The following is a 72,089-nucleotide window of genomic DNA, read 5'->3' as shown; positions in this document are numbered from 1 at the left end:
CACTCTCATACATACTAAAAAACATCACCTTTAATTCCCTTCTATAAAAACCTCTCCCTAAGATAACTATAGGTTTTGATAAACCTTGGGTGCCCAGCCAAGGGAGAGACATGTATTTCCTTCAGGATTTTTTGCTTTAATTTGGATTCAGGCACTAAGTATTTCTGATCCTTATAGTAAATGATGTCATCCACCACCTTGTATTAGTCACCCTAAGTTTCATTGTCCATTAGCTTACATGTAAATTTATTTTTGGAATATTTCACCAATAAGTGTGCTTTCTAGTTAGCTAAAATTTGAGACAGTAATCAGATGGTGGGTTTTCTTGACAAAGCATCTGCAACCACATTGTTCTTTCCCTTCACATATTCAATGTTGAAGTGTAAAGCCCCAATCTTACTTACCAATTTTTTTTTGCCTCTCATTCAAATCTTGTTGCTCTAGAAAAATTTGAAACTATTATGATCAGTATGGATGAAAAACTTGGCACCCACTAGATATTGTCAAAACTTGGTAAGTGCATGCATGATGGCCAACATTTCATTGTCATAAACATAATATAGATGTTCTTCTTGTGTAAGCTTATAAATATCATAGGCTATAGGGTGTCTATTTTTCATCAAAACTATGCTACTACCCTCTTCAGATGCATCACACTCTAGAATGAATGGTTGAGTGAAGTTAGGTAAGGCAAGAACCAAGAAAGTGCTCATTACTTCTTTTAACTAATCAAAAGTGTGTTGCACCTTTTCATTCCATTGGAAGGAGCCTTTCTTAGTCAAATCTATTAATGGTGCACTAAGGTCATAGAATCCTTTTACAAACCTTTAGTAATAACTACATAGTCCAAAGAACCCTCGCCTCAAAGAGTGATTTTGGTTGGGACCAATCAAGGATAGCTTGAATCTTCTCTTGCTAGATCTACACTCCATATTTACTAACAACGTGCCCTAGGTAAAATATTTATTTCATTCCAAATTCACACTTGGATTTATTGGTGAACAAGACTGGACCTTCATGATCCCTAGGACTTTATTCAAATGTATGAGGTGTTCTTCCCAAGTTTTTCTACAAATAAGGATATCATCAAAGAATACCAACAAGTACTTACATAATTGTTTGTTGAAGATGTGATTCATATAAGACTGATTTTTTTTTGATGCATTGCTAATTTGAACATAATGACAAGGAACTCATAATGCTCATACTAACAATGAAAAGCCATGTTATCTACATCCTCTTCCCTCATGCAGATCTGATGGTATCCAAAATAGAGATCTATTTTAGATAAATGAACCACACCAAGAAACTCATCCAACAATTCATCTATCCTAGGAATATGGTATATTTGTTTTTTTCTTTTTATTCAATGCATGGTAGTCAACACACATATGAATCGACATGTCCTTCTTTTTTACCAATACTAGTGATGATGCAAATAGGTTATAGCTGGGATGGATCCATCTTTTCTTGAGTAGCTCCTAAATCAACTTCTCAATCTCATCTTTGATTTTTTTGAGGTGGTGGTATGGCATGGTGATAATTGGTTTTGCACTAGCTTCCAACTTCATGGTATGCTTAAACCCATGATGGGGAGGTATGCTAGGAGGAATGTCTATAAAAACTTTATCATGGGTACTCAAGATATTCTAAACATCATCATCTCGATGGGGTGTCCATTGTCCTTTCATTGGTTCTACCAAAATTAAATAATGTGCAACCCATGCAATGTCATTGTGCTAAAAAATGGCCTCCATTCGCTATGCTAAAACTTCCTCCAGTCCATCATTGGCCATTCCATAGAGAAAAACCTTCTTTCCATTGTTAAAAAGAGTAAAATCCATCTCTTTGAAACTCTATGTGCATTCATCTAGTGTCTCCATCCACTATATGCCCAAAATAACTTCCATATCATCTAGATCCACTAGAAAGAAATCCTCCATCACAATGTAATTAGCCATGGTGATACTCAGTTGGGGAACAAGATATGCATAGGGTAAAAGTGTTCCTTCAGCAACCTTGACTTGGAATCCTATGTGTGCCTCTATAGATAGTCCTCTTTTCTTCACCAAAGATGAGTTTATGAATTTTAGAGTGGCTCTTCTATTGAGCATCACAATGACCCTTTATCCTTGATAGGTTCCCCATACTCACAATACCATACATCTTGGGCTCCAAGCTAGCGAAATGGTTCCTCCATGCCATACCAATAGGGTGATCCTCTTCATACAGTTCAAATTAACAATTTTAGAGTCTTTACGGGGGTGGTTGTCCTCTGTGGATAGATTCTCCTAATCATCTTCATCATTAGACATGACTTTGATGTAGTATATTTTCCCTTGACTAAGGCATTTGTGCTCATGTTCCCATAGTTCCTTACAATTGAAACATAATTTCTTCCTTCAAAGTTCCTATTGGGTGGCTTTTTCATTCTTTGGTAGAGGTTTGTTATCTTTGTCCCTTGGAAATATTGGTAGTTTAGAATGGGAGTAACTTTGAGAGGATGATATCAATGATGATGCCATGCCTCACAATTTTTTTATAGCCTCTAAAAGGGTGGTAGGATGGAAACCTTTTACCCAAACCCTCAAAGGCTCTATCAGTCCATCCATAAAGAGCACTATCTTCTTTTTAGATATTTCTACAACCAAAACAAAGAGTTTATGAAATTATGTGATGTAATGGTCAACCTATCTAGTTTGCCTCAATTGTATCAACTCTTTGAAATTAAGTTCCATATCTTTACCATCAAACTGATCTATTAATATTTCAAATAAATTCTGCATAAGTATTTTCTTGGTCATGCCCTAGCAAAACAGTGCCCTTATGACACCATTTATGTGCCACTCCCTCCAAGTGGAGTGCTACAAATTTAATTTCTTCTTCTTTTGACATTAGATTAAGTTGGAAGTAAGTATCAACCTTCATTACGCATGCTTGGACATATATGGATTTGAATCTATCAAATGGTGATAGATTTACTTTTCTCAGCTCTCTTCTAGAATCATCCTTAAAATATTTGATAATAAGGAGTTCCCCATATACAATGCTTTGATTATTTGTTTATTTTATGGAAGGAACATTACATAAACTATTGATCCAAATAGTAAGACCTATGACTATGCCTTGCATACTTGTAAAAAATATTTTTCTTAAAATATGAAATAAAATCATCCACACACATTTCTTTTGCAAGCAACTTGCATCTGGAGCCTTCACCTACTCTCTTTAATGTATATTTTACCATTTCATATACCTTTGTTGAAACTATTGTCTTTCCAAGATCTTGTTCACACCCCTCATGGAAACATGCTATAAATTTTGATAAATGATAACATTGAGAGAACTTCTCATTTAAGAAATTATTTATATATATAAAAAAACCATCATATCTAGGATATAATAATTGATCTAGTAACTATTTTCATGATTTTGGAAGCCCATCAACACTACAAATTTCCAACATTTCATTAGTATGCAAAGTAGAATGGATGGAGTGTAATACTTCACAATGTATAGAAAAATCCATGTGAAATTTGAAACAAAATGTATTCATTGATTGAAAATACCTCTATGATATATGCAATGTTGGATGAGTCTCACAAAATTATTTTTTTGACTCACATCCAAATAATTTTTTCGATGTGAGGTGCAACCTTTATTTCCAATTCTCATCTTCAACACATCCTTCACAATTTGTGACTCTCTTGAGATAGAGTGCCAAAATTGTGCAATATCTTTCTTCACATGATCAATTAGCTTCTAATTAGAATGTGTAACTCTCCCACTATATTTCCATGTATTAGTTTGGAGAGGATCATCAATTCTCTTTTTTCTTCAAAATCCCCCACTCAAAGTAGTACAATTTATGTTTAATTCAACACAAGTTTGTTTCATAAATCTACCCTTTATCAAATGATGAAATACCAAGGAGGTTGTAATAACCCTTCGAGAATCTCTCTTCTCCTTCTCCTAGTTATTTTCCCAATGCTACTTAGAGAACTAATAAGATCCTTTACAATAATGATATTTCTCTCTATTTTCTTGTTGATATAAATCTTCAATTTGGATAGCATAGGTATCATCTTTTGCATCTTTAATAACTGTACAAAATGTTGGCATTTCTCCACCAATGTCTTATTGAAACATGAATATATGATATATTTTTGAAGCCCACAATTGAATGATTCTTTGTGATCTCTTCCCTTCCAATTTTCTCATAATGGTTTCATCAATTTCAATTAACAATTTTGGTGTTCTAAAAGGACCTTCATTTTGTTTATAATTAGGAGATATATATGGTTCTTTTGCAAAATTTTCATTACCAATTCCTTCATTCCTAAAATTTGTATTTTCATTCTCCACATTTTCAATCCCTGCATTGTCATTCTCAATTGGTACATTTTTATTATCCAATTGAACATATTCACTTACAAACTGTACAATTTCATCTTTGATCAATACATTGTCATTCACAACATTAATTTCAATATTATTTTCAAATTAAACATCCTCTTCACTAGGAACCATATTTATGGGCTCAAATCCATTCACATTTAACATACCCTGTCTCTTCTTTTAGTGATTTCTCCTATCTCTTTCCCTATAGGCTTCAATTTCTTCATTCGATAGTTTCCTTTTGCAAGTAAACTTTCAATGAATATTTCTCCCCATTTAGATAACAATCCAAGACACCTTATGAACTAATTCAACCAATTTTTGGAAAAATGGACCCCAAATCTTTCTTTTTCACTCTAACACTACATAAACCTATGAAAAAGGAGACACAAAACATGATTGTTGGGTACTAGATCAAGTACTTGATATTTTCCCCAAAAGTTTGGTGCCAAACACAAATACAAGGGGGAGGAGAAATTTTTAAGATAAATATTAAAAATAATTATATATGTACCAAACTCATATGCAAAGCGGTGGGAAAAATTTTCAAGTTATATATATATATATATATATATATATATATATATATATATATATATATATATATATATATAGCTATTAAAAAATTATAAAATATGTAGTTACTATTATTATTACATAATTATGATATATAGTTACTAACTTATTATATTTAAATATATATTATTATGTATTATCAAATAATTATTATATATATAGTTACTGACTTATCATATATATTGGAAAAAATTCATTTTTGGGAGGTAAAGATTTCCTTATTTGAGATGGATGCAAGAATGATATTTATAGTTCTAGGATAGGTTATAAGCTTATCGAATCCTCTTGAAGGTTCTCTAAGAGTCCTTTTCCTAATAGTCTCCATTGAGATAAGTTCTAGCTTCCCAAGGCAGGAGTGTTCACCTAGATTGTTCTCCACATTAGAGTCTTGGCATCATATAGGTTTAGAAGAATGGGCTACGAGGGTCCTAGTAGATGCCCCAGTTGTGAATAGGAAGATGAATCAACCTATTTCATTTTTCTTAATTGTATTTTCTTTAACCATTGCTAGAAGTGATTGTGTTCTAAGTTAGGGTGGAGTTCAGCCTTCCCTAACTCCATAAGTTTTCTTCTAGCTTGGCCCTTGTTGAAACTAGATAACATTTACAAGAACCTTTTGATCTCCTCTCCTTCCATATTTCTTTGGGAACTATGAAATGAGATAAATAGAAGAATATTTTAGGGAAAGAAGATGGAGGTTGATCATCTTGTGAAGCCACAATCATCGAATTAATAAATAATTTATTGATGTGTATGATTCCTAAAGGTCCAAACATGTCTAATTGGGTTGAGATGATGCATGGTAGGTGGATGGGAAATCCATCCCTTCCTAGGGAAGGTTGACCTTTAAAGTAAAATAAGTAGGCAAGAATGTGTTTGGAATGTGATGTATTACGAGGAAGGAGAATCCCCAAATGAGATGTCCTAGCCCCCAGTAAACAACCAAACAATGGAAGATAAACAAAAAAGAAAGATATTACACCAATTCAAAACACTTTATATATAAAATAACTATTTACATGAAATGTATTAGGTTGTATGGCCTTCCTAGTTACAACCAAGTACAAAGAAAGTAATAGTTTTGCAAGATCCCTCAAGATCCAATCCAAACCCTAGCTATTCCAAATTCACACTCTAGTAGAAACCTTCAAGGAAGATCTAAACTTGTGCTTTTAAGCCCCCCAAGAAATCTCCTTGTTTTCTAAGCCTTAGCTACAGCTCTTCATAAACTTTACCCAAGATCTATGTGTAAACTTCCTCACATTCGACACTCTATACACACACTTAGGAGAACTTTTCTCACTTAGCTACTCCATCTTCTCCATGTTAGATCTCATGATAAATAATTCATCCTTAAAACTCCACAAGTCCCCCTACTTATACCTAGTTAAGACACAAGTTAGCCTAGTATGTTATTGTTAATGTTGGTAGCATCAATCGGTTAAACCTATGAGACTAATATAAATATACATATATATATTACATATATAAGTGTGATAATACACACACAAACACACACACACAAATACACATACATGAGCTATTATATATGATTATTTAATTATTTTATTCATTATAATAGAGAAACATGTCTCATGAGGAGACATGTTGATGAGACCAGAATATGGCCTATTTTATCATTCCATTTTTAGTTCAATTTGCAAACTTTCTAAAAACTTTGATGTTTAAAAACATGATGTTTATGATAACTTCAAACAAATGTGTGCATAATTACTTTCTAGGACTAAAATGAATATGCTATGAAATGATATGTCATTTTATTACAAAATAGTGAGAATAATGTTTTTCTTCCTTAGCTAGGTTGGGTAGTTCTCCTACAACAATGTGACATAGGGTAAACTAATTTAGATGACATATTTTGAATTAGTCTTAATTAATGTTATTACTTTGGAGGGACTAATATTTTGTAGATTCAAAGGTAAAGTCAACTCAGCTAAGTGGAGTTAGTAGCTCGAGCAAATGGTAGTAAATTTTAGTAATGAATGTCCACATCACCAACTATTTCATCCATAATAGCCTGTGCCTATTTTTAGGAAAGTGGGAGTAAAAGCGGGAAACCTAGGGGTCGTGAGCTCCTAAATTCATGTTTCATTTGGTGCCAAAGTTTATACATCTCTTGTAATATTCAATGTCATCCATTGTTTTAGTAGTTGATGAAGTCTAAAATCTAGGAATTATATTCCTAGTTTGTGTTTAAATAAGTGGAAGTTTGTGTTCTAGAAGGAGGAATTTAATTAGTAGTTTTTAGTAAAAGGAAGAAGTTTTCTAAGTTTCGAGTATTGAATGTAATCTTGTTGTTTATTAGTATGTATGTTTACTATCGTTATGAATAAAGAGATCATTTTAGGTTTCCATCTTTGAGTAGTTCTACTTCACTTATCTATGGGGCCCACACATGAAGTGAACTAATTAATTAGCATAGGATTTACCTTCAGTTCATAGAACTAGCATAGACTCTATTGTTCCTACAACCATTGCTAACAGAATTAGTGGATTGTGCCTGCAACATAGGCAGTTGAAGTAGTTCTCAACTATATTGCTTTGTTAAACTAGATTTGATTCTCAAATTTAGTGCAAATTTCCTATAGCATGATCATTTGAATTTCCATAGAATAATTCTTAAGTTGAGAGAAGTTTGAAGAAAATACTTTTCAGACACCATTTCAAGTTTATGTCCTTGGTTGATAAATTAAATGAGGTCCAAATGAGTTGGGTTAGAAACATTCAGGATATCCAATCTTGGATTAAGCAATCCATTGTTGTAGTATTTTAATCTCTTTCTTTGGACAAGCACATGTCTCTCCATGTGTCATTTGTAATACATATAAAAGGAGATTGATTCATTTGAAAAGTATATACCAAGATGGCAATGCAGACTATGTCTACAATCGATCCTAGGAAAATAACATGGTATCAAAGCTAGGTTGTAGATGAATAGAATGAAAGAACTATTTTAGGCATGCGATATATGTGTTCCTAGATTTGACTACAATGTCTAGTGAGGAAGGGTTGGTTTGTGACATGGTTGAAGAATTGACTACAACATTGGACATTAGGCTAGAGAAATCCATAGACCTGAGCAATTGTAAATCTCTCATTCATGCACCAAGTTACCTAGTGTATGCCGAGTGACTCTTCATGTGCCGAGTTGTCCTGTTTATGCCAAGTGTTAGCATTTTGGATGTGATTTCTACATTTTTGGTGCAAGCTGACTTGTAGGATTGATTTTGATTGCATCATTTATGATGAAATCTTTTCTTAGGATTTGTCCACACCATTTTTGGGTCAGCCTTGCTATTATGTAATGTTCTAGAATGTCTATAAGCTATTTTGGAAAGCATAAATAGAGTGTCTAGACTTAGAGTTAGGTTGTTTTTTGGAGAGTTTGGAGAGTAGAATGTAAAAGTCTAGAAAGTATTTTTGCATATGTGTCTAGAGCTATGAATTTGGTTCTGGTTCTTAGATCTTGAATGTATTTCGTATCTGGTCATAACCTAGAAGGCCTTATAGTTGGGCATGTATGTTGATTATTTCATAAATCAATAAAAGAATCTTGTTCTCTCTCTCTCTATAATGTTGTTTCCCTTTGTATGTTTTCTTTTGTTGTGTTAACTTTGCAAGGTTGGTTTGGGTTGCTGGGTGTGCCTTTAGCCCTAGTCTTGCTTCAGAGGGAGTCTGGGGTAGAACACAAAAGTTTGGAAAGTTTGTGGCATATGTGCTAGGAGTTGCAAAGTGGATGTTAGATCTTAGTTCTTGAATGTATTTTGTATCTAGCTATAACCTAGAAGGCCTTATAGCTAGGCATGTATATTAATCATTTGATGAATCAATAAAAGAATCTTGTTATCTCTCTCTCTCTCTATGGTGTTTTTTCTCTTTGTGTGTTTGCTTCTATTGTATTAACTCTACAAGGTTGGTTTGGATTACTAGGTGTGCCTTTGGCCCTAGTTATTCCTTGCCCTCCTTATATCAGGTGATAATAGAGCTCAGTTGTTCCTAAGTGTGCAAGCATGTAGTGCTTGCCCCTAGTTTGCATTTCGCTTTCATTGCCAAACTCTTTTAGGCTAGTCTTATGTTTGATGATTAGTACTATTATTTTGGAGATTATTAGATATTGTTTTAGATTCAATTTATTATATGATGAGATTACTTGGTACTCTATATTCCATGTATGTATGATGATTATTCAATGTTTTTAGTTATCGATGATGATTAGAAAGATGGTTTATTATCACATTTGTTTTCCTATGGATATTTACCCCATACTGCATGTGTATGGTGCATGTGTTTATTTTCTTTATGTATGGCATTTCTAATGTGGTTAAGGAAGGGAGTCGTAGTCACTTGCTAGTTGGGATCTACACGATGCACCACTTCTTGTCATTGATTGTTTAGCTTAGGATGTTGTGTCTGTACATTCGTGGATTTTATTCAGGTTGCAGGTACTAGGTATCGACTTCCTTGAATTGCCAGGATGAGAGTACCCTATCGCATTATCTCAATGGTAAGAGAGGGGAGATAAATTCTTAAGTCCAAATCCTAAACTGTTAAGCCATTTGTCCTAATTGACAATTAGGACAAGTATTTGAGTCGTGTACCCTCCAAATGGATCGAATGACATTAATTTGTGATTATAACCCTTTTGTTTGATTTAGTATGTGTTTTTCTATGATGGGTTTTCGTATTGTACTTTATGAGTTTATGGTGAATTTTTTGTTAATTAAGTCTAATTAAAAAAGATTAATTAATGATTTAATTTAATGAAAAATTAATATGATATTTTTAGTATTTAATTAATTGACAAATTAATTAAATAAAATAATTAAATTTGGAGATAAAAGTTTAAGGATAAATTTAGAACGTGATAATATTTATTTAATTTAATAATAATATATTTAGAGTTCATTTTTAAATAAATGCTAAATATTATTGTTATTTAAGTTAATTAAATATTTTATCAATTAAGTTTATAAAATAAATTAAAAGTAAAAAGATATTAAATTAATAAAGGATTCTAGATCGCATGATCTAAGCATGAGTTTAAATATGAGAAATTAATTAAAAGATAAAATAAGTAAAAATAATAATGTTATTTAATTTCATAAAGTGTGCATGGGATTAAAAGTAATAAAGATTAAAATAGAAGTCAAGAGGAAAACTAAATTAAGTTATTTAATAATTTAGTTAATGTGCATGAAAAGATAAAAAGCAAAGATTAATAAAAGTTAATTTTGAGTTGAGACTTGTGAGTAAGGAGTCCTCTTGGGTGAACGCACAATTAGTCCCTTGATTTGAGGAGAAAACTCCTTATCACAACTTTGGGGTTCATTTTTGAGGGACTGCAAATTTTGGAGACATGAATTTTGGGAGACGAATTTTGGAAGTGAATTTTTGAAGGAGAATTTTAGAAAAGATTTACAGAGAAAAGTTATTAAAGGGGAGCGAATTCTCTCATAGGTTTTCGAGGATTTTGTATTAGCATCAAGATCAGCTAGGGTATTGTGTTTTGATTGCCGATTAATTACACAATTTCCCTATTTCCTGTCTTCTTCATGTCTGTGGATTGTAGATCTGAATTCTCTATGATGAATGTTTAAACATTTCAATATTATGGATTATTAGATGCTTGCCAATTAACTTTTGTATACATAGGGATTAGAAAAGAAATATTTTCTCTATTAGAGTAAGGATGAAAACAATATTTAAAAAAAAAAGGAAATTTATTTTAAAAGAAAGATTGTTAATGAATTTAAATATTTATAAATTTTTATAAAATAAATAAAATTCATTTTAAAAGAAATTGTTTAATTTATTATAACAAAGTTTTTTTTTTAAATTAATAACAAACATATTTTAAAAAAAAAATTACATAAAATAAAATGGATTAGGGGAGGGGCGGCTTAACCACCCCCTACCCCTTTTCTATTCTTTGATTAATGGCAATGAAAGCTAGTGGTTGCTGTGCAGTCGTACCTGCGACTGTGGTTACAGTACGACTGCGACAACAGTCCACATGATTATAGGGACAACGATTTATAATCACTCAAACATATTGTTTTATGCCCATTCCAATATATATTTGGAATTTGACTTTGGTATTTAGTGGTAATAATATAAATTTGCATTAATTTTTTATTGAATTTTTAATTATTATTTGAATTAATATTATATATTAAAATTTTTTTAATATTATATATAATTTTTAATATATTAACTTTATTATTATTTAATAATGTTTTATTAACATTTAATAATTTAACTATTAATGCATTTTAAATATAGCTTTGTAAATATTAATTTATTAATAATTTTTGGTTAAATATTAATAAATTGATAATTAATGAAGATATTAATATGAGTGTTTAGACCTATAATTATTAATTACTTTAATTAAAATTAATTTAATTAAAGTTAATTAATGATAAATACTATTTAAAAAATTGTAGAATTATTGTTTAAAATATGATGGGAGGGTAATTCTAGTTTCATTCGAACAAATAAATGGGTCAACCTGTAGGGTTATCTAGAAATCTTTTGAACTTGAAACATACCTTGAAACAAAATGGAAACCTCATTGATTAACATGTTTTCAATCAAACCAAAACTTGATACCTACGTTCTTTTTTATATATGTTTGAGGTTTTCGGGTTATTTTAGCTTGACCAATTTTAGGTTGTTACCAGAGGCTCAAGGGTTATGTAATTGTGTTGTCATGTTGATTTGATCTCAATCTTTTTACCCAACCATGGTAATGTGATGGTTTGCTCTATGATATGGTTGTATTTACTACTTGTTATTGTTTCCAATCTTCTTGTGTGAAGTTGAAGTGTATGTATATGAGATACCTAACTTAACCATTTTTGAGTCATTGATTAGTCATGTTTGATTTACCTTGTAGTCGCTTTGAGAGGACTGAGATGTTTTGGATGATTTGTTCTTGATGATGTCATATTGTGACATGTTTTGACTTGACCATTATAGAGTCTTCGATTAGTATTGCGATTTATTTTGGGGATGCTTTTTGGTTACTCATTGGAGAATCGATGGATATTGTGAATTATCATTTGATGCTTTTCAATTGCTCATGGAGAACTGATGTGATTATTGTGGACTATCTTTTGATGCTTTCTAGTCGCTTGTATAGGGCTAAGGTGATCTTATTATGATTCTTTGATTTTTGATTTCATGAGCCTAGGGTAGGTTATCTATGTGTAGTGTCGAGAAGTGGCTTGTAATGGGGCCTGGGGCCCTAAGAGGCTGCTAGTGTAAACCCATTGTAAGTTGTTTTAATAAGTGAAAACATTTATACTAAATGAGAGAAAAATGAACCTAACAAGATAATTTTATGTTCTCTCCCATGCCTTAAGTGCTAATACAGACTAGGATGGGGTAGAGAGAATGCTTGGTTGTGACCTTGCATTCCATAGTATGCCTCATCAGTTCGAGAGGATACTAGTGGCTGCAGGGATCACTAGGGACCTGGGATTCCTAAGGGATTACTTGGGTAACTTCTACGTGACTTTTGCGATGAAAATTTCCCACTTGCATAGTAGGTTTTCTACATGTCTTTGTGGTGCCTCTGGGTCTAGATGTTGATCTTTGTGTTGGAACCTTTGAGTTAGTATACTTTTAGGATTCTTAAACTTAGAGAGTACTTGTGCCATGTGATTTGATATCCTGTTTGGGACTTGAGACTATCTCCTCAGCGTGGTGGAAGTGGACCATTTAGGTTCCATGTGGTCAGGTGGTAGTGCTTTTTCACTCTTACCATTGAGATTCGTTCGTAGTCACCGTGGCTAGAGCTTCTTGGTATGCTTGTTTATCATATTTAGATGATGTTGTTTACTTATGCTTTATTCTAGTATGTTAGATTTTTATATGTTTTATGATGGATGGACGTATCATGTATGTTATTAGTTTCATTTATTTTACCATACTTTGTATCATGGATTCATGGAGGTTGATGCATTTCTATTTTTACATATGTATATTCTTTTAAGCCTTTCATACCCTATGACATGTACAGTGGATGATTGAACATTCCAAATTAATTTGCCAAGAGGCATTCAGAATAAATGTATATTATATGGACATTGGAATTTCTAATTATTCTTTCATGTAGATGTGTTAGTTGTTAGACTTAGGATTAGATTAAATTTAAATGTGACTCAACGTCTTCGGATCCTTAAGGAATGTAACCTGTTATGTATGTTTGTTTATGATTACATGTTATTGCTTCCGCTACTATGTGTTTGATGTGTATGTTATACTTTCTTACTTAAAAATAAATAAATTTGTAGTGAACTTAGTAAAACTTTAGGTTAATTCTTTTGGATCCCTTGGCGGGGTGTTACAAATTAGATCACCAAGGTGTGAGGTAGTTTGTACTAGGATCTTGGTTGGACAAAGTTTATTAGAGAAGGGTTTTGATTTTAAAAGTCCTAACTTATTGGTGATTTATTGTAGGATTGCAAATCTATAGATTTGGCCTACACTTCCAAAGGACTTATCATTTTTTCTTTGTTTGTATGTGTAAAGATGGTTTGAGGAAGGAGAAATGTTGATCCAGAGTTATTGGACATGCTGAGGAAACTTATAGCCAGGGTAGAAGCTATAGAGTTAGCACAAAATCATGGAAGATATGTTGATGAATATGATTCTTTTTGAGATGATTTACATGAAATGATGGATGATCTAGAAGAGTCTAATTTGAGTTGGCATCTAAGGATTAGAAATAAAATTTGTTGGCTAGTTAAAGAGATTATGAAGAGAAGAAGAGAAATCGTGGAAGTACATGAAGATTCTACTAAAATAGAGGATGTATTTTTTGGTTTTCATAAGAAAATGGATAGATCTAACATGGGAATTGTAGAACATCTTGTTGTGTGCAATGAGATTGTTGAAGAGGAGAGTTTCACTTATGTTTGTAAGGAATTGGATGTTGTTATACAGAATGATGTAATGTTGTAATAGATGTAATTGAGGACTTATCTATTTCTATTGTTGCTGATTTGGAGTTATATGTTCATTCTATTATGGATATTGTTGATCTGGATGTTGCTTGTGGTAAGAAGATGGATTTACTTGCTCGTAATATAGTTGAGGGTTTTAGATGTGTTATTGATATGGATTTACATGATGCTTTTGTTGCTAATATGGATCTAAAATTATATGTTACTGCTGAGATGCTAAAGGATATGGAAGTTACTACTAATGTGGATTTTGATGATGCTTCTAATTTACATGTTGCTCGAAGAATAAATATATATACTATTATGAGTATGGATGCCATACGATTATTGTTGTATGCTCTTGATATGGATTCATTTACTATTGATTTGGTGCAGGATTCTTATAGTATGGATTTATATGCTTCTACTATGACAGATCTAAGTTTATATATTATTGATGATCGGGTTTGTGATTTAGATATTGTTGCTGATCTGATTTTCATGTATGAGGATGATGTTATGGATGATGTTGATGGTAAGTTGCAGATTGAGCATTATGATGTTCAATTGAGTTTGTATGTTGAGTGGTTGGATGAGATTTAGATTTTTGAATGGATAAAGCATAGATGGTTAATTTTCAGATTTGATCTATTTTCTTTGATGAAGTGGAAACCTTTTGTGAAGATGAAGCTAAGTACAAATTTTTCTTTTGAAAGCAAAATGTGGGAGATATTTTTCTATTTACTTGGGGAGTTTGATGTAGGAACATCTAAGGTCTTTTCTATTTACCCTTGTGGTTTGATGTAGGAGCATCCTAGTCGTCACATTAGCCTACTAATTTTGTTACAAACATTGTCGAGTGCCAATAAATTTTTAGTCATTGCTGATTTGAGGTTATCTTACATCATGTTAATAGTTGGGTTTGCATGTTATCCCATCTCGCCACCACAATGTGTGTTGAGTTCCATAGTGTGTGCCAAGATATTCTTCATGTGCCAAGCTATTCTTCATGTGTTGAGTTACCTAGTGTATGTTAAGTGACTCTTCAAGTGTCGAGTCGTCCTGTTTATGCTGAGTGTCAACATTTTGGATGTGATTTTTGCATTTTTGGTATGAGTTGACTTGAGAGATTAATTTTAATTGCATCATTTATGATGAGATCTTTTCTTGGGATTTGTGCAAATTGTTATTTAGTCAACCTTGCTATTTGTAATGTTCTAAAATGATCTGTAAGCCATTTTGGCAAGTATAAATAGAGTATTTAGGCTTAGAGTTAGGCAATTTTTGGGAGAGTTTTAGAGATCAATTTGGAGCAGAACTGGAAAGTGCAAGTTTGCAGCTAGATCTTTGATCTTGAATGTATATTTGTATTTGGCCATAACCCAAAAGGCCTCCTAGCTAGGATGTATGTTGATTATTTCATGAATCAATAAAAGAATCATGTTCTCTCTCTTTGTGGTGTTGTTTCTCTTTATGTGTTTTCTTCTATTGTGTTAACTTTGCAAGGTTGTTTGGATTGTTGGGTGGGCCTTTGGCCCTAGTTATTCCCTACCCTCATTTCTCTCATCATAAATGACATGATCAAAATCAATCTTGCAAGTTGGCTTGCACCAAAAATGTAGAAACCATGTCCAAAATGCTGACACTAGGCATAAACAGGACAACTCAACACTTGAAGAGTCACTCAGCATACACTAGGTAACTCGACACATGAAGAATAGCTCAACACACATTGTGGAACTTGGCACACATTACAATGGTGAGATGGGATAACACACAAACCCAAGCTTTAACATGATATGGGATAATTTCAACTTGGAAATGACTAAAAATTTATTGCCACTTGGCAATGTCTGTAACAAAATCAATGGGATAACATAATGACCAAGATGCTACTGCATTAGACTATCGGAGTAAATAGAAAAGACCTCAGATGCTTCTGCATTAGTTGGGTAGGACTTAATGCACTGCAAGTCAAATATGATAGACAATGCATGAAAGGAACAAATATGAGCAAATAATCAAATAGTATTGGCGAAAACATAAGGCAATGATATGTAATCTAAGGCAAATGAAAAGTCATCATTTGGAGGCCTACATGGATGGGACCCCACACGAGGGATGTATCACATGAGCCATTAAATAATAGGGACAAGAGTGTGAAGATTAAAAGGAAGGAATTTTGCCACATTGGAAAGAGACAAGCCTATATTCATTCAAGTCATGTTCGAATGAACATGTGTTTGAATATTCTTTTTCATTAGAGGAATATAAACATTACAATAAGGAAGCAAATAATTTAGAGAAATCAGATAAGGTATCAAAAATTGATAAGTATGTACTATAAGACATCGGACAACAATAAGGTATATTTTATTTATAATATTTATTCATTTCATACATACTGATATATTATAGAATATTATAAATCAAATATAAAAGGTTGACATTATTTGTAAATGTTAAGGAGGATATTATGTTCATGATATGAATAATTTACTTAAGACATGTATATTAAATATATGAAAGTTATGTTAATAATAATCATTATCTTGTGAAATCAATCAATTAAAATTTTAATGTTCTTATAGTTATTGAGAATAATTATTGAAGGTATTTTATTATAATTGTAAGAGTTATGTGCCTTGATCTTTTCCTTTGAGAATGTTATTGTAGGAAAATGAAGATTGTTTTAGAGGGAGATTGAGATTCAAAAAAAAAGCTTGACTTTTCAATGGATGCAACCTTGAAAGAGAGGGAGTAGATAGAGGAGATGGTTCCATCAAACTTCAATTATCTCAGACATATTGATTAAGAGGGAGTAGACCATGTTGAAGATGGATTCCCTAGTAATCAATAAATTGTAGCAGTCAAGAGGGTTGTGATTCCTAAATATTCTTTAAAACTATATGGGCTTACCAGTGTATATGATGAGGAAGTGATGACTTCCAAATTATTATCACTTATATTTGTAGAAGTTATTTAAAGGTGATGATGTTTCAATAACTTAATCCATTATGATGGATATCTTATGATGTCTATGTAGATCATGATAAATTATACTTTTCATGGTGGATGTTTATATGGTACACATTGTGAGAATGTAAGTGCACATACCTTATAAACACTTTGAGTACATGGTGCATGGTATGAAAATTGATGTTCAGGAGGCCACTCCATAGAGTACTTGGTGAATGTCAAATAAGTCTACTTTAGAAGGCCATTACTCATAGTACTTGGTGAATATCTTGCAACTTGACATTTAGGAGGCCATTACTCAAAAGCACCTAGTGAATCTCAAATGAGTTGACATTCACAAATGTCAAAAGAGTTGGCATTCTAATATTAAATGAGTTGATATTCAAAGTCAAATGAGTTGGCATATAACAAACTAGGAAGTCAATGAGTTGACATTCCAAAGACCATTTTTTACCTTTAGGTAATATGTTGTTCAAATTCTTGTTTATCCTCCCTAGCTAAGAGGGAGTGTTAATGTTGGTAGCTTTAGTTAGTTAAACCTATAAGACTAATATAAATATACATATATGTTACATATATAAGTGTGATATATAATATATATATGTATATGTATATATATATGTATATATATATATATATATATATATATATATATATATATATATATATATATATATATATATATATATATATATATATATATATATATATATATATATAATATGAGATATTATATATTATTAATTTATTAATTATAATGGAGAAACATGTCTCATGAGGAGACATGTCTCTCCATGTGTCATTTGCAATACATATAAGAGGAGATTGATTCATTTGAAAAGAATAGACCAAGATGGCAATGCAAACTACATCTACAATGAGTCCTAAGAAAACAATAGTTATAATTAAATAAACCCTTGCATTAAATGAACATTTAAGCCACAAGTTGTCTCACAATAACAATTAACTCCCAACAGAGAAACTAAGTGTTAGAAAAAACCTTTGAGCATCAACAAAAATACAAGCTTCACTAAGCTCCACCAACTACCAAGTAACCAAACCCCTTTATTAACTAAACTAATTAGGCAATACTACAATCTAAACCCTATAGTACAAGCTTAGCAAAACCAACATTACTAAGCTCCTTTCAATGGCCAAGCTCCACTAGGATTTTCGAGTCCATTCATCCACAAAGTTCATCGATGAGGCCACATTCCTTCCAATTGAGAACTATCCAAAGATGACCAAGCTCCTTCAATCATCAAGCACAAACCAAAGATTAACTAAGCACACTTAGTAAACACACAAATTACCTCCAAAGTATTCTTCCAAGAACTCCAAAGTAGTCACTAAGAAAACCCATGATGCTCTTGCATCAGTCTCCCCAGGTAATTAGAAAAGCATGTACCACACTTTGATGCCCAAAGAAAGTTTTGCAACCATCTTCATCTTCACCAAAGGTTTCCACTCCAACAGGGGCAAGAAAACTAATCTTTAAATCACCCACATCTTCATCATTCTATCAAATACCAGAATCACTTGAATCTCAACAACCTAATCAACATGCTCCTCCCAAGAAAAAATTGAACATAATTCTTCATAGATAAAGCCTCATCCATCTCAACCATAAGAAAATAAAGTACATACATATCTGTAGTATCATGTAGATCCAAAAAAAAATCCACATCATTAACATCACCAAAAAATGAAAAACTCCCAACACCAGCAATCTCATAGATCACAACAAGATGTTCTACAATTTTCATGTTGGACACAACCCACAGACCATGAAACTTGAATATCCTCAACAATAGCCTCAATTTGCTCTATAATTTTTGCATCAGACTCTTCAAATTGATCAAAAAAACCAACTTCCACCTCAACCTTTCCATGCACTTTTCTCTCTTGAACAAGTATTTTAACTAGCCAAACAACTCTCTTCAAGATTAGTAGACTACAACTCAATAAACATCTACAAAACTCAACTATCCCTTCCTTGACTTGATCAATTAATCTAGCTTCCAATTGAGCTAACATCTTTAAAAGACTCTTCTCCACCACATCGCAGAGATTCACAATCATTTGAGGGTTTAATCTTCTTGGAGACATCTTCCAAGATCTTCATAAACCCTCTACAAAAAATCCAACCTATGCACCTTGTGAAAAACCCAAGTTGTTTGCATGTCAGATCAAAACCTGCCACCTCATATCAACAACCAAGAAAAAATCACAAGTCTAGGAATACAAATCTAAAATACATATCACACAAACTCTTTATGATCAACCAAGATCAACCTTCCATCTTTGCATCCATCAATCCATCTGTAAGTCCTCTGCAATTGTAAGTTAGAAGCATGATTTAACACCTCACAACCAATATATCTAGGACTTTAGAAAGAACAATCTGCCATAATATTAACTAGATCAAGATCTTCTCATATCAACTTCTCTAATCCAAGGTTCTAGTACAAACTACCTCAATTTTGGTGATCTATCTACATGCTCAGGAACAACTATTCTTTGATACCATATGATGTAGTGCAAGAATATCCAAAGGAGAAACCCTAGCTCCCAACAAATAACCACACAATAGAATATAAACAACAAAGCAAGATCTGATACCAATTCATAACACTTTATATATAAAATAACTATTTACATGTAATGTGTTGGGCTGTAAGGCCTTCTCAGTTAAGACCAAATACAAAGCAAGTAATAGTTTTTCAAGATCCCTTAAGATCCAATCCAAACCCTAGTTATTCTAGATCCACACCCTCATAGAAACCCCCAAGGAAGATCTAAACTTTTTCTCTTAAACCCACCAAGCAATCTCTTTGTTTCCCAAACCTCCACTACTAGCTCTTCTCAAGCATTAACCAAAACCCAAGTGTAAACTACCTCACATTTGGTGCTTTTTCCATACACTTAGGAGATATTTTCTCACTTAACTACTACATCTTCATCTTCTCCATGCTAGATCCCACACTGAATAATTCATCCTTAAGACTCCACAAGACTCCTTACTTATACCCAACTATGCCACAAATTGGCCTAGTATGTTACAAATTAAATATACCCTTGCATTAAATGCACATTTAAGCCACAAGTTGAATCACAATAGTATTTAACTACCTATAACTAAATTAAATGTCAAGTTGGCTCACAATAGAAACTAACTTCTAGACAACTTAGGAAACACAGAAATCAAGTGTTAGAAACAACCTTCGAGCATCATAAAAACCACAAGAATCACTAAGCTCCACTAATTTCTAAGAAACCAAACCCCTTTATTGATTGAATTACTTGGGATATACTATAATCTGAACCTAGTGGTACAAGCCAAGCATAACCAAGATTATTGGTCTCCTTTCAATGATTGAGCTCCACCAGGATTGCTATGTCCATTCATCCACCGAGTTCATTGGTGAGGCCACATTCCTTCTAAATGAGAACTATCCAAGGATGACCAAGCTCCTTAATTCATTGAGAATGAACCAAAGCTTAACTGAGAACACTCGGTAAATAGAAAAATTATCTCCAAAGTAACCATCAATCATCCTTCCAAGGACTCTAAAGTAGTCACCAAGAAATACCATGATACTCCTACATCAGAAGGCCCCTAAGACATCTTGGTATATGCTTAGTTTTGAAGGAGCATCTAGGGGAATCTAGTTAGGATGGTATAATATGCAACATTCATAATGATGAAGATATATAGATTGCATATATAGCCAAAGAAATCATGGAATATATCAATAATTGGGAATTTTTTTTAGCTATAGTAGAGGATTTGGATATTTGTAAGGAATTGGGACTTAAGAAACTATAAATAGAAGGTGATTCACCCATAATAGTCAAGGTGCTCAGGAAATGATCCCTAACCAACTAGAAATTAGATACCCAATTATCCAAAGTCCTAGTACTTTGTAATTATTTTGAATTTTTTTTAATCATCCATATATATTGTGAAGGGAACAAGACGATGAATGAGTTAGCAAATCATGGAATCAATCTTTCAATAAGATAAGGTAGTTAATATTTATAATAAGGATAGGACATCATTAAAGGGATAAATATGCTAATGAATACAATATTAATGCAAGTGTGATCTTACTAAAAATGAAATTTATTTTGGTAATGATGTTTGGATACCTCATAAGTAGAGGATGAAGAGGTATCAAGGCATCAAGATCCTCCATCGCCTTCTTTTATGCCTATTGATTGACTTTTCATCTAGACTATGTACTTTGAATTCAATTTTCAATAAACAAATTCTTCTTATGTTCATTTGCATTTTTTCTACCTCTTCTTTGTTTTGTTAATGATAGTTCTTAGTCCTCTTATCTCATTTTAAGCTATATGGTTTTAAAAAATGACAAATTCTAGATTTGTGGCTTTAAAATATCACAAACAATAGATTAACAAAGTAGACCATGAATTATTTGGTGGTTTGGTTGTGTTATTTCAAGACTGAATTGGATGAAGGGAATTTGAATGCACAATAAAATGAGAGAATAAAATTATGATTCACATATTTTATCTTTCAAATGACTAGCAAAATTGAAGGACTTCTACCCAATTCCCCTCAGTGCCTCTTGAGTTGGGTTGTAATCTTTTACTATTTTAATCAATGGATTCAACCTCTTGCTTGTCAAAAAATATTACTATACATATTATTATGAAATGAATAAAATTATGATTCACATATTGTATCTTTCAAATGACTGGCAAAACTAAAGGACTTCTACCCAATTCCTCTCAGTGACTCTCGAGTTGGGTTGTAATCTTTTACTATTTTAATCAATGGATTCAACCTCTTGCTTGTCAAAAAACATTACTATACATATTAGTAAGATATGGCATATGAGCGCCTATTAATTTTATGTCTCATGGATAAATTCATATTATACATTGTCTTTAATATGGATTCAATGTTATGTAAGGACCTAGATACCATTCATATTTCATTCAAACTATATTGTAAGGCTATAAAAACCATGAAAAGCATAGTGACTTACAAGGTCCTGAAAAATGTCAAGTGTGATTAAACCACTCAAATGTATCAAAACTGAGTGCAAATAGCTTATTTGAAGTCTTAAATTCATCTCTATAATATTTTAAGGGTTAATGGAAAGTTTTAAGTCATTTGGATAATAATTGTAAAAGTTGTTCAAAAGTTGCCAAAATCATAATGACAATTTTTACAACTTGGTGATAACTTTTTAAAAGTTGGTTTAAATATGTTAATGGATAATTGTATCTTTATTTTAGAGTTTAATGTGATTATTATATATATTTTGTCTCCAAAATAAAAAAATTTAAGCTAGATAATTTGGGTAAGCTAGAGAAGTTGGAGGAAGGATTTGGAATGGAAGAAAACTTATATTGATGTTGTATATTTCAGTTTTTTGGTTATTGTTTCCTACAATTTCTCTAATGTTTTGGTCGATGCAAACTCATTTTGAATGATACAAACCTAAAAAATATAATTTCATACAGGTATATGAGATAGCTTTCATTTTTTTTTGGTTTGGATTATTTTCATTATGTTTGGAATAGGTTATGGCTATTTTGGTGAAGACTGGTTATATTCTATCACAATATGAACATTTTTGAGGAAATTGCAATAACTTTTATTTCCTTTCTTGTATTTGGCTACAAATTGGGGAAAATATTTTTAATTAAATTTTATTTAATGTCACAAAATCAATTGGTTCAATTATTTCATTGGTAAAAGTTATAAATGACTAATTAAGGGTTTTAAATTCTTCCCTCACTAAGAAATTGTTCTTAAAAGTTACAAAATTCTTGCATTCATTTGAATAGTTGGAAATTATTATAAATGTGAATACCTACCTAATAATTGAGTGGAATAATATATTTTTAATTTTTAATTTATTCTATGTACCCATACCTTGGTACTTGCTTTGTAATCCAAGCCTAATTAGGCCTATTAGGTCTATGAACATAGTAAGGGTTAAGGAGTGCTAAAGTAGAGTTTATTCTACAAATTTCAAATTTTATGGAAGGACCATAAAGGAAATTTTTATTTTCTCTCTAAATCAAGTGGTATCAGAGCCCAAAAGGTCTGGAAAAAATTTATTTTGTGGTCATGTGTTTGTCTTTTATAGGTTGAAGAGATAACCTAGATACCTAGAGACTAGGCTAAGAGAGAAAGGAGGTGAAAGGCCTAAAGAGAGGTATCAAAGACAAGAGGAAGAAAGGTAAGATAAAATTTATTGAAAATGAATTTATTTATGAAATTTATGCATTGTAATTTTCATGGTATGGATTCACAAAAGAAGGAAGAAAAAAAGAAAAGACAAGAGGAGATTAAAATATTGGGAAAAGAAGTAAAGGAAAATACAAAGAAGTTGGAGGCACTTCTTAGAATACTAAAGAAGAGAATTGATAATGGGGAAGGAGATGAAGAATTTAATTTTTCAAAAGTTCAAGAAGTTGAAAAACATGTGGAAAAAGAGAATGAACTTAAGGAAGAAAAAGAGAAACAAGGATAGAGGAAACAAAGGATGAAGAGTTGATTGAATCTAATAAGAAAGTTGAACCAATTGAAGACTCCATCAAGATGGACATTTTTGATAATGATTATGTTTAAGGATCTTTAGAGATAAGGGATAATAATTAACAAATAGTAGAGAGTGACCAGATTTATGGTGAGAATGATGGTAAAATAAAAGAGTTTCCAAGAAGATTAGAGAAGAAAGATGAAAATTTTGTGATTGATTTGTATACTAATGAATTGATTTTTCCCATTTTTTATGCTCATTTCAATGCTGGTGATGAATAAATGAGATTGGAGAGGACATAAATTTGTTCTTAATAGATTAATATTCTCAAGAAAAAAGATTGACAGACCAAAAGTGAAGATGAAGAGATCTTTGGAACCCCATTTCCACAAGGACTTGGAAAAAATTCAATGTTGCAGAGTATGGTTCAGGAGCACCTATTAATTTTATGTCTCATGGATAATTAATATTATAAATTTTCTTTAATATGGTTTCAATGTTATGTAAGGACCTAAATACCATTTGGAGTTCATTCAAATTATATTGTAAGGCTATAACAGTCATGAAAAGCATAGTGACTTATAAGGTCCTAAAAAATGTCAAGTGTGAATAAACTACTCAAATGTATCAAAATAGAGTGGAAATAGATTAATTGGAGTATTAAATTAATTTCTATAATATTTTAAGGGTTTATGGAAAGTTTTAAATAATTTGGATAATAATTGTAAAAGTTGTTCAAAAGTTTCCAAAATTGTAATGACAACTTTTACAACTTGGTGACAACTTTTTAAAAGTTGGTTTAAATATGTTAATGGGTAGTTGTAGATTGGTTGGAGAGTTTAATGTGATTCCAGATTATACATATTTGGTCAAAAAATAATAAATTGTAAGTTGGATAATTTTGGTAAGTTGGAGAAGTTGGAGGAAAGATTTCGAATGGAAGAAAACTTATTTTGATGTTGTATATTTCATTTTTAGGTTTTTTTTCCTGTAATTTCTCTAATTTTTTGGTTGATGTGAACTCATTTTGAATGATACAGGATTGGAAATTATATTTTCAAAAAGGTATATGAGATAGATTTTATTTGGTTTGTTTTTGGGTCATTTTTATTACATTTGGAAAAAGTTATGGTCATTTTGGTGAAGACTAGTCAAATTATGTTACAGTATGAACAATTTTGAGGAAATTGAGATAAATTTTATTTCCTTTCTTAGATTTGGCTACAAATTGGGTAAAATGTTGTTAATTAATTTTAATTGAATCACAAAAGTAATTGGTTCAATTCTTTCGTTGGTAAAAGTTATAACTAACTGATTAAGGGTTTTAAATTCTTTTGTCACTAAGAAAATATTCTTAAAGGTTTCAACATTCTTGCATTCATTTGAATGGTTTGAAATGACTATAAATGTGAATCTCTACTTAAGAATTGAGTGGAATAATATTTTTTAAGTTTTTAATTGATTCTATGTACACATTCCTTGGTACTTGCTTTGTAATCCAAACCTAATTGGGCCCATTAGGTTTGTGAGCATAGCAAGGGTTAAGGAGTGTTGGAGTAGACTTGGTTCTACAACTTTCAAATTTTGTGCAAGGTTTGTAAAGAACATTTGTTGTGCTCTCTACATCAAGTGGTATTAGAGCACAAAAGGTTAGGGCAAAAGTTATTTTTTGGTCATGTGTTTTTCTTTTACAGGTTGAAGAGATAACCTAGATACCGAGAGACTAAGCCAAGAGACAAAGGAGGAGAAATGTCTAAAGAGAGGTATCAAAGACAAGAGGAAGAAAGGTAAAAGAGAATTTATTGAAAATGAATTTATATATGAAATTATAGCATTGTAACTTTCATGGTATGGATTCACAAAAGAAGAAGAAGGAAGAAAAAAAGAGAAGACAAGATGAGATTAAAATAGTGGGAAAATAAGTAAAGGAAAATACAAAGAAGTTGGAGGCACTTCCTAAAATCCTAGAGCATTAATAGAATTGAGAATTGAGAATTGAAAATTGAGATGAAAAATAGAATGAACTTAAGGAAGAACAAGGAGAAACAAGGATAGAAGAAACACAAGAGGAAGAGTTGATTGAATCTAATAAGAAAGTTAAACCAATTGAAGACTCCATCAAGATGGACATTGTTGATAATGATTATGTTAAATAATTTTCAGAGATCAGGGATAATAATGAACAAATAGTAGAGAGTGATCAGATTTATGATGAAAATGATGGTAAAAGGAAATAGCTGCCAAGAAGATTGGAGAAGAAAGATGCAAATTTTGTGATTGATTTTGATACTAATCAATTGATTTTGCCCATGATTTTTTTTGTTATGATCATTTCAATGTAGGTGATGAATAAGCTAGATTAGAGAGGACATAAATTTTTTCTTAATAGGTTAATATTCTCATGCAAAAGGATTGAAAGACCAAAAGTGAAGATGAAGAGATTTTTGAAACCCCATTTCCAAGAGGACTTGGAAAAATTTCAAAGTTGGGGAGTATGGTGTAGGAGCACCCATTAATTTTATGTCTCATAGATAAATTCATATTATAAATTGTATTTAATATGGTTTCAATGTTATGTAAGGACCTAAATACCATTTGGAGTTCATTCAAATTATATTGTAAAGCTATAAAAGCCATGAAAAACATAATGACTTACAAGGTCCTGAAAAATGTCAAGTGTGCTAAAACCACTCAAATGTATCAAACTAGAGTGGAAATAGCTTAATTGGAGTCTTAAATTCATCTCTATAATATTTTAAGAGTTTATGGAAATTTTGAATTCATTTGGATAACAATTTTAAAAGTTGTTCAAAAGTTGCCAAAATTGTAATGACAAGGTAGTTGTAGGTTGGTTGGAGAGTTTAATGTGATTCCAAATTATATATATTTGGTCTCCAAAATAATAAATTGTAAGTTGGACAATTTTGGTAAGTTGGAGAAGTTGGAGGAAGGATTTTGAATGGAAGAAAACTTATTTTGATGTTGTATATTTTAGTTTTCTAGTTAGTTTTTCCTATAATTTCTCTGAGGTTTTGGTTTATGCAAATTCATTTTGAGTGATACAGACCTAAAAATTATATTTTCATAAAGTAATATGATCTAGCATTGATTTGGTTTTGGTTTGGATTATTTACATTATGTTTGGAATAAGTTATGGTCATTTTGGTGAAGACTGGTTAGATTCTGTCACAATATGAACAGTTTTCAAGAAATTGCAATAACTTTTATTTCCTTTCTTGGATTTGGCTAAAAATTTGGGAAAATGTTGGAAATTAACTTTATTTAATTTCAAAAAATAAATTGTCTCAATTATTTCATTGGTAAAAGTTAGAAATGACTAATTAAGTATTTTAAATTCTTCCCTTGCTGAGAAATTGTTCTTAAAAGTTGCAACATTCTTGCATTCATTTGAATGGTTGGAAATGAATATAAATGTGAATCCATACCTAAGAATTGAGTGGAATAATATATTTTAAGTTTTTAATTGATTCTATGTACCCATTCCTTGGTATTTGCTTTGCAATCCAAGCCCAATCAGGCCTATTAGGTCTATGAACATAGTAAGGGTTAAGGAGTGTTGGAGTAGAGTTGGTTCTACAACTTTCAAATTTTGTGGAAGGCCCATAAAGACCACTTTTTTTGTGCTCTCTGCATCAAGATAACTACACTATATCAATATACATATATATTGATATATATTAAATTTATATTATATTTGATAATATATTATATTATATTATATGTTTATATTTATATATTATATACATGTCTAGGGGTTATAGGGTCGAAAGGGGTCATACAGTACCCTAGACCCCTTTTGACCCATTACATGATAGCATATGTTTGAATGGGTTGAAACATGTCATAGGATATCCTATGACCCTTTTTGACCCATTACACGAAAACATATGCCCGTAGGAACATACATTGTGTGTTCCAATGGGTCAAAAGGTCATATGACCCCTTTCAACCTATTACATGACAACATATGTTCCTAGGGGTCCTAGAACCCCTAGGGACATACATTACATGTTCCAATGGGTTTAAAGAAGACATAAGATAGCCTATGACCCCTTTTGACCCATTACATGAGAATATATGTTCCTAGGGGTCCTAGGATCCCTAGGGACATACATCACATGTTTGAATGGGTTAAAAGGGGTCATATGATACCCTATGACCCCTTTTGACCCATTGCATGACAATATATATCACTAGAGCTCATAGGATATCTAGGGACATACATTAGGTGGTTTAATGGGTCAAAAGGAATCATTGGATAGTCTATGACTCCTTTCAACCCATGAAATGACAACATATGTTCCTAAGGGTCCTTATACCCTAAAGAACATACATTATGTGTTCCAGTGGATTGAAAGGGGTTATAGGATACCCTATGACCCCTTTCAACCCTTTACATGACAACATATGTTTGTAGGGGTCCTAGACCCCTAGGGATATACATCATGTATTTAAATGGGTCAAAAGGAGTTGTATGATATCCTATAACCCCTTTCAATCCATTAAATGACAACATATGTTTCTAGGGGTCCTTAGACACCTAGGAACATACATCATATGTTCAAATGGGTCAAAAGGGGCAATAAGATATCCTATGACCCCTTTTGACTCATTATAAGATAACTTATGTTTTTAGGGGTCCTAAGACCCCTATGGACATACATCATGTGTTGAAATGAGTTTAAAGGGGACATAGGATACCTTATGACCTTTTTCAACCTATTAACTGATAATATATGTTTCTAGGGGTCCTCAAACCCCTATGAACATATATCATGTATTCTAATGGGTCAAAAAGGGTCATAGAACATCCTACGACCCCTTTTGACCTATAAAAAGACAATATATGTTCTTAGAAGTTTGAAGACCCCTAAATACATACATCATGTGTTTGAATGGGTTGAAAGGCATCATAGGATACATTATGACTACTTTCAACTCATTACATGACAAGATATGTTCCTATAGATCCTTTGACCACTAAGAACACATATCATGTGTTCCAATGGGTCAAAAGGGGTCATAGGATGATAACATACGTTACTAGGGGTACTCAAACCCCTAGGGACATACATTGTGTGTATGAATGGGTTTAAAGAGGTCATAGGATGACCCCTTTCAGCCCATTACATGACAACATATGTTTGCAAGGTTTCTCAGACCCCTTAGAACAATAATAATGTGTTCCAATGAGTCTAAATGAGTCATAGGATACCACATGACCCCTTTTGATCTATTACATGATAAAATAAGTTCCTAATGGTGTAGGACCTCTAGGGACATACATCATGTGTTCCAATGACTCAAAAGGTGTCATAGGATAGTCTATGAGCCCTTTCAACCCATTACATGACAATATGTGTCCCCCCTATCGACCCATTATATGAAAATATATGTCTCTATGAGTCCGTTCGACCCATCACATGATAGTATATGTCCTTATGAGTCTTAGATTCCCTAGGGACATACATTATGTGTTTGAATGGGTTAAGAAGGCTCATAGGATGCCCTATGAACCCTTTCAACCTATTACATGACAACATATGTCCCTAGGGCTCCTCGGAGCCCTAGGGACATACATCATATGTTTAAATGGGTCAAAATGGGCCATAGGATACCCTATGACCCCTTTCAACTCATTACATGACAACATATGTTCCTAGGGGTCCTAGAATCCCTAGGTACATACATCATTTGTCCTAATGGGTTGAAAGGGGTCATAGGGTACCTTATGACCCCTTTCGACTCATTACATGACAACATATGTTCCTAGTGGTCTTAGGAAACCTAATGACATATATCATGTATTTGAATGGATCAAAAGTGGTTGTAGGATATCCTAGAATCTCTTTCAACCTATTACACAATAGACTATTTTCCTAGTGGTCTATGGACCCTAGAGACATACATCATGTGTTTGAATGGGCTGAAAGGGGTCATAGGATATCCTATGACCACTTTCAACCCATTATAAGAAAACATATGTTCCTAGGGGTCATAGAAACCCTAGGGATACATCATGTGTTCAAATGGGTTCAAAGGGGTCATAGGATATTTTATGACCTCTTTCAATCTATTGCATGACAACATATGTTCCTAGGGGCCCTCAAACCCCTATAAAAATACATCACATGTCATAATGGGTTGAAATGGGTCATAGGATACCCTATGAACCATTTCAACCTATTACATGACAAAATATGTTCCTAGGGGTTCGAGGATTCCTAAGGACATACATCATGTGTTCAAATTGGTCGAAAGGGGTCATAGGATACCCTATGACCACTTTCGACCCATTACACAATAACATATGTTCCTAGGGATCCTCAAATCCCTAAGAACATACATTATGTGTTCCAATGGGTCAAAAGGGGTCACAGGATGCCCTATTACCCCTTTTGACCCATTACACAATAACACTTGTTCCTAGTGGTTCAAATACCATTAGGAACATACATCACTTGCTCTAATGGGTTGAAAGGGGTCATAAGATACCTTATGACACCTTTCAACTTATTACATGACATCATATGTTTCTAGGGGTCTAAGGACCCCTAGGGACATACATCATATGTTTGAATGGGTCAAAAGGGGTCATAGGATACCTTATGACCCTTTGTGACCCATTACATAATGACATAGGTTCATAGGGGTTCTTGAACCCCTAGACACATACATCATGTGTTCTAATGGGTCTAAAGGGGTTATATAATACCCTATGACCCATTACAAGAAAAAATATGTTCCTAAAAGTCCTTGAACCCCTAAGAAACTACATCATGTTTTCCAATGGGTTGAAAGGGGTCATATGATACCCTGTGACCTATTTTGACCCATTACATGATCACATATGTTCCTAGGAATTCTCAAACTACTAGGGACATACATTGTATGTTCAAATGGGCCAAAAGGGGCCATAGGATATCATATGACCCATTCAACCCATTACATAACAACATATGTTCCTAGGAACATTCATCATGTGTTCCAATGGGTCAAAGGGTGTTGTAGGATTCCTTATGGCCCCTTTCAACCCATTACATGACAATACATGTTTGTAGGGGTCATAGGACCTATAGGGACATACATTATGTGTTTGAATGGGTTGAAAGGGGTCATAGGATACCCTATGACACCTTTCAACCCATTTGACAAAAAACATATGTTCCTTGGGGTCCTTGAACCCCTAGGAACATACATGTGTTCCAGTGATACCCAATGATCACATTCAACTCATTACAGGAGAACATATGTTCTAGGAATATATATCATGTGTTTGAATAGGTTGAAAGGGGACATAGGGTACCTTATGACCCTTTTTGACACATTACACAACAACATATGTACCTAGGGGCCTTAGGACCCCATATGAACATACATTATGTGTTATAATGGGTTGAAAGGGGTCATATGATACCCTAAGATCCCTTTCAACCCATTAAAAAATAAAATATGTTCTTGGGGATCCTCAACCTATTAGGGACATACATCATGAGTTTAAAAGAGGTCATAGGATACACTATGATCCATTTCAACCCATTAAACTGTTAGCCCCAATTGATAATGTAACTAAGAATGCTATTATTTTATGTAAAAGAGTCACATGAGTTGTTATATTGTCATTTATGCTAAGCCTTGAATGATTATACATTATGCTAATGTAGTAGAGTACCATATCATTTGATTGATGAAGAGGATTTGAAGAAAGCATGATGATGATGAGTTGATAAGTATTGGTATGCAATGGGTACTTGAATGAATTACACCATGACAATATAAAGTTGGTTTGATTATTTTTCAATCATGTCATGTTGTAATTAAGTTCATTACTAGTGATTCAGTGAAAGAAGGACTACACTATTAACTAAGTGATTATAGTTGTCACTGAGGGTTTGGCAAAGAAAAGTCAAATTTTAGTGTTAACCAAGTGATGTGTTGCCTAAGTGAAGTTTCAATGTCCATTGAGTGAAGAAAAAAATAAAAGATTAATTTGAGGCTGATAAATGGTGAAAATTGAGAATGTTTGAGAAGCATACATGATAAGGATGAATTTTTAATGATATCTATAATTGGAATAATTCAAAGATGATTGTATGGAGAAGATTTTCTAATTTTACAAGTTGAAAAAATGACTAGATGTAGTGAATTTGAGATCTACTATTGTAATTAAGTGACAAATTTTTAAGGATATGGAATGAAGAAGTTAACTATTTAAGGAGAAGATAAAATATCTTAATTGAGTGGATATAAAAAGTCTGTGAAATCCTATATGGTAACATTGATTAGTGATGTGAGTAGATCCTTTATAGCATGCAAAAAAATATCTTTGGTTAAAATCCTCTAACTAGGTCCAAAAAAAATGTGAATGTAAACCTTTAACAAGGTTGGCTCCTTGCAGAGTTCACTTTAGAAGAGTAAAATTTTTGGGTTGTTAGTTCCCATGTGGTTTTTTCCTTTATAGGGTTTGTACATGTTGGGTAGTCATTTTGCATGAGGTCAACGACAGGAATCCATTGCACAATTCCTCTCTTGAAAAGCTAATCTTTTGGGGATCAACTCCAAGGTTTAGTATATGTCTTGTGATGTACCAAAATTTGCTTAGTTGAAGATAAATGTGATTGTTCATGAGGAGCTCTTTACTAGTTCTGATTATAATATTAGAATGAAGTAAATCTATTTGCTATCTCAAAATCACACACAAAAGAACAATATTTTTGTAATTTTTGATTTTTCAATGAATGCAATTCTAACAATGCAACTAAAATGAGTTCCTATTCTAACAAGGGGTTAGCAAAGCAAATAATGAAACTAAAAGAAAATAACATGAAATTGAAATCCTAAATGGACATAAGCTATAGAAAACAAAATGCTATGAGTTAAACTTTTGAAGAAATTGGTAGGAAACCAATGAAAACAGGAGCAGTGCTTCTTAGAATCCACTGATGTAATCGTCGGTGAGAAACTTTAACAATCATATGATATTTCACCTTTCATCAAATCACAAGGCCATAGAAAGTGCGCTCATATGAGAGAAAAGGCTATGCAAGCACAATTTGATGATCTCTTCTCAAGCTCAATATGTCAAACAAAATTTATAAATTTGTAGCAGACACCAGAACTAAAAGATTGCACAACCAAAAATAATGCAATAAACCTTTGGCTCAATCACAATCTAATGAATAAAATTCACAAAAAAATGACATTCTTGAAAGAATCAGTACACTCCAAATGCAAGTACCAAAAGCATAATTTTATTGCATAATAATGACAACCCTTGTTACATTTTACAATGGGGTATTTATAAGAAATCATCTCCTTAATTTGTGTTGACAGTGAGAGATATCTTCATGTAATAAAATGCTTTTACAACATTAAACAAACTAAATATATACAGACTAATAATTAATCTGGTGCTTAGAGGGACTCCATCCATATTTTATTCATTAATTGGATGCATGAGCTCTTTACATGTCAAAAAATGGAGAAAAAATGAGAGAGAAAGTAGAAGGAAGCCTTCAATCGAAGTAGGAGCATGTGGAGGTGTCAAAAATAGAAGCTGGTCCTTCACTAGGCATGTATCAAAGTTAAACCATTGTTAGAATGAATTCCCAATGCATGGAAGGCACTATTGTTGGAACTGGTAGTTAACTATCGGCGCACCTTTGAATTGCAGAGCTGTAGACCTTGATAGGGTCAAAAATCTCAAAATTTTGCTAAGTGTCAAAATTGAAATTTTGGCATCTGGGTTTTGTTCTTCTTCATCCCAAAGCTACATTTGGATGTTTGCCCTTGAATTTCTCTGTCATCTCATTTATCTTAGTAGCATCTTGAAGATCTAAAGCCTCATACTTTTCCTTGATCTTCTATATATAGTTATCCAATTTTTTTTGAGTCTCTACAAATTTTGTCAGTTTGGTGTCCAACTCTAATACGGCTTCTTCTGTCCTGAAGGCTTGTCAGATGTCTTCATCATCAAAAACCTCCACAAAAATCTTCTTGAAATTCTCTACTACTATCTCTATAGGTAACAACCTCTCTCATTCCTCATCTTCAAAAATATCCAAGCATGCATGACTGTAGTGTCTTTCTGCTTCCAAAATTTTCTCTCAGGCTTGGTCCTTGAGCCGATGGATCTCATCATGTAATGTCCCCATTACTTTATTGCTATCCACTATTTTCTCTATCCAATCATCAATCATGTCTAATTCTTCTCTGGTATATACATCAATCAAAACCCAGTATCTTTGGCCCTTTATGGCTTGTAGAGTTTGCAAATCCTTACTCTTGGCATGTACCTTATCCATGATACTGAAGTCCTGCTTCAAATTTGCTACGATCTTATTCACATTCTCCTATGTAGCATGTAGTAACTTAAAATTCCCTATGATGATGGTGACACATTTCTCCTTAAAACTTCCTAACCATTCCTATAAAGCTCTCAAAAATGGGTCTAATTTTACACCTCCCCCTTCTCTAAGTATAGTGTTCAAAGCATGTTCAGGATGTTCAGGATCAAGAGGACCAAAGACTTCAACTAGATAACCCTTTAGGATCTCAACTTTCCTTCAAAGTGTTTGAAGTTCAATCTCATCTTGCTCCATGTGCCTAAGGACCTTTTTGACTCCCATGGTCATCATTTTTCAGGTTGAATCCCATGTAGGTCTTCCCAACATAACATCCTTCATCTCATAATCTTCAAGGCTAATGTCTTTTGCACTTGCATCTTCAGGAGGGAGAGCCACTTGTGCAAAAAAATCCTGGTTCTGTATGGTGGTGACAAACATGAATGGTACTACCTCATGTGATGGAGACTCGAGTTTGTTCAAGATCTCTGTAATGACACAAATGTCATCCTCCAATGTACAAAACTAAGGCTTAGAACTCCTCATTATTTCCTTTTGAAACCATCTTGGGATGCCTATCCCTATGGCCTTGGCTCTTGATGATGAAGGGGTGTGTTCAACTACCTCCTTCCCTTTATTACTCTTACTTGGAGTCATTTCTTGTTGTGAGGACTCTTCTTCTATAGCCTAAGTATCTGTGAATTCTATTGCCTACTTCTTAGCATCTTGGGAAGGTTGTTGTGCATATTCTACCATTTTTCCTTCCTTTGACACTTCATTAGTAGCCCTTTGTTTTGGTTTCTCCTCTAATGATGGTTCATTTTGAATATGTTCTTCCTCTGTACTATGAAGCAAAGGGGTCACCGAACCCTATTCCCATATTGTAACTCATGGTAGAGATGGAGGAGTAAGATCAGGACCCTATGTTTTTGGTTGCATCTGTGCCTAGTCTTCTTGTTGAGTTTACTTATAGGGGTGTCTCTGATCTTATCCTTGATCAACTCTATACTTATGGGAATGAAATAAAAATATAATAATGAGAAAACACCACCACTCACTTCACTCTACTCATCCACCCACTACTGTACTTCATCTTCTAAAGAAGAGAGCTCTAATGGTTTTGCTTGAGTAGATGGCAAGGTACCCATGGCACTCTTTCTTCTTTGTAATTTTGTGGCTCTTGCAAGCTAGGTTCTTCCCTATAGGGGAACTTGTTCTTCCTCTTCCTCCTATAATTCCATTTCTTCTTCTTCTTCATGTCCGTTTGGAATGTTTTTAGGAATAGAAGAATTAGGCACTAATCTTCCACTAATCCTTTGCCTTTTCTTCATCCGAATCTTAATTTTTTTCTTCTATTTCTTAGAGGTAGAAGGAGAAGTAGGTTCATCTTGCATAGGAGGAATGTAGACTTGTGTAATCTCTCCCTCTACTGGTTAGCTAGACACAATGAGAGGCAGCTGTGGTTCATCCTAGACTAGGGTAGCTCCAGTATCTTGAGACCCTTGTGGACTCTATTCCTACTACTGGGAAGGCACCTATTCTATTTGAATCCTCTGAGGAGAGGTCCTCTTTCTTTTTTTCTTTTCCTTCCTTTTAGGAGGGTGATAATATCACATTGGGTGATCAAGCTGGTAGACTATCTCTGGCCTAATAGGGGACTAGAGCGAAAAGATAGGAACTATTACTTTCCTTTCTCGACCTCTTTCTGGGTGAGCATGTGGATTGAAGATTACCGTGTCAAGAATTGTATCAAGTGGAAAAGGTTTCTTGATCCAATCCTTTGTCATTCTAATAACATGCCTTGCTTGATGATTAATATCATCACCCTCTTCCCTATAAACCTTAGCATTTAGAATAGGTCTTTCACCAACTTTATTTGCGTTGAACAGGGGATCCAATAATTCCTTAGAATCATGTTGCCTTATCTCCTTTAGGATGTTCAACTAGAGAGCCTTTTCTACAAGATACAAAGTCATCCTACAATAGTCCCTAATGTGGACAACATAGTCATTAATGGCATTTATCCAATGATCTTCAACAACATCCTTATGATGGAAGTCTTTTCCTACTAGACTCTTCACTTTCACAACATTGTCAAAATATGGCTAGGGAGAGTTGTATTCTTCAAGAGGATAGTTCTCCCACTCCCACTCAAAGGACAAAATATCCTATTTCTGCTTCACCTAATACAACCCAATGACTAATGGCCATTCCTAATAGGGTCTCCATTGCCTCTCTATCTTCTCATAAGCTGACTCAATTTTCCTAGAGATCTCCAATAGTACCAACTTGTCACTTGGGTATATTGGAAGTTTCTTAGGATTGATGGATGCACCATCTACCCATAAATATGTAAATGTCTTGAACTGGATGACATAGGCTCTGAGAGCTGTGATCTATGCTTTGGCTTCATCAGATAACCTCTTCTCATAGTCTCCCTCAATGAATCAAATGGTCGCAAAGATAAACACATCATTGACGATTTTGTACTCCTTGCTCTGTGCTTAGAGCTTCTTCTTCACCAACTAAGGGTAGACTATGTATGGCCAGACATTGGGGTCCTACATACTGCCTTTCCTATACAAACTAGGATAGTTTTTCACCCTCACTACAAGCATGTACACTAGGTAAGAAGTCATGTAAAAATTCTTCTTGTCCTTCACCATCCTTAGTTGCTTAGACAAGTTTTCACTTAGTGTGGTGGCCCAATCCAATGGTATCTTCACTCATCTGATGGTCTCAATCAAGTTGACCATGAATGAGCTGAGGTGACCTGCTGTAGGTAAACCCATGACTTTACTTAGGAGAATAATGGAGTATCCAATGTCTTCCTTCATGTATCCCCAAGTCTTATCCACTTTTTTGATTATCCTTCCCCAAGGAGGCTTCTCAATTAGGTACGAGGATTGTATAATGTTAATGGCCTCTTGCTAATGCTCCCTGTACCATCTCTTAGTCACTTCATAGGAAATTTGGATGAACTAATCTGCTCTTGGTAGGTGGAAAACCCTCTCAATGCAATTAGGTTGCAGATCCAATACCACTTCCCCTGTGATGCTCTTGACCACCCTCTCATTAGGCAAAAAGTGTTGTGACAAGGCCATGATTAATCCAACTAATTGTGTCGTCACAGGACGTGACATTGCATTCACCAATCTAGAATGGATCAATGTGCATACCAAGGATGACCTCTCTATTGGCTTGTTACAAATTCTCAGGAAATCTCCTAAATCCGTGTGTCCAAGATTGGTGTCTCTGATCTTAGCATAGTCATTGTGGAATCTTGACTTTGTAGGTACACCTTGGAACTTGAACATGACCAGTTTGGGTGCTACTCCGAATGTGGACGCCATTCAATTATTTGCACATTATGAGAAAAAAAAAGGCATTTATTAATTAAAAAAATGAAAAAAATGAATCGAAATAAATATAAGGGAAAAGAAAAAAGAGGCCCCCACTTGGGCATTTTGTTTATTTTCTTCTCTTCTTATTTTATTCCCTTTTATTATTATTATTATTTTATTTATTTATTTATTTTTTAAATTTTATCATTTTAAATTTTTATTTTTTTTTTCATTTTTAATTTTATTTTGTTTATTTTGTTTTATTTTTTTGTCATTTTTAATTTTTAATTTTTTTTTGTTTTACAATTTTTTTTAAAAAAATGTGTATGTATAGAAATGTGTGCATAGCACCATCAAGGTGACGCATGCGCAATGGTTACACAAGTGATGCACACCGCGCTACCAAGGAGGTGTAGGCAGGCACATTTGATGCCACTATGGGAAAGTTTATTAGCGTTGGGTGCTTGTTTTAGAATGCACTAAGCATGAGTATGGCAAGTTTATTAGCACTGGGTGATTTCTTTAGAATGCACTGAGCACAAGTATCTCAAATAGCGTTGCACACTTGGTGAATAGAAATTTTGAATAGTGCAAAGTGCTAGTTTTTAGAATCCCCTAAGTGCAATAATATTGAAGGAGATAGTGGGTGGCACTGAACAGGGTGCACTGCATGGGCACCTTGTAAGGTGTTGTGTGGGCACCGTGAGGTGTGCTGGGTGGGTGCCACGTGGGGCATGCCCACGAAAAATATTTTTGAAGGCACTTGCATGAAGTATATATGGGGTGGCACAACGATAAGGCGTGCCACACCCTTGAAAGTGCACAATGTTTAAAAAAGAGAGAAAAGGATGCACCTCTACAAGTGGAAGCTCCAAAACACTGCAAGAAACTTATGAAATATGAAAGGGGAAATAAGGGTTTTATAACCCTTACCGTAGGTGGGATGCATGGCTAGCTTTGACATGCGCATGCACTTGGCACATTATTTGATTAAGAGGTTTTTAATTTTTAATTTTTATGAATTTTCTAATGTTTTTGTGTTTTTCCAAAAAAAAAAATTGTGATTTTTTGATTTTCTAATTTTTTGTTATTATTTTTTGAATTTTCTAATTTTTTTGTGATTTTTTCAATTTTCTAATAGTTTGTTATTATTTTTTGAATTTTCTAATGTCCTTTGTGATTTTTTTGATTTTCGACTCAAAAATTTTAAATCTAAAAAAAATCTTCTTCCGACTCTCGAACTATGAGCCCGAGAGTCAAAAAAATTGGGGGGGTCCCCATTCCTCACTAAGAATGGGGCGTGTGTTGTGGCTACCACAAAAAATAACCCCAAAAAAGGAAGAAATGACCAAGGCATTTCTTCACCAGCACATGTCCCTCAACCGTGTGTCAAACACCAACCAAACTTTGAACATCTCAAGCATCTTTTGGATGACTTTATAGTCAAAACCTCAAAATTTGAAACCTTCAAACTCAGTGTATGCATTGTGTATTCATTCTCTTTGACACGTTAGGATGCAGTCAATGAAAATTTTCTAATAACTCAAAAACAATCTTCCACTCCTCCCAGTTCATTCATTTAGAATATCCACGAAGGCTTTTTATCAATCAATTGCTTGACTAGATGAGAGAATTAGTTCAAGGGCTCTTGGTAGGATGCCACATTCTTTTAAATTTCTAGCTATTTGAATAATTGCTCCATGTCACTCAAAATGTTACTTTTGGTGAAACAATGCTTTGACTACAAGATAATTTGTTTTAAGAATGTATCTTTTGCAATTTTAGATCTTTAGAATCCTTTAGACTTAACAACATATTTTCTCCTCCTTTTTTTTTTAACATCCTAACTATGCTTAGACTGTGTAGTCAAGACATTGACATCATTTCTTAGATTCAATCTCTTGTGAACATCCCTTGTGTTCCTCTTTTAGAACTTTTGGGAAACTCTCACACCAAAAAATGATCTTAGCAACCTTTCAAGGAGACCCTTCCTATTCGAACTAGTTGAAGTTTGGATCATCTCTTGTCATCTTTGACATCAAATTGATAACACCTAAAACAACCAAATTTTAAAGATTTTCAAAGTGTTGAGAACTTGTTGGTCTAGGCCTCTGATTTCCAGACTGAGAATCTCCTATTTCCACAAGAAATATCTATTGCTTGGTTGGTATAAGACACACAATTGTCTAAATGTTTTGACAAAGAAATACCTCTTCCTGAAACTGAAACCAAAGAGTGGTTAATGAAATCTTTGAGAAAGTATCAAGTACACCTTACCCTATAGGACTGACACAACTTTGAAAGGAAACACATGACTGAAAGAAAACACACTTGCAGAAATAAACACACTTGCCAAAATGAAAATCTAAGCTAAATGCAGAAATAAAATCTAACTAATTTTTTTTTGTCTTTTAGGCTTCAAAGTAATGCTTTAGAAACTTCCCATTTATGGGTAAAGGAAAAAATTCCCCCTATAAGGAACTGAGCCTAAAAGTGTTTTCTCCCAGAATTTCCACAATTTGATAAGGGCTAGTCCATAAGCATTGAAACTTGGTATGGTTGCCTGACTTTTCTTTCACCTTATCCCAGAGTAGAAGAAGGTTAGAAATCCTGAATGATTTGATCATGGATCTCTTATCAAACCATCTTTTCAAAATATCCTGATGTTTAGCCATGTGCTCCAATATAGTTGTTCATTTTTCATCTATCTCTAAAAGATTCATCAATCTAATTTGTACTCTATTAGCATCTTTAGCATACCCACTCATGAATTTCAAAATAGGAATTTTGAGGTTGAGTGGAAATACTAGTTCTTGTCTATAGACAAGAAAATATGGAGAAGTTCCCAAGGAATTTTTAACTCTCACTCGATCCATCCATAATGCATATTTGATTTGTGTATGCTAGTCCCTAGGATTCTCCTTCAACAATCGTCTTATCACTGTGATAAAGTTCTTTTTTGTAGACTCTGCTACCCCATTTCCTTATGGGTAGTAATTTGAAGAAAACTTGATCATGACTTGATTTTCAAATGCCCACTGGGTCAATAATGGAGATGCAAAAGAAAATCTGTTATTGCACACAAGGGTGAATGGCATTCCAAATCTAGTAACAATGCTTCCAAAAAGTCTATCACCACCTTTTCAGTGTCATTTCTAAATGTTTCTACTTCTGTCCATTGTGTGTAGTAATTTGTAGCTATGAGAATAAATACATGTCTAGTTGATGATGGTGGGTTGATCAGACTAATGAAATCTAGCCCCCACTTTGCAAAGGGGTGTATCTCATACACAGGTTGTAAGGGCATTATAAGATTCCTTTCTCTGTTGGCATTACTTTGATAGATATGACAAGAGCATACATGCTTGAAAGTGTCTTTGAATATTGAGGGCCAAAAAAAACCCATCTTAGAATCATGTGGGTCGTTGCTTTTGTTGACCCATGTCCTGTACCATACTTATCATGAAAGTGTTCCAAGACTTGTTTTTCTTCCTCACAGCCTAAAGAATTTAGATAAATTCCTTCATAGTTTCTCTTGTACAACTTGTTGTCATGTAGCATATAAGATTCACATTTCATTTTAAGTCCCTTATGTTGTGAACTATTCATCCACTTTGGGCATTGGGGTTGTAGGAGATAATAAACAAAGCCTTGATACCAAACATCTATCACCACTCCTTGATTAACATCAACTTGTGACACAACCATTCTTTTCTGATCATCCTCATTTGTCTCATCGTCAAACTTGAATTCCTTTTCATTTCCATCTTGGTTATTAGCTACCATCTTTGACAACCCTTGACCTCTGACTAATCTCATGGATTGGATTTCAAGATCAGATTCTTGAAGTATGGTCATCCACTTTCCTCTCCTTTCACCAAGTTCATTCTGCATCAAAAGTGTCTTTGTTGCTAGATTAGGAACAATTGTGGACACCTTACTTCTTAGTATGTAATGAAAAATATTCTTTACTTCCTTGATTAATACAAAGTATTGTTTATCAAGGTTTGAATAATTCAACTCTACATTCTTTAAAGGAAAACTCATGAAAGTGATTGGTCTTTCATCTTCCTTTTCCCTTTTCTATGTCAAGATCCTTACACAAGAATGTTTAGAAGAAAAGGAATAGATCTTAAAAGGCAACTTTTAATCAGGACTCATCGGAATTGGGGCTATTGATATGGTAACCTTGATATCTTCAAATGTTTTCTTTATCTCGAGAACCCATTCTGTCTTAGCCCCCTTTTTGAGTGAATCGTTAAGGGGATGACCTATCTCTACAAATCCACTTATGAATTTTTGCACAAAGTTTATCTTTCCAAAGCAAGACTTCAATTCCTTTTAACTATGTGGAGGTGCTAACTTCATAATGGATTCAACTCTATTTGGATCAATTGGGATTCTAGCTTTAGAAATAATATGTCCCAGGAGCTTTCCTTTAGTAATGCCAAATGAGCATTTCTTGGGATTGAGAGATATGTTGTATTTATGACACCTATTGAATAACTATCTCAGATCAGCAATGTGAGTACTTCAATCTTTTGAAAAGACAATGAAGTCATCCATATAGATAACTATATGTCTATTAATCAATCCTTTGAAAGCTTCATCCATCCCTTGTTGAAATGTAGCTCCTACGTTAACCAGTCCAAAGGGCATCCTTCTGTAGGCAAAAGTTCCCCACTTAGTCATGAAAGTTGTCTTCAAATGATCTTCTTCATCAACCATCACCTGGTCATATCTCGAGTAACCATCCAAGAATGACATCATTTTTGAACCATTAACAATTTGCAATACCTCATCCAATGAGGGTAGAGGGTAGTTATCCTTCTGAGATGCTAGATTCAAGTTACAAAATTCAATACAAAGATGAATCTCTCCTATCTTCTTCCATACAAAAACCAAATTTTCCACCCATGTGGAATGGAAAATAGGAAATATGATCTTAGCATCTAGTAACTTCTTTACTTCTTTCATGATTAATGGTTCAATGAGAGGATTTACCGATCTTTTTCTTTGTCAAAATGGTTTGGCATCAAGCTTTAGTGGGATGTCATGTGTGATAATATTAGGATCATAAGTCTTCAACTCTTCATAGCTCTAAGCAATGAAAATTTTATACTTGGTGAGTAATTTGAGCATGTCTTCCCTTTCTTGTGAGTTTCATGCTTTTCCTATCTATACCATTCTTGGTTCTTCATTAGTACCCAAATTGTATGAGTCACATTCTTCATTTTTCTTTTCTTGGGTTACCCTTCTATTGAGTGTTGATTCATCATGATCAAAGATACATTCAAGTTCAATCATTCCCTTTGGAATAGTGTTAGTTTTTAAATTCAGAATCCCATCTTCATCTTCAAGTCCATCATCTTTAGGTCTGTCATCTGGTGTATCATCAATTTCTTGTCCTTCGAAATGATGACTAGACATGATTAAGTCAAGTATGTGTTGATCATCTTGAAAGACCTTTAAGTTTGTGATATTGTCAAGGATGGATGGAACAATGACCAATTCTATTGAAAATATTTTCAACTTGGTTCTTTCAAGTAGTTGCAAAGCACTTGGTGAGATGGTGAGAGCATCTGCTACCATGTTCTTTCTTCTTGGGATGGATTTGATGTTTAAGGCTTCAAAGTCATCCAATATATCTCATACCATTTTTTTGTAAGAAAGTAGTCTTTTATCATTGCAAGAGTATATGGATTTTACTTGTCGTATAACCAATTGAGAATCCCCCTCAATTTTAATAGATGTGACTCCTTTCTCCAGTGCAAAGAGAAGTCCTCAAATTAACACCTCATATTTGGTAGTGTTGTTAGTACATCTAAACTATAACTAATATGTGACATAGAAAGACCTACCTTTTGGGTTGATCAATTTGATACCTACATCAGCTCCCATCTTGCACCTAGAACCATCAAAGTGGAGTGTCCAAATTGCATTTTCCTTGGGTTTTTTGACTTTATGCTTATTTGTCCTTAACTTCTCTTTTACTTGAGCCTTGAATGATTTTTCCTTAGGAACCTATTGTAAATTTTCTAGTGTAGGACTTGATAAGTCCCCTTCATAATCCGTAGATAGAGGAAGTGTGTATTTTTCTTGTTTATCTTGAATCTCCCCTATCAACTCTTTGATTTCCTCAACTTTATGTTCAAGATGAATGACTACTAAAGTCCATCCCTTACCTTTCACATATCATCTTCTTCTTTGGACTTTAATCATACTCAGAGGAGGAGAAGACAAACCTCCACCATCTAAAGAGGTATTACTGTATGACATGTTTAGATCTTCAATTTCCTCTTCAATCTTTTCAACAAGGTTGGATGAGTTCACCAGATCTTGACTTTTTATGAGTTTAGCTATTAGGATCTTTTTTCCTTGTTTTCCATTATGTGTGTCAGTACCTTTGCAACTGCTTCTTATCAAGATGAGCATTCAAACTTCAAGTGACTAACTTTATGCAATTGACAAAATCTTGGGAGGAGGATGATGCTAGGATCAGCTTCCTCTCCTAAACATTGTAAATTAGTCACCATACTATCTATGAAATGTGTCACAGTTTCACTTTTGGACACTGGCACCTTAGGTTCTTCATTTTGATCTTGAGGTGTGTTGGCTAGAACCATTTCTAATACCATTACTTTGTATGAACCCAAATCCAATTGTAAGAATGTTATCTCATTTAGGGAATTTTAATCTGTGATCATTGTTTTCAATTTGGGCTCTTGAATCTAAGGGTCAACTGTTAACTATATCTGCACATCTGTCAATACATCAATGAATTTTACCTTTCTTGTGCCACCATTGACCCCCTTTCGTTTAACTTGTTGAAGCGGGGTCTTAATTTTTCTCGTCCCCCCCGCTCCATTCCTCACTTTCGGTTCCTCCTTGAGATTGAGAATGCTATCCGTTCCCTCCCGTCTAAGGCGGCGGATGAAGTGAGGCAGGATTGTGCTGTCGCTCTTCGACATGCCAAACCACCCAGAAGCATTAATTCCGGAGCAGAATCTCGGGCCTTCCGTAATTTTGTTAATAATCATGATATTGTTATCACCAAGGCAGACAAGGGTAATGCCACTGTGATCTTGAACAGGCAAGACTATATCTCCAAGATGCTTGACTTGCTCTCAGACCCAAGCAGCTACAAGCTCCTTCCGCGTAATCCTTGCTCTAAAATCTTGAATCAAGTCAAAGTTCTCGTGTCTAACTCCTCCTTTGATGACGTGATTAAGAAAAAATTGGTTCCTTCAAAAGAAGTGACCCCTCGCATATATGGGGCTCCAAAAATTCATAAGGAGGGTGCTCCCTTACGACCTATTGTGGACACCATTGGATCCCCCACCTACGCATTAGCTTCTCACCTTGCCAAGATTATCTCTCCGTTGTTGGGGCAGTCCAACTCTTTCATCAAAGATTCTTACCATTTTGTCCAATTTATTCAAGATGTCAAGTGGGAGCCTGGTGATGTCTTGGTTAGTTTTGATGTTGTTTCGCTTTTCACCAAGGTTCCTATTCATGACGCTGTGCAAATTGTGAGGCGTAAGGTTGGGGATGAGCTAGCTAGTTTGGTGGAGTTCTGCTTAAGATCCACTTTCTTCTCTTTCCAGAACGTCATCTATGAACAGGTGGAGGGAGTGGCGATGGGTTCTCCCCTTTCCCCAGTCATAGCAAACCTCTATATGGAGGATTTCGAGGAGACGGCTCTCCACACCTTTCCCCTCAAGCCCAAATGGTGGAAGCGTTATGTTGATGACACCAACGTGTGCTGGCCACATGGGTTGGAAAAACTTGAGGAGTTTCTCGAACACATCAACAAGCTCGCCCCCACCATTTCCTTCACCAAGGAGCTTGAATCTGACAACCAGTTGCCCTTCCTCGACGTCCTCATCATGAAGAAGCCTGATGGGACCTTCGGTCGTCAAGTGTATTGTAAAGCCACCCACACCGATCTTTACCTCCATTCTTCTTCCCACCACCACCCATCCCAGAAAGTTGGTATCCTCAAGACTCTTTCCCTTAGAGCTTATAGAATTTGCGATGCTGATAACTTACCCCAAGAGCTTGATCATCTGCGCCAAGTTTTTAAGTTCAACGGGTACTCTCATAAGCAAATCTCCAAGGCCCTCACCCAAGCCAAATCCTCTTATCTTTCTGGCATCAGTCATAAGATCTCCTCTAACCCACCTCCCCTTCTCGCTTCTCTTCCTTTTGTTGAGGGCATCTCCCAAAAAATTGGCAAAATCTTGACCAGAAAGGGCATCCAGGTAGCCTTCAAACCCCTTTCTAAGTTAAGAAATTGTATCCCCCCGCTCAAGGATTCAAACAACTCTCTTCTAGACTCAGGGGTCTACAAGATTGAGTGCTCATGTGGCATGCCCTACATTGGTGAAACTGGTCGCTCTGTCATCACAAGGATCCGAGAACACAGTGCTGACATCAAGCATGAGAGGATACTAAAATCCGCCCTAGCTGAGCACTCAACTTCCACCAAGCATCATATTTGTTTGGAGAATACCAAAATCCTATCAAAAGAGGACAATCTTTTCAAAAGGAAGTTAAAGGAGGCTATTGCCATTAGCTATCATCCCATTAACCTCAATCGGGACGATGGGTGGTCCATTAACCATTCATGGCGCCCCTTGCTTGATTCCCTTGACAACCACCATTCGAGCACGCTCAACAGACTCCACCACCTTTGATGCTTTCTCGGTTTCCCTTCTTGCGTGCTCTTCCAGTTCTTTTGTTTCGCTGTTTCCTCTTCTCGTTCTCTTTTTTCCCCCTCTCTTCTCCTCTTTCCTTTTTTGGTGCTTGTTTCTTCTTCCATGGTGGGCAGTGTTTTCTCTCTCTCTCTCTCTCTCTCTCCCGAGCACACTTCTTGCTTCTTTCTTGTGAGTGGGTTTTGTGCTTAGACATCGTGGTTTCCTTTATTTTAGTGTCCTGTTGTCTCTAGTGTTGTTTATTTTTTCACGTGGTTTTCTCCTTTCTTTTTTGTGCGTCCTCCTACCGATTCTTCTGCTCTATCCTTGTCATCTAGTCTACTAAGTAGGTATGAATTTTCTCCTTTACCCCTACATGCTTGGCATTTTCTTCCTTCTTATTTATTTTTACTCAATTCTCTTTGCAGTTTTGGTCAATTTCACTTTCTTGTTTTCTTAAAATTGGTATACATATAGATTGTTGGTTTTTTTTTTTTTTTTTTTTTTTTTTTTTTTTTTTTTTTTTCAACCCTTTATATATATATATATATATATATATATGTCTAGTACATTTTACTTATATCGCATATAGACATATATATATATTGGCATATATTTCCTAAATATTTCTTATTTAGTTATATATTTCTTTCATAGTATATCGTATTTTTCTTGTACATAACTATATTTTGATCCTTTAGCTATTGTAAGTGGTTACATAGCTATACATTACCCATATAGCTATTTTATTATATAATAGCCTAGATATTAATAGCTATTTTGCGTATATATATATATATATATATATATATATATATATAAAGGCAGGATATATGTTAATTGTTGTTTCTATATATATGGAGCTATTTTTTCTGTTTAGTTTCCTTCTTTTAAACCTTTTTCTTTCATTTTTTCTTCTTTCTTATACTTTTTGGTGGGGATACCCCCCTTTTTTGCTATTTTTTCTATTTTTTCTATTTTCAGCTTTGCTTGGTTTTACGAGCTTCCCCCTTCTCTTCTTATAATTCTTGAGAAAGGTCCAGTCTGCATATCTTACTACCCTGCACTTTCTTATCCTGATGATGGATCATGTAGTGTGATCCGAAACGTTGATGAAATAAACAAACACAATCTAATCCAGAAAACTCAGTACTTTACAAATGGATTGTGGAAATCTGTTACTGTTAATTTTACCTTTGTTTTATCCAACTATATCACCACTTGATTAGAGGGTTAAGGACTAACTCCTAGCTTTTGAGCTATTGATAGTGGCATCATATTACATGAAGCTCTAGAATCAATAAGGAAACTGTGAAGATTCTTCCCATATATCCTAATGCTAAGAAAAAATAGGGGTACCTCAACTTTATCTTTGAACATAGTGGGTATTGCTTCTTTAGAATTCACTTGTTGTGGCACTATTTTTTAAGGGACAATATTCATATTGTGGGAAACCTTTGTATTATCCAATGTCTTCATGAGTGCTTCTCATTGTTGTCAAAAATTTTGTAACATGTCAAACGTGGACATATTGGCTTTAGTTTTCTTCAAATCTTCTACCGCATTGTAATTTTTAGTGGACCAAGCGAGATTCTTCATTATTGTTGGTACGTTCACTTGATTTTAATATTGTTATCCTCCCTACATTGGTCTTACTAGTGGTGAATTGTTATTTCCCTTGGATTAGGTGGAATTGGTTGTAAACCTGGAGGAATCCTATCCATCAAGGGTTCCTTTCTATTTCTAAGATTGTATGTATTTCGATTGTCATTGTGAAAAGAAAACATCTCATCATGCTAAATATTAGATTCCTAACTAAATGGGAATGAGAATTCCTCACTTGCTAGTTATTCCACTTGTGCATTCTGTTTAGAATCATAGGATTCCAATAGCATAGCATTGAATTGTATAGGAGGAGGATTGTTATTTTCTTGTGAATTTGATTCATCTCCTAATTGTCATTATAGTAAGAACCATCATTGTTGAGAGAATTTTGGCTATCATCATATTGATTGATATCAACATATTGAATTTTGTTGTTGTTGTTATTAGCAGGAATGCTTCCATTATTCAGTCAAGTGTTCCATTGTTGGTTTTTCCTTTGGAAGCCATTCTTGCGATCAGGAGGATTGAAGTTGTTCCCTCTGTTGTTGTTTCCTACATTGTTGTTGTTATTGTTCCCATTGAAGTTCCTATTTTAATTATAACCAAAATTTCTATTGTAGGGGCTAATGTTGTTTCTTTGGAAGTTGTTATTTTTTCCTTGTGACAATATAAGTTGTGTTAATTCATTGTTCATTTGTGACATAGTCTTCTTCATTTGACCAACTTCTAAAATGAGGTTATTGTTGGTTTCCATGGGAATTGTGGCCTTTTGTTCAAAGAAAGCTATTTTTGGAGGCTCATACCCTAGATTTGTTATCACTCAAGTTTGTGGAGTGGGTGCTTACTATAAGGGAACTAGGTTCATAGGTATGAACTTTCTAGGCACTATAGGTGCTCCCATGGGGTATATTGGTATTGTAGGGACTACTTGTGTTGGAAGCATCATTCCTCCTCCATTAGGATTGGCTTGCTTCATGAATGTGATCACTTTTGCAAAGACTTTATCCAATGTGTTAATATTTTTGTAGGAAGTCTTCTTGGAAAGATCATAGTAAGATGGTCCATAGCTTTCAAATAAATCTGAATAGTGGCTTCAACTGGTATGGTGTATGGCATTTCCAACTTGTAGTAGGCCATATGAAAGCAATGGTTGAAGCTGGAAATTGTCTCAACTAGGTCCCTTTTGATTGATATGAATTGTTGATGTATCATAGCTAGATTGATGAATGTTTTGAATTGTTTCGAGAATAATTTTTTGAACGTGTCCCAATCTCCAATGCATCCATGTGGAAAATTGATGTACCAATTGAAGGAAATTTCTCCCAAAAAGTAGGAAAATAAAAAAAGAACCACATCCTCATTAGAAACTTGTTTGTGGTTGCAAATTTCTTTGAAAACCTTGACATGATATTTGATATTTTGAGTCTCACCATAGATGAATCTTGGGTAAAAATTTTTGGGATTCTTAGGGAGGTCATGGAGTGCACCTCTCAAGTTTATTGGTGAGTCTACAACATTTGCAAAAAAGGCCATTGGATGGTTTGGTGGACCTAATGGTGGTTGTTGAGGAGTAGCTATTGGAATATGTGGTGGTCCACTAGGTGGTTGGAGTGGAGGTGGAGTTGAAGAAGATGATGAAAGTTCAAATGGAAGTGGTTGAACTCAAGATGTTCCGTTTTCACTACATGGTTTGTGGAAGTGGGTAAGCTTGAAAAACTTGTGTGCACTTGGGGTAGACCTTAATGCTCACTGAAATGGGGATTTTGGATCAATATCCTCCAACTTGCATCAACTCTTGGAAAAAGCACACCTTTGTAGAAGCACACTTTCTCACTGTTCTAATTTTTGCACACCACAGAGTTTTGTGCACCTATGCACCTGTAAAGTTGTGGACCTATAGACCTATGTACTTGTAGACCTATGGACCTACGTACCTATGGAGCTATGGAGCTGGGATCTAAATTTGTCAAAAAAATTAGGATTTTTTTTGAACTTTTGTGAAGTGCAGATTATTGTAGAAGTGCAAAATTGTGAAACTTAGACAATTTTTCTTCCTTTTCGGGAGCATAAAGGGGCCCTCCTTATAGCACCAATTCTATTGGGTAGTCATTTTGCATGAGGTCAACAAAAGGAATCCACTGTGCAATTCCTCTCTTGAAAAGCTAATCTTTTGGGGATCAACTCCAAGGTTCAGTATTTGTCTTGCAATGTACCAAAATCTGATCAGTTGAAGATAAATGTGATTATTCATGAGGAGGTCTTTGCTGGTTCTAATTATAATCTTAGAATGAAGTAAATCTATTTTCTATTTCAAAATCACATAGAAAAGAACAATATTTTTGTATTTTCTAATTTTTCAATGAATGCAATTCTAACAATGCAACTAAAATGAGTTCTTATTCTAATAAGGGGTTAGCAAAGAAAATAAAAAAATTGAAAGAAAATAACATGAAATTGAAATCCTAAGTGAACATAAGCTATAGAAAATAACATACTACGAGTTAAACTTTTGAAGGAATCATTAGGAAACCAATGAAAACAAGAGCAGTGCTTCCTAGAATCCACTAATGCAATTTTCGGTGAGAAACTTTAACAATTGTATGATATTTCACCTTTCATCAAATTGCAAGGCCACAAAAAGTGCACTCATGCAAGACAAAAGGCTATGCATGCACAATTTGATGATCTCTTCTCAAGCTCAATATGTCAGTAAAATTCATAAATCTGTAGTAAATACCAGAACTAAAAGATCACACAACTAGAAACAATGCAATAAACCTTTCGCTAAACCACAATCTCATGAATAAAATTCACAAAAAAATGACACATTCAGGCAAGAATCACTACACTACAAATGTGAGCACCAAAAGAAATTGGGTATTTATAAGAAATCGTCTCCTCAATTTGTGTTGAGAGTGAGAGATATGTTTAATCAATAAAATTGATTTAAAACATTAAACAAACTAAATATATATAGACTAACAATTAATCTGGTGCTTAGAGGGACTCCATCCATATTTTATTCATTAATTGGAAGCATGAGCCCTTTACATGTCAAAAAATAGAGAAAGTAGGAGGAAGCCTTCATTTGAAGTATGAGCATGTGGAGGTGTCAAAAATAGAAGTTGGTCCTTCACTAGGCATGTGTCAAAGTTAAACTATCATCAGAATGCGTTCCTGATGCATGGGAGGTGCTATTGTTGGAACTGGTAGTGAAATGTCGACACACCTCTAGATTATGGACCTACAGACCTGCAGACCTATCAATCATGGAGCTGTGGAGTTGGGGACCTTGATAGGGTCAAAAATCTCAAAATTTTGCTAAGTGTCAAAATTGAAATTCTGGCATTTGGATTTTGTTCTTCTTCATCCCAAAGCAATGTTTGGATGTTTTCCCTTGAATTTCTTTATCATCTTAGTTATCTTAGTAGCATTCAAAAAATCTAAAGCCTCATACTTGTCCTTGACCTTCTATTTGTAGTTATCCACCTCAATTCAAGTCTTTTCAAAATCTTTGAGTTTGGTGTCCAACTCTAATAGGGCTTCTTCTATCTTGAAGGCTTGTTGTATGTCTTCATCATCAGCAACCTCCAAAAAAATATTCCTAAAATTCTCCACTATTGTCTCTATTGGTAACAAGCTCTCTCATTGCTAATCCTCAAAAATATCCAAACATGCATGACGGTAGTGTCTTTCTACTTCCAAAATTTTCTCTTAGGCTTGGTCCTTGAGCTGAAAGATCTCATCATGTAATGTCCCCATTACTTTATTGCTATATGATATTTTCTCTATCCAATCATCAATCATGTCCAATTCTTCTTTGATATATACATCAATCAAAACCTAGTATCTTTAGCTCTTTATGGCTTATAGAGTCTACAAATCCTTACTCTAGGCACGTACCTCATCCATGATATTGAAGTCCTTCAAAATTGCTATGATCTTATTCACGTTCTCCAGTGTAGCATGCAATAACTTCAAATTCCCTATGATGATGGTAACACCTTTCCCCTCAAAACTTCCTCACCATTCTTGACAAGCTCTCAAAAATGGGTCTAATTATACACGTTCCCCTTCTCTGAGTACAGTGTTCAAAGTATGTTTAGGATCTTCAGGATCAAGAGGACCAACGAATTCAACTAGATATCCCTTTAGGATCTTGACTTACCTTCGAAGTGTTCAAAGTTAAATCTCATCTTGCTCCATGTGCCTAAGGATCTCTTTGACTCCCATGGTCATCATTTTTTGGGCTGAATCAAGTGTAGGTCTTCCCAACATGACATCCTTCATCTCATAATCTTTGAGGCTAATGCCTTCTACACCTACATTTTTAGGAGGGAGAGCCACTTGTGCAAACAAATCCTAGTTCTATATGGTGGTGACAAATGCAAATGGTACTGCATCATGTGATGGAGACTCAAATTTTTTCAAGATCTCTGCAATGTCACAAATGTCATCCTCTAATGCACAAAATTGAGGCTTAGAGCTCCTCATTATTTCCTTTTGAAACCATCTTAGGATGTATCTCCCTGTGGCCTTCGCTCTTGATGATGAAGGGGTGTGTTCAACTACATCCTTCCCTTTATTAATCTTACTTGGAGTCATTTCCTATTGTGAGGACTCTTCTTCCATAGCCTCAGTATTTTTGGATCTTTTAGCTTTCTTCTTAGCATCTTGGGAAGGTTATTGTGCATATTCTACCATTTTTCCTACCTTTGACACTTCATCGGTAGCCCTTTGTTCTGGTTACTCCTCTAATGATGGTTCCTTCTAAACATGTTCTTCCTCTATACTTTGAAGTGGAGGGGTCATAGAACCCTTTTCCCCTATTGTAACTCATGGTGGAGATGGAGGAGTAAGATCAAGACCCTATGTTTATGGCGGCATTTGTGCTCAGTCTTCATGTTGAGGTTCACCTGTAGGGGTGTCTCTAATCTTATCCATGATCAACTCTATACCTATGGGCATGAAATAAAAATATAATAATGAGAAAACACCACCACTCACTTCAATCTTCTCATCCACCCCCTACTGTATGTCATCTTTTGAAGAAGAGAGCTCTAATGGTTTTTCTTGAGTGGATGGCAGGGTACCCATGACACTCTTTCTTCTTTGTAATTTTATGGCTCTTGCAAGATGAGTTCTTCCCTGTAGGGGCACTTGTTCTTCCTCTTCCTCCTCTAATTCTATTTCTTCTACTTCTTCATCTCCTTCTAGAATGCTTTCAAGAATGGAAGGATTAGGCACTAATCTTCTACTAATCCTTTGCCTTTTCTTCATTTGAATTTTAATTATTTTCTTTTGTTTCTTGGAGTTAGAAGGAGAAGTAGGTTCATCTTGTGCAAGAGGAATGGAGATTTGTGGAATCTCTCCCTCTTTTGGTTGGCTAGACAGAATAGGAGGCAACTGTGGTTCATCCTAGACTAGGGTAGCTCCAGTATCTTGAGACCCTTGTGGAATCTATTCCTACTACTGGGAAGGCACCTATTCTATTTGAATCCTTTGAGGAGAGATCTTGTTTCTTTTTTTCTTTCACTTCCTTTTAGGAGGGTGATAATATCCCACTAGGCAATCAACCTGGTAGACTATCTTTGGTCTGATAGGGGATTGGACTGCAAAGATAGGAACTGTTACTTTCCTTCCTCTACCTGTTTCTGGGTGAGCATGCTGATGGAAGATTACTATGTTAGGAATTGGATCAAGTGGAAAAAGTTTCTTGATCCAATCCTTTGTCATTCTAATAACAGGCCTTGCTCAATGATTAATATCATCACCCTCTTCCCTGTCAACCTCAACATTTAGAATAGGTCTTTCACCAACTTTATCTGCATTGAATGGGGGATATAATAATTACTTAGAATCTTTTTGTCTTATCTCCTCTGGGATGTTCAACTGGAGAGCCTTTTTTCTAGATACAAAGTCATCCTACAATAATCCCTACTGCAGACATCATAGTCATTCATGGAATTCATCCAATGATCTTCAATAACATCCTCATGATGGAAGTCTTTTCCTACTAGACTCTCCACTTTCCCAACATTGTCAAAATATGGCCAAGGAGAGTTGTATTCTTCAAGAGAATAGTTCTCCCACTCCCACTTGAAGGATAGAATATCCTATTTTTGCTTCACATGATACAGCCCAATGACCAATGGCCATTCTTAGTAGGGTCTCTGTTGCCTCTTTATCTTTTGATAAGTTGACTCAATTTTTCTAGAGATCTTCAATAGTACCAACTTGTCACATGGGTATCTCAAAACTTTCTTATGATTGATGGATGCACTAGCTACCTATAAATATGTAAATGTCTTGAGTTGGATGAAGTAGGTTCCGACAGCTATGATCTGTGCTTTGGCTTCATTGAATAACCTCTTCCCATAGTCTCCCTCAATGAATCAAATGATTGCAAAGATAAACACATCATTCATGATTCTATACTCCTTGCTTTGTGTTGAGAGCTTCTTCTTCACCAACTGAGGGTAAACTATGTATGGCCAGGCATTGGGGTCTTGCATACTACCTTTCCTGTACAAACTGGGATAGTTTTTCACCCTCATTTCAAGTAGGTACACCTGGTAAGAAGTCATGTAAAAATTCTTCTTGTCCTTCATCATCCTTAGTTTTTCACACAAGTTTTCACTTAGTGTGGTGCCCTATCTAATGGTATCTTTGCTTGTCTAATGGTCTCAATGAAGTTGACCATGAATGTGCTAAGGTGACTTGCTACGGGTAAATCAATGAATCTACTTAGGAGAATAATGGAGTATCCAATGTATTCCTTCACGTATCATTGAGTAATATCCACTTTTTTGGTTATCCTTCCCCAAGGAGGCTTCTCAATCAGGTACAAGGATTGTATAATGTCAATGGCCTCTTGATGATGCTCCCTATACCATCTCTTAACCACTTCATAGGAAAGTTAGATGAACTGATTTGCTCTTGGTAGGTGGAAAACCCTCTCAATGCAATTAGGTTGCAAATCCAATACCACTTCCCCTATGATGCTCTTGACCACCCTCTCATTAGGCATGAAGTGTTGTGACAAGGCCACCAACACATGATGTGACACTACATTCACCAATTCAAAATGGATCAATGTAGATACCAAGGATGACCTCTCTGTTGGCATGTTGCAAATTCTTAGGAAATCTCCTAAATCCATGTATCTGAGATCAGTGTCTCTAAACTCAGCATAGTCATTGTGTAATCTTGACTTTGAAGGTGTACACTCGAAAGTGTCCCACTCCAAACCCTTCTATCCAAATGATTCCATGAGTTCAGAATGTTTGAATGCCGACTTAGAGCTCCCTATCCACGAAGTGCAAGAGAGTATATTTCAAGAATAAGAAGGCTCTTAGATGAGCCTTAGAGATACTCTTCTTGCTAGTAAACCATGCAATGGGAGGTTCCAAAGACAAGATGCAAGAATGCAAATGTCCCAAGGAGTTCCTCAAGAATGCAATGCAACTAAAGATTAAACTAGAATGAATATGAAAAGTGCAACTATTCTAAGCATGGATGAGAGTGTTACAATACCATTATTAAGCTATGTGAGATTAAGCTACATGTAAAAATGAAAGCTAAGCTAAGCTAGAATGCCATGTTGCCATGGATGAGAGAATGTAGACAAGAAATAGAAGTTCTCCACAAAGCTCCAAAGAAACCTATTAGAAAACCTACAGCATAACAATTTTCAAAATGAGGATGGATCTGAGGGGGAAAGCTCTCTCCCTTTTAAAGTTGTATGGATGGTAGAGATCAATATGAAGATGGTGGATGATCAATGGTGGAATTTGAAAAGAGGAGTGATCCATGTGCACACACAAGTCAACCAATAGAATATAAGTTGACTTGTCATATAAGACAAAAGTCACAAAGCCTTTTCTTTTAATTGCAAAATAGAAAAAGGACTTTATGTGTGCACTTTAAGTGGGTTAGAAGAATGGGGTGTTTTATTTAATTAAAAGGGGACATGTTCTTTTAATCAAATAATGAACTTAGGATAACATAGTTAAACTATAGGTTATAATCAAATAAATTGATTATTAGCAATTTGTTCTAGGTAAATGATTAAATTTTATTAGCCAAAATGCTAAGAAGGGGGCTAATAGTCTAGATGACCATTTTTAGGTGATTACATTTTCCTCTCTTTGACTAATGCGTGATTGATCTGGGAACACATTATGTTAAAGAAAATCGAAGTCAAGTAGGCGATGATAGATATAGATATATGATTCCAAAGAATGAAATGCAGAAATAGATAGCAAGTCCTGAATGCACAGCCTGATAGTGGTAGTACTGAACATTAGGAAGATGATGTTAGGATTCGAAAAGAATTCTAACATCTAGCAAAGCGAATAGATCGAGAGCAAGTGATAAGGTCAAAAAAATGCTCTTAAGAAATAGATAGCTGTAACAATCAGCAATAGAGTATTTCTGCCCCCTCGGGATCAAAATCGAAATGAGGTAAGAGGAAGCAGAAAGTAGCTAGACATGAGAAAATTGAGATATAGCAATGTCTGATATGATAGATAAATGATTAGAACCCAAGAATGACTATAAGAAACTGATAAAATGCCCCAGTTTGACTAGAGTTGACCTTGAAGGATATAGCATAAAAATTAGGTCAAAACGAGTAGAAAAGTGATTTTAGACATGAAACAGTGAATTGAAGTAGATATGAAGTATGGAAATGATGAAGACATGAAGAAATGAAGATGCCTCAGTGATGATTTAGACATTAGACCTCAAAAGGTCAGCTAACTGCTCAGAAGAAAGTAGAATTTTAAAAGACAATTTTGACCATCAAGATGAACTCGAATTTGAATTTTGATCTCGAAAATGAATCTAAGACGTTGAAATTATTTAAGAGGTCAAAACTTTATATAATGTGATGATAAGATAGAAAAGAGATGAAGTGAAAGATTAAGAAGGTGAAAAGACATGAACAAGAAGAAAATAAAGAAATATATGAAAGGAGTTAGCTGATATGTCCACAAAAAGATGAAGAGAGAGTTCTCCCCATATGCAAGAATGCAAGACTAAGCTAGAAAATGAACCTAAAATGCAAGCTAATATGAAAAGTGGTTTACCACCAAGAAGTGTATTGCATTTAGACTCTTAATTTCATCATTGAGCATTTATTAGGGACATCATGAGATCATACAACCATCACTAGTATAACTATGGGGATATGAATATGATCGATATCAGATAGGTATGTGGAAATCCAATCTAAGCATCAAAGACATGTAAGTCAAGATGACTATGTGATCAGATTCCCTAAGTTTAATTTAGCAAGATTACACCTGTATCAAGGCATAAGCACCAGGATAAACCCCAAGTGTGGTCTTGCAAAAACAATCAAGGATGATACATTTATAAGTCAAAGTGTCAAATAGGACAAGCATGAATGCTTAAAACACTATAGACAAATAAAGTATACCCACAAGTAGAAACCAAGAAAACATGCCCCATGCCCCCAGTCTTCTAGTCAATGACATCCTTGAAAGACTATTAGGGAGGGAATACATGGCAAAGAAATCATCATAGACAACACACAAAGTAGATAAAGGTCAGCATAACTCAGTCGTTTAAGTGTTTAAAGTGTGTGTGTGTAAGTCACTTGGCCATTTCTTCAAGACTTGATTCTGATAGTGAGAAATATCATGACATCGAAGATCGTAGGTAAACTATCTAAAAAGTGTTAAAAAACACTTGATTTCAAGGTGGGGGAAGTGTGTAGAAACACTATTTTGTGAGTTGTCAAAGAAACCCTAATGCACAAGAATACCTCAATAGGCTAAGTAGCTATGCCCCCGAGATGAGGACAAGAAAAAATTCCAAGCTAGGAAATGTGTAGCAAAGTAGGTGATTGAGACTGATAGACATAGGTGCAAGGGTTTCAAGTAGTGCCTATTTCTAGGTTTTCACCACTTGATAGATTTTTTAGGACCTTTTTTCAATTTTTTGTATTTTTGTATTTTTAAATTTTTTTGGTGATACATCAAAGCACCTATTGCTAGGTTTTCACTAAGATGATGATTTTTTTAGGACATTTTTTGATGTTTTGGATTTTTTTCAGGATCATATATGATTTTTTTTGAAAATTTTTAGAAGGTTTTAGATATCACTAGTTCTCGAGCAAGATCACATCATTTTCTCCCAATTGTCTAGCAAGGTATAGGAAATGATGGAGAAACAAGCCAATGGATAAGCAATAATGCATAAGAAAGGAATGTGAAGCAAGTGAAAGTGATCCTCAAGAACTAACTCCTCAAGAGTACCCAAGCTAGGGAAAGAGGTGAATTAGTCATATGAAGCATATTTTGGATAAGCAATGGAAGTAATGAGAAAGATAGCGCGTAGGATAAGTGGTGAAGCCAAGAAGTGTGATAGCATATAAGATAAGCAATGGAAGCCAATGAGTAAGATAGCATGAAAGCGTGCAATCCAAGAGAGTAGACATGTCAAGAGGCCTATGAGAACCATGTTTTATTTATTGTGATCAAGACCAAGGGGTCAACTAGATAGTATAGCAATGGGATAGAGCAATAAGAATAAAGCTCAAGATAGAGGCTCTGAGTGAATGGGAGAGTACAATAGAAAATCTGGTGGATAAGATAGCCAATATGCAAAGATAGCTCAACATTGTCAAGATCAAAGAGAGAAGAGGGGATAGATGGATGATGGAAGAATTACACACGATGCCTGTTTACCAAGTTTTCATCATGGTACTTATCTAAGGTGCCACAAGAAGTAGTTTTCACCATAGGATAAATTTATTTCTCTTTACTTTTGCTACCAAGGTGCCACAAGATGTGGTTTTCACTAAGGCACATTTTTATTTTTTTCATTTTTTCTTTTTTTTCTTCTTTCTTTTTTTCAAATTTTTAGAAAGAGCTCAAGCTTTTTGAATGTAGATAGTGCTCCTATAGAAAAGATAAGTCATCATAAGCCAAGACCATAGAAAGGTATGCTCAAAGATGTTGATAGGGTGATGAAAGAGAAATGGTAGTAGGAAGAATATATTGAGGATAAGAGTTCATGTATAGAAAGTAAGTGTAAGCTTTAGAGGATTTCATGAGGGTAGCTAAAATATTGGACAAGATCAACATTGACACACACCTTGAAGGGTATTGGAATGATGGAGGAATCATGGATGAAGTAGCTTGAGGCTTAGATGTATGAGATGGTAGAAGAGATTTGGAAAAAAGTGGAGTGGAAGGCTTTGGAATATTTTTAGAAATATTTTTGGAAGAAGATGGAATGGAATCCTTTGGAAGCTTGAATGTCAACTTTGAAGTATTTTCAATATTCAATTCTTTTAAAAGAGACTTGGGAATCCACATAGCTTTAGATTTTCCTCATTCTTTGGGTGCTTGAGAGTGCCTTTGTATAATGATGGATTTAGGAACCCATATTTTCTTTGGTTTAGCTCTTTGAGTAGTGGACCTTTGCGGTCTCTTTTGTGCATTCTCCTTATTAGAATTCACATGTTGATTAGATGGGACATAGTGATCTTTCTTTTTCAATGAATTCTTATGCTTATTCTCACTTCCAAAGGAATTGGGATTTGTGGATGAATAAGGATGATATGACTGGTTTAGATGTATAGATGGGTGAAAAGTCATCAAGGATGAGTGTCTTTGTTGATCTTGAGGTATGATGGGAGAGCTAGGGAATGAGCTAGGAGTGAATGTAGGAGATGTAGGAACATAAGGTCCCAATATGGATGGAAGGTTTGAAGGCTTTAGCTTAGATGGATAAGGACCAAGGATAGATTTAGAAGATGCAAAGGGATAGTAGGAAGGGATATCAACATCTTTAGAGTGAGCAACATGGTCAAAGCCATCAATAGACTCATGAGTACCTTTGATAGGAACAACATTTTTAATAGAAGCACTTGAAGCTTGAGCACAATTTTGAAGTGGATGTGGAGAAGTAGAACATGAGGGGATGCTTTGATCTTGACAAATAGCTTTGGATAGCATAGGAAGAGAACTTTTCTCATAATTTTCAGTAAGCTCAAGGAAAATAATGGAAGTGGTATCTTCATCATACTTAGGAGGTGGACAAGATATAGGATATGGAGGGGAAAAATCTTGAAAGAGATGAAAGGGTGCTTGATCTTGATCTTTCTTGACATTTATAGCTTTTTCTTTTTGAGAGTCCTCTTGACATGGAGCCACTTCTAAGGACAAGGGAGAATGAAGAGTGAATGGAGCAGTGTTTGGATTAGGCATAGCAGTGCATGAAGGTTGAGAATGTTTAGGATTAGTAGAATGGAAAAGGTTTGTAGCCAAGTGAAGGTTAGCTTGAGTTTCTTTTAGACGTAACCCTTGAGGGTACGCATAGTGCATATGGAAAGCACTAGTTTTTTTGTTTTCTAGAGGCAAGTTGGAAAGATTTGAAGTGTTGGGAGATGCACAAGTGTTGGAAGAAGTGGAAGATGTAATGGAACCACTACTAGACATATGTTCATCAATGTAATCTTTCTCAAGAAAAGTATCCTCATCGCATGAATCATTAGAGGTATCAATAATTCCATTATCAATAAGATCTTGGATTTTATGTTTTAGCTCAATGCAATCTAAAGTACTATGCTCATTATGTTGATGATAAGCACAATAGATATCCAAGAATGGGTTTCCATATGAGCTAGACTTTGGTAACATGATGATCTTATTGCTAAGAAGTTTTTGCAAAGTTTCATCATAAGAATCTTCCAAGGGAGCAAAAGTTCTATTAGAAGTATGTCTAGGATCTTCTTGTTGTTTCTCAAGTGAATAGAATGCATTCATGTCTTCATCATTATCTTGGTCAAAGATAGGTCCATCATGAAATTTTGGCATAGGCTCAAAGGAGGTATCACTTGCTTTCTCTCTAAGGAGGTCTTTAGATCTAGAAGATGAAGACATTTGATGTCTTGAAGTAGAGCATGTAGACCTAGAAGAAGAGGATGACCTCAAAGAAGGTGACTCACATGCATGTAAAGATCTTAAAGAAGATTTATGTAATGATGCTAAGTGTTAGAATTCTTCTTGAATTCTGACATCATCTTTTCCTATTGTTTCTCAAGTGAATGGTATGCATTCATGTCTTCCTCATTGTCTTGGTCAAAGATAGGTCCATGATGAAATTTTAGCATAGGCCCAAAGGAGGTATCACTTTCTTGTTCTCTAAAGAGGTCTTTAGATCTAGAAGATGAAGACATTTGATGTCTTGAGGTAGAGAATGTAGACCTAGAAGAATAGGATGACCTCAAAGAAGGTGACTCACATGCATGTAAATACCTTAAGGAAGATTCATGTAATGATGCAATCTTCTCCTCTAACCTTTTCTCAAGTTTAGACTTCATTTCTATCATGCACTTAGAGAGATGAAGGTAAGAAAGATCATTTGTCTCTTCTAGTTCTTTGTATTGGGCATATAGATCATAGAGATCTTTAGTGACATGAAGGATATCATGATCATCTAGATTCGGTTGAAGTTTGGTAGCACAAGGTTTAGATCCCATAGTTTTAGATGCAAAGCCAAGCATAAAAGAGCCTACAAGATAACTTGATGTTGAAACTATAGGAGGTAGAGTGTTCACTTGCCAAGATAGTAGAGAGAGATTAAAGTGACTTGTCAAACAATATGTCCAAGAAACTTACGACATGAATGACTCAAGTCAATAGCTAGGCAAGATGCCCAAATAGCCAAATAGATAGAGCAAGCAGGGTGACAAGTGAACAACTTTCCCAACTCAAGAGTGTAGTCAAGAAATCAAGGTAACCATTTTAGCAAAAGGATAACTAGCAAGCATGCATAGACCATGAAGAGAAAAAGACCATGAGCAATAAGACCAAAGAGCCACTTTAAGCATGTTCAAGCACTAGAGACATAAAAAATAAAAATCAAATGATGAGAATCCCCTTAGCAAGAAACACAATAAAATGTTTGCATTTGATGTTTTGACTTGGTTGACAAAGTTTGACAATAGTTGATAGCATAGCAAGTTTGATGTTCAAAAGAAATTTCTTTCCAAGCAAGATAGTGACACATGGAGTAGTCTTCAAACAATCAAGCAAGGGACAAAGCAACCTTGCATGATAAAAGCATATGTGAGGTCTTAAAAGAAAGCCATATAACTATCATCATGTGTATGTTCCAAAGATTTCCACATGTCTAGCACATTCGAGAACACATCAAGCAATATCTACCTAAAGGACATGGTTCATTACTCAACAACTTGGCCCAAACTTGATGCTCCTTCACCTCACACCAAGTGGTTGCCCACAAGAGATATTGACTTTGTCATGGAAATGCCATAAGTATAACCAAGGAAACACATATGGTGAGTGTAAATCTTGGGGTGATCCGGGTAGTCCACTAGGATCAATCCTTGCACCAAGAAGTTGAGTGGCTAAAAAGGGTAGTTACTAACTTAGGATGTTTAGATAGGGCTTCTGTTCATAGTGTTCCTCTTGCTCCCAATTACGGGACACCTCACCTTGTGATGAGTAACCGATCTCACGATCACAAGAGTACCTTAAGCATTCTTGCCTAGTGATTTCCCTATGGTTGAAATCCCATAAGTGATCACACTAGGTGAAGATAAACACTAGGTCTACCAAGGTTTTTTGTTCTTGATAGCCTTGAGTTTATAGTGGGTTGGAAGAGCCAGGTAATCAGCTTGTCCCCACTTGGGTCGTTCCTCTCAAGTTGTCCGAGAGCAAGCCCTCTAAAGGATTCTAAACTACACAAATAGTGGATCAACTTTTGGAAGTCAAGATTTTTTATTCACCACAAGAGTGAAGAGTATACTCTCCTATTCTAATAATTTTCTCCCAAAAAAGCCAAGAAGATTCAGTTACCCCTTGCTTTTGAAACCAAATGGCAAGTCAAGATTTCTGATTCACCACAAGGGTGAAGAGCATACTCTCCTATTACCAAAAGACTCCAATCACAAGTTTTATGTGCCTATGGAAAATGAAAAATTAGTCAATGCCACACATGAAAATAAAAAAGCAAGAAATTTTGGATTTTTATGCTTTGGGCAGCCCTGCAAACAATGTTAGTAGCCCTTGCGCATTTGAAGCTTTGACATGCGTTCTTTTCATGCAATGTTTTAATTTTTTTTTCATAAGGATGGAAAACTGTAATCACAACTTGTTAGCACTAAAAGTTAGTGTGAAATAAAATAAAAATATACAATAAAAAGTGGTGATTTGCCTCAAAAATCCAATTTATCTTCCAACCAAGTGCATGCAAAGAAAGTGCAAGTTAATCACAAATGCTCTCATTTTTACACTTTGATTTTGACCTAGTCAACAAGATTGGACTTGTTTGCTATGATTTTTGATCCAAAAAGATAAATTCAAAGAATAGACCCCTACTAAAAACTAGAGAGCTTTTCAAAAATGTAAAAAATTCAAAAAAATCTCTTCATTTGCGCCCTAGAGACTGATTTTTTCAAAATAGGCCAGATTTATCAAATAGGGTTTTTGATCCCTAATACAACCTCAAAATTCAAAACACAAAGAGAGTACCCATCTTAAAATTCAAAAATATTTTTGAAAATGTAAGGTTTTTTGAAAAATGCACTGATTTTCGATCAGAAATGGCTTTTTATGAAAAATAAAGAAAAAATCATAACTCATGCAAATCACATCTAAATGCTCTAAAAATCGGTCTAAAACATTTTGGAAACATAGTAAAACTAAAAAAAAAATTTCAGAACCAAAATCTTAGTGGTTTAAAAGATATGATCAAATCTTTAAACCAACTAGATTTTTGGCCTTCAAACCAATCTACTTATGGGTTGGCCTTAAAACCAAAGTGATAATTCTACAAAAGTACTTGATTAGATCCAATATTCTACTGTAAAAAACTAGAGATAAGAAATTAAAGCAAATGGAGCTAGAAACTTGATTCAAGCCCCATGGTGGGCGCCAAAAATGTACACTCAAAAGTGTCCCACTCTAAACCCTTCTATCTAAATGATTCCATGAGTTCGAAATGTTCGGATGCCGGCTTAGAGCTCCCTATCCATGGAGTGCAAGAGAGTATATTTAAAGAATAAGAAGGCTCTCAAATGAGCCTTAGAGATACTCTTCTTGCTAGTAAACCATGCAATGGGAGGTTCCAAAGACAAGATGCAAGAATGCAAATGTCCCAAGGAGTTCCTCAAGAATGCAATGCAACTAAAGATTAAACTAGAATGAATATGAAAAGTGTAGCTATTCTAAGCATGGATGAGAGTGTTATAATACCATTATTAAGCTATGTGATATTAAGCTACATGTAAAAATGAAAGCTAAGCTAAGCTAGAATGCCATGATGCCATGGATGAGAGAATGTAGACAAGAAATAGAAGTTCTCCACAAAGCTCCAAAGAAACCTATTAGAAAACTTGCAGCATAACAATATTCAAAATGAGGATGGATCTGAGGGGGAAAGCTCTCTCCCTTTTAAAGTTGTATTGACGGTAGAGATCAAGATGAAGATGGTGGATGATCGATGGTGGATGATCAATGGTGGAATTTGAAAAGAGGAGTGATCCATGTGCACACACAAGTCAACCAATAGAATATAAGTTGACTTTTCATATAAGACAAAAGTCACAAAGCCTTTTCTTTTAATTGCAAAATAGAAAAAGGACTTTATGTGTGCACTTTAAGTGGGTTAGAAGAATGGGGTGTTTTATTTAATTAAAAGGGGACATGTTCTTTTAATCAAATAATGAACTTAGGATAGCATAGTTAAACTATAGGTTATAATCAAATAAATTGATTATTAGCAATTTGTTCTAGGTAAATGATTAAATTTAATTAGCCAAAATGCTAAGAAGGGGGCTAATAGTCTAGATGACCATTTTTAGGTGATTACAGAAGGTACACCTTGGAACTTGAACATGATCAGTTTGGGTGCTACTTTAGATGTGGACGCCATTCGATTATCTACACATTATGAGAAAAAAAAAGGTATTTATTAATCCAATAAAATGAAGAAAAAAATGAATCGAAATAAATATAAGGGAAAAGAAAAAAGAGGCCCCCACTTGGACATTTTGTTTATTTTCTTCTCTTCTTATTTTATTCCCCTTTATTATTATTATTTATTTATTTATTTATTTATTTTTAAAAAATATATCATTTTTTTTAAAATCATTTTAAAAATTTTTTTTGGTTTATAAATTTCTTTTAAAAATGTGTATGTATAGAAATGTGTGTGTTGTGCCATCAAGGTGGCACACGTGCGGTGCCTACACAAGTGGTGCATTTCGCACTGCTAAGGAGGTGCAAGTGGGCACATTTGATGCCACTAGGAAAAGTTTATTAGTGTTGGGCACTTGTTTTAGAATGCACTGAGCATGAGTATCTCAAATAGCACCGCATGCTTGGCGAATAAGAGTTTTGAATAGTGCCAAGTGTTGGTTTTTAGAATGCACTTAGCGCAATAATATTGAAGGAGATAATGGGTGGCGATGCACGAGGTGTGCCATGTCGGCACCTCATGAGGTGTCATGTGGGCACTGTGGGGTGTGCTACATGGGTGTCACGTGAGGCGCACCCACAGCAAATATTTTTTTAAGGCACTTGCGCCAAGTATATATATGGGGTGGCACAATGATAAGGTGTGTCATGCCCTTGCAAGCTTGCAACACTTTAAAAAAAAAGAGAAGGATGCACCTCTATGAGCAGAAGCTCCAAAACACTACAAAAAACTTATGAAATATGAAAGGGGAAATAAGGGTTTTATAACCCTTATTGCAGGGTGGTGCACGGTGCCCCTTAGCATGCACACCAATGTGCAACCTGCATTCCACCTGCGCACATGCTTGGCACATGATTTGATTAAGAGATTTAAAAAAAAAGAAAATTCTAATGCTTTTGTGTTTTTTTTTTTTTTTTTTTGTGATTTTCCAATTTTCTAATTTTTTATTATTATTTTTTGAATTTTCTAATGTTTTTTGTGATTTTTTTTATTTTCTAATTTATTATTATTATTTTTCAAATTTTATAATGTTTTTTGTGATTTTTTTGATTTTCGACTTAAAAACTCTAAATCTAAAAAAAATCTTCTTTTGACTCTCAAACCGTGAGTCTAAGAGTCAAAAAAAATTAGGGGGGGTCCCCATTCCTCACTAGCAATGGGGCATGTGTTGTGGATACCACAATAGTACATTAAATATCTATATCAAAATGTGTTAATTCTTATGTGTTGCAAGTTGATTTTCATGATATTTACATATTGATGGATCTCAATATAAGCTAAGCTAATATTCTAATACTTGATAAATTAATGAATAGTGATATAACAATTTGAAGTAAAAAGATCATAAGTTTTATTTGAGATGTTGAATGTGGTTAGTGAGTTATTGTTGTGAAATTTTATGAAGTTTTATTTGGTACTAAGTTATTTTAAAGGCTTGTAAGATAACTAGATATAATTGATTTAGCTCCCCTCTTAGTTATATAATAATTGGTATCAAAGATGAGTGCTTGATGAATTTTTTTGAAGGAACTTGAGCTAAAGATCCAAAGATGTATAAGAGAGAGGTACCAAAGCAGAACAAGGAGAAATTATGCTCATGGAAAAACTTATTGAGGCTACATGTATCTATTTTAGGGGATAGTACTCTACATTGGATGGAAAATGTATATGTTGCTCCTACCCCTCCTATGAATTTGACAGAGATGGAATATAAGAAAGAGCACAATACTTTCATGATTGAGATTGCATCTTCCCTGATTGATGTTGAGTTTGAGGATATCAAGAAATGTACTGATGTAAAAGAGATGTGGGACAAGTTGGCACTTGTACATTGTGGTGATGAGAATGTGTTGAGAGAAAGAGTAGAAAGTTTGAGATGCAGATACGACAACATTAGAATGAAGGAAGGTGAAAATGATGTGCAGTATGTGAATCAAATAAAGGAAGTTGTGAGTGCAATCAAAGCACCTAGATGAGTTATCAATGATTCTAAAGTTGTAAGGTTGGTTCTAATAACTCTTTTACTTGTCTATGTTATTAAAGTTTTGACAATTCAAGAAGTCAGAGCTACGCCTACTAATAATCTTATACTTGATGGTTTACTTGGTTTGTTGACTACATTTGAGTTGGGTAATTATGGTAATAGTGTAACTTTAATTGGTAATACTTTAAATACTTCACTAACCATTGGTAGTTCAAAGAAATAGAAGAATAGTTAAGATGAAAGTGAGTTAGATTCAAAAGATGACATAGATGGGATTGAAGCATTTCTCCCAAGTAGCTTATTGAGTGGTAAAGGTAAATTACCTCTAATATGTTTAAAATAAATGAAGTTAGTCAGTTTGCTACAAAATTTCCTAAGAATTATAGGGATGACAAGAAACACATAAATGATAAGAAAGATAACAAGTATAGAAAGAACAAAGAATACAAGGAAAAAGGGAAGAATTCACTCTAAATTATTGAGGAAGAGCACATTGAGTGAGATACTAAAGATGAGAAAGATGTAGTAGAAGTAGTGTATGTTGTTGTTAAAGAAGATCCTACTGAGGAAAGGTATGAGGATGATAAAGCTCTTATTTCAAATATTAGTAAGAATGATAAACGGGACATTCACAATGTATATGCATATCATATGACTGAAGATCTTAGTGCATTTGTAAAATTTTAAGAATGTGATGGTGAAACTATTAAATTAGGGAATGACATTCCATGTCCAATAAAAGGTAAAGGTTGATTGATGTTGAATGATAAGATCATATGCGATGATGCATAGTGGGTGCAAGGACTAAGAAGCAATCTATCGAGTGTTTCTCAATTGAATAATACAAGCTACAAGTTGGAATTTTACAATAGAAAGGTCAAGACCTATGATGATAATGGGAATTGATTGGCTCTGGTGAAAAAACTCAAGGTAATATGTTTCATCTTGATCTTATAGTTTGTATTTTCATATTTGCAAAAGTTGAAGATGCATGGTTGTGACACAAAAGGTTATCTCATGTAAACTTTGAGAATATGGTTAAGGTCAGTAGAAAGAAAAGTGTTAGAGGCTTTCAAAATTTACATAAACCTAAGAATGCTATGTGTAAAAAATTCTAGCTTGGTCAGATGAAAAATTCAAGTTTGTGTGGACCCATACTTCTAATGAAATTATGGAATTAGTGCATACTTATTTGTGTGGACCAATGAGAGTGGAAAGTTATTATGGTGATAGGTATTTCATATTGTTTGTTGATGACTATTCTAGGATGATGAAAGTCACGTTCATGAAGTTGATGTCACATGCTTTTGATATGTCCAAATGGTATTTTGGAGTAATTATATATTTTCCAATTAACTCTATTTTACTTAAGCTAAAATTTAGGCATATAATAATTAATTCTTTTATTAATTATTATAATGCAACCTCAATTTTACCTTTTAGGGTTTTGATCTCCTTTTTAAGGAATATCTCTCTTTGTATTCATTTATTCACTCAATATATTTTTGTTTGATTCAATTGCATTGTCTGCTCTATGTATCTAGGAATTTAAGTGTTCATAGCTTTTTCTTTTCTCTTTTTGTGATAGGTGTTTGCATGCAAGTGATTCTTGGGAGTTGTAGGGTTGATCTTTCATCAACTTCAACATGGTATCAAAGTTGTAGATCTTCATGCCCATATTCTAGCTGTGAGAGGTTAGGAATCAATTATTAAGATATGTGGCTTTTAGAGTCCGATTTTGTATTGGATCTTGGGGGGTGGGGGGACCTATTTTGTAGAGCACTTTGAGAAAAAATAGACATCATCATTGATCTTAGAGCACTCAAAAAATCTTGTTTCCATATAAAATATGTCTCATTTGGACATGTTTGAAACTTGAGGAAAAAAGTTTTTATACTTAGGCTGACTTGGGCTCAAAAATCAAGGTAACAATTATTTTATTTTTCCAAAAAAAAACTTGGAGGAATTGTTTTGTTTGTTTTTTCATTTTACAAGAAAAAATATTTTTCATGCAAAAGATGCAATCGATTATTCAAAGGTGGAGGCATTGATTTGTCCAAAGTTTAAAAAAAAATCAAGCCACACATACCTAGTGTTTTCTTGTTTAGCCCACCTCGGGCTCTCTTCTGTCCACCTTGAAATCTCCTTAATAGGCCTACATTGACCCTTTGGTGACCTTTTTGGTAGGTACAAATGTTTTATTCGCATGTTTTTTTTGGTCTCTAGCTATGTTCTTTCAAATGGATGAGCATTTTTTTAGAGTGGGATCATGCAAGTTTTGTTTTGGATTGGGACTCACATTTTTTTGACAAATGTGCCAAGTCACCCCCCTCCTCAAGTCATAGGGTGAATTCTCCATCGAACCAAGGCATAGTGAATTTTTGCAATGGTAGAAGGTAGTTTTAATGGGGATGATAGCCTTAATGTCAGCGCTACTAAAGACAAGTATACACCACTTTTACTTTCGAGGGCTTTCAACCTCTTTTGGGCCTTAGTGCATGGGACAATGTAGCAAGCTCCATGGTTGGCACTCGACCTTCCTCCATGCACCCCACATGCCCTTCTTTCTTTGGAATGTGTACCTTGGGTGATAGGTCAATGCTCATTCAAGTGCTTCTTTTCTTGCATGACCAGATTTTTTTTTTTGAGGTTGTTTTATATGTGTGATGGTCTCTAGCCTATCTATGATATTTTTGGTCAATTTCCAAGAGGAATGTTTGTGCATGCATTCATTGCACCTTTCAATGTGCCTTGTACACATGAATCATTGCCATTAGATTTTTGTTTCTTTGCCTCTACCCATGATTGAAGCACATTTTGATAGAGATTTTTTGGATGTACACATGATTTGTTAGTGAATGAGAGTTATGGACTTATGTACCACACCCAAATTTCCTTGGGCCCACTAATAGATTGGCCACATGACCTATTTATGAGCCACATATTTTTCTAACTGATTACTACCTTTTATTTGGTGGTTTATTATACACATCAGAGATGGCTTTTCACCACATGTCCATTTGGCCACTGATTCTTTTTTCTAACACCAACTTGTCTCTCTCCAATAGTCTAGATTTATTTAATAGCAACTATTTTTGGTGACAATTTCATTTTTTCAGGCATTTTTTCCTCAACAACCATTTGACCATTAAATTTGGGCTTGTCACTTACTAACATCAATGCCATGTCAGTACTGCATCATCAACCTATTTTCCCTCCTAGCTTTGTTTGGACCTACCTTTGGTTTTATGCTCATATCTTTGGCATACAAAATCTTTTTTCCAAAAACAAGATATCACCAAAAAGAGGGTTGTGATCCTGTCATAGTAATATAGGTTATTTTATGTTTTGATGCTTCTTTGATGGTTTTTTCTTCTATCAAACTCAAGATCTATATTTTACATACTAGAAGACATATCTTGAGCATCCAATATGGGAAATATTTATATCATAGGAATGCCTCTCAGATCTCTTTCCAATGATGCTAGTTATTTTTCTAAATGCTTCTCCAGGGACATTCTATTCAGTTTTTTACATTTTTGCATTTTGGTGGATATCTTGGTTGTTTCGATTATGGGGATCATTTTTTTTCCTTTAAATTATTTTTCAAAGGTTTTAATATGTATTGTATCAGCCTTATTCCTCTTATGCTCTATTTAGACATCTATTGTATACATTTTATCAAACATACTAAGATAAAGTGCCACATTCCATGTGTATTTTCATTTAAGTTATTTTTCTTTGTGATTCAAGCACTGTCATCTGAGGACACTCATACAAATATTGTATTCTGGGGATTCAAAATATCTTGTGCCTTATTGTACATACACTACTTTGATTAAAGTGCCATGGAGGGTTGATATTTTTTCTTTGTTTGCCATATTTCTTTGTCTAGTGAGTTTTCCTTCTATGACATTAGCCTCATGACATGTCTAAGATTGATCACCTCAGTACACATGTATGTATTCTTTTTTTTATCTTTATTGTGGTTCCTTTACCTATCATTATTTTGTCCCATTTTTTGGTTGTATGCCATCTCACCTTTATCTACACTAGGGGGTCTTCTATTGGTTCTTACACTTCCTTGGTTTGATAGAGTAAGCTATTGATTTAGTATTTGTTTCTATGTAATAGGTGGATGTGGTGGCTAGGTACCTATGAATTATCGTGAGATGAATGATTTACCATATAGACACTCTTCTTTTTGTTCCTCCTTTGGATGCAACCTTCTGTTGGCTCTTGAATTAATAGTCTTTGTATAACTTAGTGATAAGAATGCATACACCTAGGGGTAGATAATTCCCATGTTCAATGCACCTACTCAGACACCAGCATCAACTATAAGGCTATACTCTCTTTCTTCTCTTTAGGCTCTACAATACCTAGGTGGGTGGACCTTGAATTCTTTATATGGTACTAGTATTAAAGCATACAACTGAATCTATATAATAGATAAAACCCCTGAATCTTCTATGTTTATGCAAACATTCATGGACATGAAATTGCTAATAACAAGGCACATGAATATGATAAAATTGTTGGAAAGATAAGAGGAGTAACTGAGAGGGGAGGGGTGAATCAATTACTATAAAAATATATCCCAGATCCCTTAGTTGTTAGTATAAAATGAAAATAGACAATTAAATACTATTGAAGCACGGTAAACACATAGAATGTTGTAACTCGGTAATAACTGGATTAGCTTAGTAAATGATTAACATATAAACCTTTAGATGTTATATATGATTAGCATTACTTAACTTAGTTGCAAACACATAAAGAAAATAGCATGAACACATTAGACACCAGGATTTAACATGGAAATACAATTTGGAAAAAATCACCAATAGCAACTAGTTACTAATTTTCACTCTTTTGAAGTGAGCCCTGTTAGGAGCCAACCCTATTAAAGGTTACAAAACACACTGTTAGGTATGACCCTATTAAAGGATTTAATCACCCTATTAGGAGTGGCCTTGTTAGAGGATTTTCAAATAACTGCTAAGCCAACTTTGTTAGGAGATTTAGATCATTGCTGCAATGGTTAGAGTAATAGTGAGATGACCTGATTTGAATGCAATTAAATTGCTAATTTTAGATCTCTATTTTGTCTTATACTTGATCCTTCCTAATTGAATATGGCTTTGCTACTCACAAGGATATTATACTTATCCTTCAAATTTGGTTCCTCTACTTATCGTTAAATCTTCAATCACATTTTATCATCTCTTTTCACTTTCACACTTTGAAATCACAACTTGACCTTATACTTATATCTTCCACTTTGTCAAATTGACTCAAATACAACTTAGAATAATCAATATTCATCAGCTTATATGGTTGGAACCAATAGAAAAATCAATTAAACTTAATACAAAAAAATAAGAAAATCCTTCGTTAATCGACCCATCTTAGTAGAAACTAACTCAGAAACAATTTCTTTTGTTAACCAAAAAAAGCTCAGTTAACACTGCAAACTTACAAAAATCCTTTGGCAAGAAAGTGAGCTCAATTAGAACTAGCTCCATCTAACTTTCCTTCATTACCCAAGTGAGCTTAGTTAACACTCTCTTTCTACTACTTTTCCTTTGACTCTTGAGTGAACTTGATAGACACTACCTTCTAAACTAGGCAAACACAGGAATGCTCAGTAGACATTGA

At 34.4% G+C, this 72,089-nt stretch overlaps 1 protein-coding gene across 1 annotated transcript; it reads left to right on the top strand.

Annotated features, from left to right (window-relative positions):
- Positions 1-14,030: 14,030 nt before the first annotated feature.
- Positions 14,031-45,859, top strand: LOC149529375 (uncharacterized). The gene is made up of 3 exons (XM_089808140.1): positions 14,031-14,481; positions 37,821-37,876; positions 43,994-45,859. Exons 1-3 carry the CDS (start codon positions 14,031-14,033, stop codon positions 45,857-45,859), a joined length of 2,373 nt encoding a protein of 790 aa, XP_089664266.1.
- Positions 45,860-72,089: the final 26,230 nt, after the last annotated feature.

Source organism: Cupressus sempervirens, chromosome 11 (assembly GCF_028749045.1).
Source record: "Cupressus sempervirens isolate cs-2001-9-10 chromosome 11, ASM2874904v1, whole genome shotgun sequence".
NCBI classification, from domain to species: Eukaryota; Viridiplantae; Streptophyta; class Pinopsida; order Cupressales; family Cupressaceae; genus Cupressus; species Cupressus sempervirens.
Note: the sequence above shows the minus strand (reverse complement) of the source record. Positions and strands in the feature narration are given on the sequence as shown.

Bases quoted from the DNA above. Each gene is read 5' to 3' on its own strand.
- LOC149529375 (XM_089808140.1), top strand. From the start codon at position 14,031: ATGGATATTGTTGATCTGGATGTTGCTTGTGGTAAGAAGATGGATTTA. The intron at 14,482-37,820 runs GTAAGTTGCAGA...GGCACTGAACAG, and splicing joins TGTTATGGATGATGTTGATG to GGTGCACTGCATGGGCACCT. The intron at 37,877-43,993 runs GTGGGTGCCACG...AACTTGTTGAAG, and splicing joins GGCACCGTGAGGTGTGCTGG to CGGGGTCTTAATTTTTCTCG.